Here is a 72,089-nt window from a genome sequence, read left to right as displayed (position 1 = left end):
GATTCATTCAAATTGAAATTATTTGCTGAGCCTTTGTTTTTTTTCCCCTGAGTTTGCTCACGTATTGAATTCAGATTTTGGGTGTAGCTCGTTGTCCCAGACCCCGCCCCCTTTAGCAGGCATTGGGCCTCAGTACCGGGTTAGTTAGCCTTTAAGTTGTAAATCATTGGCTAGTGTTTGGCTTATTTATTTATTTCAAATTAATGCTTCTCGAGTGCGACCCGACGCGTCCGCTCACTCACACTCAGGCCGATATTTCTTTACACGTTGGCCTCGTTTATCATTTTATCTTTTAATGGTTTGGGGTTTTTTGTAATTTATTGCTCCATAAAACACCGTCACCACCCCCCCCACCCACACCCCCCGCGTGACGCGCTGATTTAATTGAAAGCGCTGAACGAAAGTCTAAATCACTGGGACTTCTGATGAATCAAGGGGAACGAACGCGGCGACGGGAAGTCTGGGAATTAGGCGAGCGGCGGCCGCGTGAAGAAAAACGACGCGAGTCGCCGTTTGGCGCGCGGCCGTAAATCAGCCGAGGGAACAGGTGAAGAAGCAGAGAGAGAAGAAGAAGGGAAGAGTAGGCTCCTCGTGTCACAGACAATCACGTTCCATGTGTTATTGATCACAGCTGATCAGTGTCAAGGCTCCATTATGTGATTGGTAAATCATTTTCCAATAATTGGACCGGACAGAAACTATGTTGTAATCATTAATCAGGAAATTTACCCTGAATTAGTTAATTAAAGAGAATTTGCCTCCTTATTTATCATTTTTAACGTTTATGTGAATCGTATCCACTCGGTCAGTCCGTGATATTCCTTATTTAAAATCTGTGAAAATAATCTGTGATATGTACCATTGATTGAGAGTGTTTGGTCTCTCACTCGCAGGCTTTGACAGTAAATCAGGGAGAAAAATTTCTGAGAGTCCCACAGCACTTAATCCAAGCCGGAGACATTTCATTTTCAACCTGGCGAGCTCAGTGAAAACATGGCTGCCAACGGAAATCCAGATTTTAGCTATTTACTGAAAGGCTCACTCACTCCTAATAACATTTGCACCTGCCTCGGAAAATGTTTGCCACACTAACTTACTGTAAGTGAGAACAGGAAACAGGAAACAGAAGTTTGTGTCACCTTTTAAAGCGCTCATTCTCACCCACACCAAACCCCATGAAGAAAATCAGCAATTTAACATCACAGCACACAGGAGTTGTTGATCCACTGCTGCCTCCATCACTAAGTTCACATGAGTTCTTTCTGTTAATTCGGCAATAAATTCTCTGTGCAGATTGACCTCAGTGACACAAAGTGACCACACGAGGCAGCAGTAGACCAGCAGCAAGACCTGTGTCCCCAAGAGCTAAAATCACTGAATTTCTCTATGGGGTTTGGTGTGGGAGAGTGACTGCTTTACAAACTTCAATTTCCTGTATTAAGTGGCGATCATATTCATAAATTATCTATAGACCAGAGCCCGCCCTGAAATATCGGCTATATGACCTTGACCCTACAGGAAGTGGACCATTTTGAATGTAGAACAGGAAGTGCCCTGTAACTTTGCCGTACATCGACCGACCTGCTCGAACATTCACACGTGAGACGAGAGACCCAACCAGAACACGGCCACACATGGAAACTGAGTCATGGACATAGTGCCACCTGCTGGCAGGGTGGTGGCAGCTGCGCGTTAAAGGGGTGTGATGACTTTGTCTTTTTGGTGAGCTTAAGGAAAATTGGCAAGCTAAGTAAAGGGGACTTATACCCTCAACGAGAAGTGTTAAACTGGTGGTGCGCGGGCCACACGTGGGCCACAAACAAATAGATTTGTTTTGCAAAATGAATGTGCTTTTATTGTGAAGTATGCATCATAAGTACAATTTTGCTGCTTTTGCACGTGTTGTTTTCCTCCTGCAGCTTTAATGCGATCAAATCCAGGTCACTGTCAAGTCTAATGTGGGTCCCAGGACTGAGTGTGGCAAAATGGTTCCACAGCGCCCCCTGGGAAATTTAAAAAGCAACTGCTGCTGCTTTCACCTTCACACATATTCTTTATTTTGGAATGAATCAAAAACAAACCTGAGTCACGCTCCAAGTGCTGTCAGCTGAATAAACGCAGCATCACTTCCTGTAAATGCACCGAGTGAGGATTGGAAATGACAGAGGGGGAAAAAAACAAACCAGAGGAAACATAATATCGGGGGAAACTTGAGAGTCTGAGCCGAGAGTCACCTTGAAAGACGAGAGCACGTACAGATTATATATGAAACACGGCGAGCAGCTCGCTCCATCTCTGTCTCCCTAAGTGCTGATTAACTCCCCATGAGGCTGAAGGCTCGAACACCACCGAGGCCTCCAAATTAAAGACCTTCTTCCTCTTCCCGTGCAATCAGTGGCTCCTTCCTCCTCCTCTTCCTCCTCCTCCTCCTCCTAACAAGTGATGTTGAGCTTCCTCTCGCGCAGCACTCCCGAGGAAATGAGCTCCAATTTTTCCTCGACCTCCTCCTCCTCCTCCTTCCCCCTCCCCACGTTTGCTTTTAAGAGGCGAGTGAGTGAGTGACAGAACGGGGGAGGCGGCAGAAGACGAATATGTGAGGAAACATCTGAGCCGAGACTGAACTTTGTGCAGTTTAACCACAGATCTACACACTGATCTGGTCTTAGATTTGAGACATCGTCATCATGATAAAGTATCTGTGAGGACGTTTCCTGGCTTTTAAGGCTGTTGCAGTGATATATCCTCACATGTAAAGTCCACTAAATATTATCTTTAAAGCCTAATTATTATTTGTGTTATAGCTGATTTTTTTTTCTACTTAGTGTAGTCATGTAACACATGTAAATATCCTTCATTTAAGGAAATAAAGCAGGTGTTAGCTAAAATAAAAGGTCATTTTGATTCACCTAATGAATTTAAGAGTGTATTTACAGTGTTTTGTCGCTCTCAAACTTCTCAAACTCCAGAGAAACAACCCGTGTGTACCTTTATATCTACATAGATCTCCAACATATCAGCCAGCCTTAAAGAAATATTAAATAATAAATATGATACTCGCTGCTGGTCTGACAGATAAAAATGGTAAACTTTGATAAAATCCAAAAATCGTACATAATATTGCTTGTTTCGCTATAAACAGACAGTAAATTTGTTCTTTAAGGGAGATGATTATTATTATATCTATCAACTTTCATTTTCCCCCGATATCGTCCAGCCCGACACTGATGACGTCCAATTGTCAAACTTTCAAATCACGACTGTCAAAGATTACGTATTTGGATTTTAGATTTGGAACAAAAATGGCCCCAGGATGGAGCTTTGAGGAACTCCACTTGTGTTTTTCGTTCGCTCAGATGGAGGAATGAATGTCCCGATCTATCAAGTAAGATTTGAATGTAGCACAGCGAGAGAAAGTGTTCAATATAAATGTAACCACGTTGATGAGAAGCTAAGTAATCTGCGTATTTGCAGCGTGTGCTTCCTTCTCAACACGTTGGACAGAGAAGGTGGGTTTTACTTTGAAAAACCTCAAATTACCATTTTAAACGTGGGATTAAATGAGGTTGATAAAAAAAAGAATCAAACCTGAGGTAAAAGGCTGGCTTTGATAAAAGGTCAAAGTTGAACAAAACCGACCGAACAGGACGTGGAAATAATCCCTCCGCCCGATTGACGCATATGTCGACCAGTCAAATTCAGTGACCTCTGACCTTGTTTCACTGCGACCTCTGACCTCATTACTGCCGCTGTTTGCTTGACGTTGACCTGCGAGATCACAGAGCGATGAACGAGCAACAAAAAGAGATTATATTGAGCCACATGCTTTCACCTGCCACACACACACACACACAGTGAGCCCCGCGGTGTTTAATTACAAACTCTGCTGCCGCTGTTTGTCGAATTAAATATTACATTAGCATTAATTAACATTAAATATGATTATAATTCAAATAAAGTGTGAACTGCACACAGTGAGGTCGATTTTCTCAAACACTGTTTTGCTTTTTCCTGAGTCTCACACACGAACACACACACACACACACACACTTTCCCTTTGTTCTCATTGGTCAAAATCAAGTGACCAATTAAAACTCTGGCCTTTAAGAGCTTAATTACAACGAGGTCATTGTGACCTCAGCGACTCAACGTGATTTTGTATTAACGCGTTACATTCAGTCCAGTTAAAATGAACTCATTCTGAAAAGTAATAACGTCTGGGTCCTTAAAGGGACGCCATTGTGGGAGTGTATTCTCTTTACTGTCCATCAGGGGGCGACTCTACCCGAGTCTGTGGTAAGATTTCTAGGTTTCTCAATCACTAGTTTCGATAGAGTTCCGGACGCCACGTAACACGGTCTCTGTAAACGGCCATGTTGGCAGGCAAAGCGATCCGTGCTGGAATCGTCCAATAGGAGCCTGTGTTGGGTTTTTTGACATGGTGTCTGTCAAATTTCATCATTGCCGCTGGAGAACAATGTTTTCACCTTGAACAGCATCGGTCACGAGTTTCAGCTCTTCGGCAATTAAGCTCTGGACTTCACGTTACGCGGTTTCCATGAACCGCCATGTTGGCAGGCAAAGCCAGACACGAGCGGTGCTGGATTCAACCTCTCGGAGTTTGCGGTCGCTTTAAATCCACGGAGATCGAGCGATATATCGCACAAAGTGAATCTATCTGATCCTTATTAGGAGCTTTTTATAGAAGTTTGAATGGAAGTCAATGAGAAAACGAGATTCTTGTGGTTTCATAATGGCAATTTTGAAAAATCACATTTAGAGGAAAAATTGAGGATAAAATAGGCCATAGACGGCTAGAATCATCCAATAGGAGCCTGGTTTCTTGTTGACATCGGCACTGGTCACATTTAGAGGAAACTTGAGGATAAAATGTGAGCGATTGACAGCTGGTGTCGTCCAATTAGGGGCTGGTTTCTTCTTGACATGGCGTCAGTCAAAGTTGTTCTTTCTGCCGCTGGAAGACGATGTTTCCACCTCCCACGTCACGGACGCCGTTGGACGGAAAACTAGCTTTAACCTTGGCCGCGCGCCTCTTTGTTTCGCCCACTTCCCAAAAACTCCTCGTTCTCGTCTCGATTAGCGCGGGCGCCGCCGAGTTTACCCGACCTCTGACCCTCTTGCTGAGCGCTTCCTCTGCCCCTCCCCTCTCCGTCCCGCTTCGCTCCGCTCACAGCGAGGAGCGCGGAGACCCGAGGTTGTGCCAGTCTGAGGTGGAACGTCTTTGATTAGAGCGTCTAATCCTCTCACGCCCGGAGGCCGCGGGCCGGCGTGGGCGGCGGGAAAACGGCGCCGATGGAGGACGGGGAAGAGGACGAGGAGGGCTCGTTGCTGAGCACCGCTCACACTCGTCCCTCTGACACAGGTAGGCGATTCATCGCTGACTGGTCGGAGCTCCAGGCCACAGCGAGCGTCGATCGCGGTGATTCACATCACTCTTTCTCTTCTTCTTTTTGTTCCTTTTTGGAGAACCACTACATATTTATTTTGGCAGCCGCTCTCGCTGAATGTGTTTTAATCCCCGCTCCAAAAAAAAGTGGATTTCTATGTGTGATTTTTGTTTTTTCCTAAATTCTCTGGAGTCTCTGATGTCGTCCGTCCGCCCACGACCGCCGAGGACTCGGTCCAATATTTATTTACCACGCAGACACCGCTGACTTTTTGCTCTCCTCCAATTTTTCAATTATGTGTCCTCTAGCAAATAGCAATTACAATTCACTTGACGGAATAGGAGCGTCTTAACCCCCCCCCCGCTCTATGTGTGTGTGTGTTTGTGTGCATAAAAAAACATTTGTTATCTTTAATAAGACTACACTGTTCATTCCTCCCGATGGGCCTAACTAAACAGAGGCTTATCTATAACTCTGACACCACAATCCATCTCTGACACGGACAGACGCGATGCATTAAGCTGATGCAGACGACGCCCGACGCCTCCCCCCCAAACCGCGCCCCTCCGCCCCCGCACTCTCAAATAAGTGTCTGTTTCAATTATTTAACAGTGGAAGTCCGATTTGTCTCGCTGTCACGCTGGATTGATCGCAGGATATTGAGAGGAGGAGTGAGCGACGGCGGAAAAATAATCTTAGTTTTAACTCTGGAGTGGTTAGGATTCTGGTTTGTTTATTTTTAAAAAAGATTAAGGGTGATTTCAGCATTTCCCAGACTCTGTGTTTGGATCGGAGGTTGTTGTGGCGCCTCCCACAGGTCAGAATGTGTCACAGCTGACGTAATTGTAACTCACTGTTTTGACAGGTTTTTTGTGTTTTGAAAACGTTCATTTTTGATAACTTGATATAATTTTAAGAGGCGAAAACTCCTTTTTTTTTTTAGCATTTTTGACAACACAATAATGTTTATATCATTTTTGTAACATGTTTTTGTAACGCAGGGTAAATGTTTTTTGTATTTTTGGTATCATAAATGAATCATGTTTTTTGCTCAACAAATTTTTTGTAGTATTTCTGTTCACATTAAATGTTTTGGAACCTGATTAGCGTGTTTTTTTTTTTGCCAAACGACAACATTTTGTGACATTTCTGTTATCGTAAATAATGCCATGAACATGTTTTTTTGCAAAACTAAAACATTTTATAAAAAAAATATTGTTTGAAACCTTATTAATTTGTATCTTTTATAATTTATAACTTTTATAATAACAATTATTTACAGTTTGTATTAAGGTTTTGGCTTCACTCATAAAACACTGAATGTTGTGTAAAAAGAATTGTAAAATTACAAAAGTGTTGCTAATTTAAATGTTTCTTATCACCATGGTAACTTGACTTCATGTGTTTCCTATTTAATAAGACAAATGTAATCTCACGTTACTGATAAAAACACAGTTATTACAGAGTGTAATTATTTCATTTCCTTTCTGTGGTGAAATGTTGAGCCGTACGTACCTGAGATTTTAAACGAGTCAAATCTGAATGAAGTCTGGAATAAAGACGCCGAGCTCAGTCCTCGCTGGATCAAAGCATCATGTCAATAAAGTTTAATTGAAGTGGATTAGGAGACGGACAGACATGGATGGAGCGGAGGACGACGTGTGTGTGTGTGTGTGGGAAGCCTCTCGCTCAGCCTCTTCTGACCTGCCGCCTTTATTTAAGTGCCCAAAGAGGCAATTTGCCTGCAGTCGGCCCGCGTCGCTCACCCGCCGCTCCGTCTCGAGTAATCTGCCATTTCAGACCCATTTTTACCTGATTGCTTTGTCAGAAACCAAGTGACACCGGGGTCGCGCGCAAGCTGGCACCGGAATATTGATGTAACACAAACACTGACACAGCCACAGATTTGAAATGAGGAGTGAGCGAATGAAGGAATGAAGATGGACGAATGAGGGGTGAACGCGCACGTCTCAGCTCTCCGGCGCCGGAGCGGATGAAGCGCCGCGGATCATTCGCACGCGTTAATGCCACAAAATGTTCATTCAAATAAACAAATTACCATAAATGACACATCAGTGGTCTGTTCTTGATAGTTTTGGTTGTGTTAAGTGTGGTTTTATGAGGTCTCAGTGAAAACACGGTGGCCAGTTAGCGAATACACCTTCGCAATCACAATTTCCCGTTCACCAAAATACATAACACTTAGATTTTAGTCACTTCTGTGATGTCTTAAAAAGACTTTCACTCTTTTATCGCATTGTTAAATCAACTTTTTTAAACAGGAAACGGTCAATTCTCCCACACCAAACCCCATAGAGAAAATCCGTGATTTTAGCTCACGGCGACGCAGGAGCTGCTGGTCCACCGCTGCCTCGTGTGGTCACTTTGTGTCACTGACGTAAGTCCGAATTAAGGACTTCAAAAGCCGAAGTGACAAAATAACACATGTGAACTGAGTGGTGGAGGCAGCAGTGGATCAGCAGCTCCTGTGAACCCCTGTGTGCTGTGACGTTAAAATCGCTGGTTTTCTCTATGGGGTTTGGTGTGGGAGAGTGAGCGCTTTACAAACTTGTCTAACAGTGATTTAAAGACGTGAACGTGGTCTTAAGACATCAACGTTGATTTTACGATGACGTCTTTCGTGTCCCTGCTGGCAGCCATGTTTTCACTTTGGTCATTTTCAGTGTTCTCGCCGAGTTTTAAACAAAACTTTATTCTCCCAGTGACTTCTTCTGGAGAGTTTAGCCTCCAAACATGTTGCAAATGGCAGCTCCTCCTCCTCCTCTGCAGCTCCAATCAACACAACAACCTCTGTTACAGATGAAACAGCAGCGAGCTGCTCTCCTCACACACACCAGGAGCATACTAACCATCAGCAGAGGCCCTCAGTTATCCTCCTCCTCCTCCTCCCCCTCCTCTCCCCTCGTCATCGACGCATCACTGTCTCTGTCGTTCGCCCTCCGGCTGCTCGCTGCTCTGCCCAGGTTTGGCAGCGTTCGCCGAGTCTGGCTCGATGAGCCTCCGTCTGACATCTGTTACAGTTAAGGATCATCCTGGCATTTGTTCTCCATCTCACACACACACACACACAGGCGAGGCCAGGAGACTAATGAGTGCGATGGCTGGGCTTTAAGACAGAGAAAAGGCAAAGTGACAGGACATGATTCATCTGAGCTGCTGCTCCTCGCCCGGCGATGACTGACGGCTGATTTATGATGCAGCGGCGAGCTGTGAGAGCTTAGAATCATTTCCACCCATTTCTTATTTTAATTCCTTACCGCAGGTGACGGCGGGAGGGATGGGAGCCAATTATCTTAAGTGTCTTCCTGCTCGCTCTCTTCCTCAGCCACTGACAGACACTCTCCAGTCGTTGTGAGAGCAGGTGACTGCCGCCGCCGCCGCCGCCGCCGCCTCCATTACAATCAGCACTGAGGGTTTTTTTTTCATACACACGACAACCTCACGCTCACACATGTGAACAAGAATCTGGCTGCTGTCTGTCAATGTACATGCCTGTACACGTGTATATATATACATATATACAGTATGTACATGTAGTATCTTAGGACTGTGTTTTCAGCTTTATCTCACTGTTAGACAGACTTTTCCAACAGGAAACTGAAGTTTAGAAACCGGAAACTCTCCCACACCAAACCCCATAGAGAAAATCAGTGATTTTAGCTGGCGGGGACGCAGGAGCTGCTGGTCCACTGCTGCCTCGTGTGGTCACTTTGTGTCACTGAGGTCAGTCTGAGCAAATTATTTCAAAAGCCGAATTCACAAAAGAAGACGTTTGAACTTAGTGATGGAGGCAGCAGTGGATCAACAACCCCTGTGTGCTGTGATGGTAAAATCACTGACTTTCTCTATGGGGTTTGGTGTGGATCCACGAAACTTCAGTTTCCTGTTGAAAAATGACAAAGACCTGAACATGTTCGTAAGATATCGATTTTTCATCTGTAACTGTAGTGTCTAATTCCATATTTTAACATTTAATTACTGTATTTACAACATATTTTATGTTCGTAGCTAAACGCGTATGATTATGTGCGTGAAAACTTGGATTTGCAGGTGTTTGAGTCACAGATTGTAGATTTTACACTGTGAATAAATTGGATGTGAGGCATTTAAAAGTACAGGAAACGGTGTCTTTTAATGTCCGAATAGACGGGGAAAAAAAAACGGAATAAGAGCCAGAAACGAGTGGCCGACACTAAATAAATAAACGCAATAAAACACATGTCACTGTGGGTGGAGCCTTCAAGAGACAAGAAACATTTGTATCAACAAACAGCTGTTTCTATAGCGACGAAAGTGACGACTGTGGCTTTAAGGCGGTCGACGGCGAGAGTGTGTGTTTTTTGCTCGATGAAAACTCTAAATCTGAAGTCAGCGGTGCAGGATTTCACTGTTATTTTAAGGCTCATTATCGAGCTGGAAACATGCACCTGCTCGGGCAGGTGTGCAGCGCGCACACACACACACACACACACTCTCGGCTTGTTACACACAGATGATTCTGCTCATGTGTGAAGTGAAACTGTTTCCTCTGCAGAGAAAAGTTCTCTTTTTTTTTCACTTTAACCACTTGGAAAAACCAGCGTTATAACAGCGTCGCGTCAGAGAGTCCGAGGTTCAGGCTTTTTATTATTTCGTGTTGACTTTACGCATAAAATGTAGAGATAAGTCATTAAAAAAGGCGACGTACAAACTTTCATCCTCACACTTAATGGATCTGTGATCAGAAAATCAAGACAATAGACAATATAGGAGTGTTTGACACCTGTATTCTCTTAATGGCCATTAGGGGGCGAGTGGTTGCAAAGCCAGATAGTGTTTAGCACATATTTACGACATGACATGTTGTGTTAAACGTAAAGTTTCATTGAAATCTCTTCATCTAAGAGTTGCGATGTTTTTTTGCTAACAATTTGACAATCTAAGTACATTTTTCGGTTTTTAACGGCGATTTAAAAGTATATCGTTATCTTAACCGTAGTCTTATAGAATCATACTCATCATCTCCAAGTCTGAATTCAGTTTTCTTTTCCTTCAGGTGAGTTGATATAGAAATGTTTGAAACCTGTAAAGTGTAAAATTGTTTTGAAATCTCTTCATCTACGAGTTGCGATGTTTTTTTGCTCACAATTTGACAATTTAAGTAAAAATTTTTGGTTGTAACGGCGAGTTAAAAATATATCGTAGTCTTATAGACTTCAGATTGGGTCGTCGCCCAGCGAGTTGGGGACACTTTAGGGTGTGGCCACCAGGAGGCGACTCCACGGTTTTGTGTCGGAAGTAAATATTTATGTAAATTGTTGAGAAAATCAACAAATTCAAACTTAAAATTTTTTTTTACGTGAGTTCACGAGTTGCGATGTTTGTTTTTCTGATCAGTTGAGCGTGAACTATTTTTATGGCCAATACTATAAATTAACGTTAATATGTCGGAGCTTTTGTTTAATAAACAATATTTTTTTTTGCACTAATTCCTTCCATCACATTCAAATATGCTTCTTGATACTTTACGAAAGGATCCACCAGGGGGCGTCAACACTGTTATTTTTTAATTTGTGTGTATTTAAAGTTTTTTGCACATTCACAAGAAGAACTTGTGTCCTTAATAAATGTTTTAAATCCATTTTTAGTCGTATAGCGTTTACATATGTTTATTCTTTGCTTTAGGGGCGGGGCTACAAGGTGCGACAAGATGAATCCTGTTAACGTCAGGTGCTCAAATTGAAATGTGTGATCTTGAGCTGAAATTTGGGGAAATCCAATCCTGTGAAAGTTGGTGCTGATGTTTTGTTTTGAAAGTTACGACCTGGAAACTTTGGAAAAGACGATTTAAACGGCGTCTCATGCAAATAAGGGCAAACTTTAAAAACATCACTTTGCGTTTGGCGGCAAAAAAGCGGACTTTTTGTGTCTGTGCGCTGGCGGTGACAGTGACAGCGTCTTTATTGGAACAGAACTCATCCCGCGGTCATAGATGACTGACACTTTATTACACGCTGCGCTTTGATTGATCACATTGTTCGCCGTGTCCTTTTACGACCTTTAGATTAGGTTCATTTCAGTAAAATCAACTTCGCGGGGAGCTGAAATCGGCAGACGCTCAATCAATCAGGATTTATTGTTGTCAGGGTTTACAGCCTAGTTTGTGTGCAGATTGATTACGGCGGCGCGGCGGCGGCTGATTGGTTGACTAATCAATCATCAGCCAGCATCTTTAATGAGCTCAAGGTTTGACGATTTCCTCCTGGTAAACAACTTGACGATGAGTCAGCAGACGCCGGCGGCGGCGCTGATACGATCGTCCTGCAGAAAACAATGGACCATAAGAGCAGGTGACGCTGACTAATGGATTGTTAAGCTGTGATTTCCACGTCTGGAAAGTGAATCAAAATTGCGATCGTTTGTTTGCTTTGTCGCAAACGTCGAGAAGCAAAATCACCTTCATCCTCGGGGATCGATTCATATCCTGGTTCTGTTCACAGATAAAGTGCAGGGTGATTTGTTTACGTGCATCCTCATATCCTGAAACAATAAATACACATTTGTGTGTGTGTGTGAGTGTGTGAGTGTGTGTGCGCGACTGGACTGGACAAAGCAGCAAAGTGTCGCCATGGAAACAGAAGGCTGGAGCTGAGTAACAGGTGAGGAGGCCCGGGTTCACGCAGGCGGACGACATCGACGGGAAGGAAAGTCAACTTCGTTATTGATTCGGACTTAAGGCGGAGCTGACGTGAATTAAGTGCTTACAGGTCAGAGGTTGCGGGGGAGGGGTCAATGCGATGTCATAAAAACACCTTTTCATCCTCGTGTTCACAGCCAACCTGAGGAGATGGAAAGTTATCTCCCATATTTGAGATGTTTCACGAGGTCACGTTGACCTGGACTCAAGGATTTTAATAATAGAATTTGAAATTGTTTGGTATTTTCTGCATGTGTGCGATAAACCTGCCGTTCAGGCCAAATTTTGACTCACTCATCTGCCACTCCCACATCCGATTTTCAAAGGATATTCACCAAGACGCTTTGGTCGCTAAAATACGTGAATTTTGGGGCACAATTAAGCCCTCAAAAGTAAAAAAAAATAATAAGAATAACTTATAATTTAAAATACAAACATGCCAACAAAACAATAAAATACATTAAATAACTGAACCAAACAACATTCCATGCATTGATATTTGTGTATAAATGTAAATCCAGGTTTTAATGTCTAAAATCCACCAATGGCAGACACTCCCTAGTCATGGTCCGTCCTTCCTACTGTTTCTCATTCTCGATACATTGTTGTCCAACAGTTTTTTTACTTTGACATGACTCACCGGAGTTTAAGAAAGAAAAAGAAAAAGGAAAAACCCTGCTGGCAATGTGGAAGGAGCCAGCTGCCCAATTACCAAGGTGAGTGTGTGTGTGTGTGTGTGTGTGTGTGTTTTTGTTTCCTGTTCAAGAAGACCTTTCCTGGTTTAATCACCAATTTCCTCAGGATTGGTCGTCCTCACAGAAACCAAGACCTGGTCGTTGTGGGGGTGACGTGTCTCCTGGTGACGTCAACGAGGGGGTGAATTGATTCTTCAGGGGCTTTTTGTGTTGTTTCTTATTTCTTTCTTGACGTCAACAAGAAAATGTCAACAATGACAACGACAATGACATGCTCTGCTAGCAGCGGCAAAGGAAGCGCAAAGACACAAAAAACGCCACAAAAAAGTGAGACGACTTGTCTCCTGAATACAAGAACAAAGAGGAATAGTCCCCAAAATTGATCCTTGAGGAACCCCTGATGAGCCCTTTTTCAGTTGTGTGTTGTTTCTGATTTCTTTCTGGACATAAAAAAATGACTCACCAGCGTAAAAAAACACATGAAAAATAAACTTCTCTGTTGGCAAAGTTTAAGAAATGTCGTCATAAAAAGCTGAGCCGTGGAATAGGATGACAACAACAACAAAGGGTTTCTGTGTAAAGATTTAAAAGAAACGGCCCTAAATTTGATCCTTGAGGAACCCCGCAGGTCATTCTGGAAGTGCTCTATTGTGCTTTTCTTCTATTGTGTATTTCTTTTTTGTGACGTCAACCACTCACGACTCACCGGAGTAAAAAAAGGAAAAAAGGAAAGAAAGCAGAGCGTCATCAGTGCAACAAACAATAAAGTTTGAAAGCTCTGAGCCCTGCATCCCACTCTGTCAATTATTTAAATATAAATCACCTGTAACAAAGTGTACATTATCCAAATGTATATCTTAGCACAGCATAATTTAGTATATGAATATATACAGTACATACTGTTAATATGTACAATCTATTCAAACAAACACTAGACAAACAGTAAGTTACTATCAAGCCCCATTTAATCATAATAACTATAAACGTGCTGCACAGATGTAACAATGTTACTACTATTGATAACAATTATAATAATAGTGCAAATAGCACCATAAAGATCAAAAAGAAGTGGTCCCCACAGTTGATCCTTGAGGAACACCACCATCCCTGGCGTGATTGAATATTGATTCAAAATAACTCTTCTGTCTTTTCATCAAAATCCAACTTTCAGACTTCCGAGCCACCTGTGTTCAAAGAGAGAAAAGAAAAGATCGAGAACGGAATCAAGGATTTGAAGAATTGTGACACCTCTCTTATTTTAAAAGTGTTCTATCGAGTGTTGCCTCCAATCAAATTCTTGATGACAACCTGACTCGCCAGAGTTTTTTTTAAAAAAGCAAACTTCTCTGCTGGAAATAGAAAAAGGAGTTTTGAGGACACACACACACACGCACACACACAGTGTCGTCAACAGAGCAACAAAAGAGTAAACTTCTGCAGATTAAAAAGAAGAGGTCCCTAAAATTGATCCTTGAGGAACCCTGCAGTTTATTTTGGAAGTGCTCTGTCGTGTTATTTATTTCGGTTTGTTTTTTCTATTGTCTTGTTTCTGATTGACGTCAACGCCGATGTGACTCACCAGAGTAAAAAAAGTAAATAAAAAAAGTAAACTTTTCTGCAGGGAATCGAAAAAGAAAAACAACAACTTGTGAGGAAACAGAAACTCACACATAACGTCGAGTGTCGTCAGCGTAACGACGGACGGCGACGACACGGACGAAGATTAAAACAAAGTCTAGTCCTACAATATTGTGCTTGTATAACTCCTCTGCTGCCAGTGTGCAAGCGGCCAGCTGCCCAATTATCAGGGTTACGCGTGTGTGTGTGTGTGTGGAATAAACTCAATTCCACTGTGAAGATGAGGGATTTCATCTCAGCGGAGGAAACTTTCCTCTATAAACAAACCCTTAAACGAGGTAAAATCTTGAATCCGAGGCGAAGCCGGCGGCGAGCGTCGACCTGCTGTTACCTTCTGAACTCCAAACAAGTGTTGGATCACGCTGATGTAGCAACCCCCACACACACACACACAGCCACCACATTTGGATTCTCAGGTCGCCGCTGTGGCCTTTTCAGCTGTGAACTCTCCGCGGGTCAGGAACCGCGTCCCCGTGGCTGCCTGCCCTCAGAGGAGCCACCGGTGACCACCGAGCTTTCTGCTCACACTAATGAGGTCCCAGGGTACGCGGTGGTGACGGCGGCGGCAGCAGGACAGTGCACAGACTGTAATATCTTGTAAGCTGCTCTTCAACGTGACGCAACAGCTGTGGCTCTGCAGGCGCACGAATCTCTGGGAAAACCAAGAGAAACAGGTTTAACAAACAAAAACAAAGCAGGCGCTGCCACGACACTGTGTTTCCCCCGTTTCCTGGAAGTAGGATAAGCCAAACGACACTCGCGTTCATGTATTCATGTGTCTGCAAACAAGGAATGACAAGGAAACCGTCAGAGGTGAGGAATTCTGACGTTTGTGTTTACATGTAAATGTTGTCATTGGATTATTACAAATTGAAAGTGGGCAGAATACAGGTAATCTGTTTAAATCTGGAGAGAAGAGTCTTGTTCAAGGCTGTTTCTTGTTTCAAATGATGAAAATTTGTGTTTTCATCATCCCGTTTTTCCTGATCAGAAAATATAATACACCGGAAATTCCACCGTTTGCTGATGGTGTTCCTCAGGGCTCTATCCTGGGCCCGCTGCTCTTCAACAACTCTCCTCTCTGGTCGACTACACAAGCTTCTCCAGAATCTACAGCTGGTCCAGAACGCAGAACCGGAACTTCATTCATGCACCACATCACCCCTGTCCTCCAACAGTTTCGCTGACTCCCTGTCAAACACCACAAAGACTCTTTGAGGTCCTCCTCCTGACCTTGAAAGATCTCACGAACCTGGCACCTCCAGACCTTTCTGACCTCATCCACATCTGCACACCGTCCCCGTACTCTCCGGTCTTCATCGTCCATGCTCCTCACGACTCCTGTGGCAGCGGTGCCAAACTCAATTAAAGAGGACGTCAGAATTAAACGAACTGGGTCCAAGTCGAGGGCCAGACGAGGTCAAAGAGTATGAAACTCAGTTCTGACTGAACAAAGAAACAAATCAGAGATCAAATTTGAAATTAAAGGAGTGTCGGGTCACGAGACGAATTGATTTAACTGTGGATTCAGAGTCAGAACGTCAATGTTGGACTTTTGTTTCAAAGTCAAACGTTGGAGAAAAATGACATAAAAGTAGACAAGCGGTAAATATTGTGCTGTTAAAAATGTACGAATGATTTCCCCATTGAGATCAGTAGTTATAGTTATGGTTACCTGGTTACCTTATTGATATGGGTATCACCTGTTTCACAGGAGGCAGATTGACTCTCTCATCATTGGTAAAGGGAAATTAGATTAAGACGGAGCCAGAGATAAGGGGATTTTAATTATTATTATTTAATCTATTATTTGTTTCATTTTCTACTCCACTCTGATCACACATCCTGGTATATGGAGAAGATCAGTATTATGGATGCGCGTACAATTCCCAACAAACTTCTGACATTTCACATTTTGTCCTCGAGAGTCTTGAAAGAGGCCGACAAAATAAAATATATTATCACGATTATAAGAACAAGTCACTGCCCAGCGAGAGAGGAGACATTCTGGAGTTGAGACAGAATGAAAAAATAAAATAAAAAATAAAGCAAACTGCGTCAGAACTCTTCGTATCGTCCACGTTGACCTTTTCCAAGAAAAGTCTCCCACGGGAAAGAACGTCCGACAAACCCAACAAATGGCAGCGTGCGTCGCTCACATCCGGCCTTTCTTTGTTGTTGTTGTCTTTTCCTCCTGAGGCATTTTATTCTCTTCTGCTCCTGCTCTTACAAAATAAAAAGGAAACACTCAAAAGGTCAGCGTCTCACCTCTGCCGCCCTCTGGTGACGAGTGTCACAGGAAGTGTGACACTCCGCCGGGTTATTCATTCCCCTGGAAATCACGGGGTTGGCGGGGAGGCGGCCCGGAGACAATCACAGGTCACTCGGGCTCCACGCGGCGCCCACTGATGTCGCTGGAAATTGCAAGCTGTTGCTGAAGAGGCCGGCGGAGCGACTTTAATTAAAGGCCGCGGTGAGCGACTGCTGCAGACGGCCGCGCGCCGCCTCCACCTTCTGCCGCTTTGTTAAACACTTCACATTCTTCCATCGAAGAATATTCACGTCGTGTTGGCGCCGACGCTAATGTGACCTTTGACCACAGCGTGTGCACGATAGCACGGGAAAACCAATTCTACTGCTCCAAAAAAAACCGGATTCTTAAGACGGTAAAAGAAGCAGACGTTTCTGGGAAATAGTTTGTGTTTTTTGTTTGACACCAAATAATCTAATTTTAAGACAATAGCATCAGTATCAGATGTCAAGTACCAGTAAAAAGCTAAAGTTAAGCTAGCTAAGCTAAGTTTGTGTTTCACTGTATAATATATAAAAGAAATATAATATAATATAAGGTATAAATTCTAAAATTCAGCTTAATCAAGTGAAGGAAAAGTCAAAGTCATTTCTTAGATGACAGAATTTCTTAAATGTTGTCTCGTTTTTATCCTGTTTTTAGAATTCTAGCCAAACAAGAAAATCTGAATGAATTCAATCTTAATCTGCATTTACTCCCAGGTCAAATGACTAGAGACCAGGGGCCTCAAACAACCTGGGGGCCACTGTGTGTCTAGTTTGGTCAATCGGTCCATATTTCACAAAATAAAAGTGAAAGTTGATTATTTATGATGCAAAGAAAACACAGTAATGTGTAATTATAACTTGAAATTAAGTGGCGGGGCGAGTTTGGGACCACTGCTCTAGACGTACGTGAACAATATTCTCATTTTTAGCGAACCTTGTGTTTTCCAGCGTTCAATATTTGTAATTTCATCATTCAGATCGATCGAAAGACGTCACATTTCACACACAAAATACTGGCAATTTGAGTGATTTTCATGAACCTTTTTAGAGTTTGTTCAAAAAGCTTAAATACCTTATTTTGAAAGAGGCAGAAGTCGTGCAAACCTGGTTTCACTGAGAACCAGGACTAGACCACGAGAGCAAAGCAGACACATGTTTTTAATTTCAGTGACCCAGAATGCACATGTGTATAATAAGGTATTTTTAAGTCAGCATCCAGACTGGGTCAGACGTCGTCGTGATGTATGGTGAGACAAAAACCCCTGACTCGTGCTGGAAAGCAAACAAACCCAGATTTTAGCCACTTAAGAAAAGTCTAAATTAATCAAATCTAAGTCAGATTAAGTCTACGACGTCATAATTAATATGTTCATGCCTTTATTTCACTCTTAGACCGACTTTTCCAACAGGAAACTGAAGTTTGTGCGCCGGTGACTCTCCCACACCAAACCCCATAGAGAAAATCAGCGATTTAACATCACAGCACACAGGAGTTGTTGATCCACTGCTGCCTCCATCACTAACTTCAAATGACTTATTTAGTCAATTCTGTGTTTGGAATCCTTTGTTCAGATTTACCTCAGTGACTCAAAGTGACCACACGAGGCAGCAGTGGACCAGCAGCTCCTGTGTCCCCGCCAGCTAAAATCACTGATATTCTCTATGGGGTTTGGTGTGGGAGAGTGAGCGGTTTACGAAACTTCAGCTTCCTGGTGAAAAATGTTGAAAAACAGTGAGATAAAGACGTGAACGCATCCTTAAGATTTGGTGACACTTTTGTTAAGTGTCAGGCTGGTTACTTACCCCTTTAATAGTAGTATAGTATTACATATTTTAGTCGGAAAAGTCGGTCAAACAGTGAGATGAAGGTGTCGTAGACTTAATCCGACATAGATTTTGAAACCAAACGCCGCACTATCACTTTAAGTGAAAGAGTTTCACAGACAGACAGGATATGCTGATTGTGGATGGATGAAAACATGCTTCACAGTCAGTTTTTGACACACATTTGCATTAAAACCCACACGTTTGTTTAATTTCCAGCTTTGGTTTCATCACTTCTGATGTGTTTTCACTGCCTCACTTCTAAAGTGTGTGTGTGTGTTGGGATTGATTGTAGCTCGCCTTAGATATTCCGTCCACATTTCTGATCTCTGTCGCTCGCCTTCTCCTCCTTCACATTCGTCTCTGGAGTGCCGGCCGACCGCGGGCTATTACTGTCTCATTAAAGGGAGGCTGGGGAGACGCCGGCCTGATAAATCAATCAAACTTCCCCTCGCTGTGCCACGGGGGAGACGGATCGAGATGGATTTTGTCCCAGTGAGAGAATATCCCAGGGTGCACCTCTTCCAAATGGTGTCAGAGGATGTGTGTGCTGAGGCAGCACGCTGACTCCAACAATATCCCAGCTTCTATTTTCAAACATTTAGTGGTATTGCTCCGGCGGTGAAGGGAGAGGAGGAGGAGGAGGAGGAGGAGGAGGAGGGACGCTCTGACAGCCACGAGCATTACAGTCAAAGAATTCTGGGTAATTAGACAGAAGGAGCTCTGATCCTTTCGTCCAGACATTTGAAAACATCCTCACAGATTTTGGGCAAAGACAGATTTGAAACCAGAGACGAGTTAAAGCTAAATCTTCGGTCAAAATACGACACAAACTGAGAGAAAACGAACAAAACGTGTTGTTTTCTGATATTAAAGGTTCATTAACAGAATCTTTTGTGGTTGTTAATCAATAATATTATAATAACCTCTCATCATACAGCCAATCACAGGTCACTTAAGGCCTGTGCTGCCAAGTAACCTAAAAAAAAATCCAGGAAATTAAGTCTAAAAGAGACACAAAGTGTGAAAATCAACATCCACTCAAACCTACAATCACGTAGGATTATTTCTGGCACTTTATTTTACTGTGATACAGACTTTTACAACTAAAACAGAAGTCCGTAAACACACACCAAACCCCATAGAGAAAATGAGTGATTTTGGCTCGCGGGGACACAGGAGCTGCTGGGCTACTAATGCCTCGTGTGGTCACTTTGTGTCACTGACGTGAATCCCAGTGACGACTTTCAAAAGCCGAAATGACAAAATAAGACATTTGAACTTACAGATGGAGGCAGCAGTGGATCAACAACTCCTGTGAGCTGTGATGTGAGCGCGCAGGAAAATCACTCATTTTCTCTATGGGGTTTGGTGTGGGAGAGTTTGCGGTGTACGAAATTCAGTTTCCCGTTGAAAAACGGCGTCTAACAGTGAGATAAGGTTCTTCAGACATCGTCGACTTAAACTCATGTTGATTTTTCATCTTTAATGTTTGTATAGAATTCCTTATTTTAACATTTAATGACTGCATTTCCAACATATTTTATGTTCTTAGCTAAATGTGCCTGAAAACAGTGTTTCATTCAAAGATGAAAGATTTGAAGGCGCACGACACTGTCAATAAATGCTGAATTTGGATGTTAGGTATTTAAGAGTACAGGAAACGGTGTCTGGGACAGGACTGACAGGCGTCTGTCATCTCAGTCATCCGTCAGTGTTTCCTGTGACACGCTGCCAAACTGGCGCGGCGAGCCGTCACTCATAAACTCTGATCACTCACTCAGCTGTGAAGGTCAGTACAAGACCAGCTTTATTTTTCTATGAGCTATTACCGCTTTCACACTTGTGTAAAATGTTGTTGGTTTTTTGTTTTTGTTTTTTTTTGCAGGAAAACGAAGTTTAGCAGCTGTCGCCTTTTTCAACATGATGCCGTATAGTGGCAAATATGTTATTTTCATGATGACCTGATGTCAGAAATCTGCGACAATATAACGTTTAGCTAAATTAATATCACCATTTTATCAGAACTTTGTTAGTTTTCAACATTACTGCTTGGTACATTCATTTCGTTAGCTCAAATTTTGATTTTCTCGAATTTTGATTTTTTTTTATACCTGTTCATCCTGTGGCATAAACCACACCCCCTAATTGGACTGAACCATTCTCCCTCAGGCTCAGGGGGAAGAAGGTAGTTGAAAATGGTGATTTAATATATATATTTGTAAATTAACGTTATCAAACATTATTGCGACATGTCCTGGGATTATCGTAGTTTGTTTATAGTTAAGTCCACAGTCTGTTCTCCCCCTTTGTTTCAAAATGGCCCGATCTGCCACTGTATTTATGTTCCCCCGTGTGTCTTAATCTCATGCTAAGAACAGAAGGTGGACGTCCGGCCTCGGCAAATGTGTCCCACAACCCGCCTCGGTCCATGGTCGCCACCGGAAACACAGAGGAAAGCTAACGTCAAAGCGCAGGCACAGACTTTGATGTCGTTTGGATAAGAAAGGTAAGAGGTATTAGTCGAAAATACGACATATATAGCGACTTTATGTTGAAATACGTCATTTGTAATGCTCCTTTAAAGCCTCTTTCCTTATGAACGCACACACACACAAACACAGAATTGAGCAAAACAATGTGCGTTGTGTTGCTAAAGTCGACGTTTGTTAATTAGCGGGAAAAGCTTGTCTGAAGGATTAGCGACAAGCCGAGCTGCACGCTCACACACACACACACACCTGCGCTGATGGATTATGGGTTAACACTTTTGTTTTGGAGGTTGTATTCTTGCTTTGAGAAGTTTGATCCGGTTTAGAAAAAAATTTAAATAAAAAAAAAGTGACACGTCAGGCAGAAAAACGAGCTAACAAGACGCCGGGAAAACACGGGTTTGCTGTTGTCTTTTCTTTCATCAGCATATATTTCCACAGACGTTACAGCCCAGAACAAAAAAGGAAGACAAATTGGGGGGGTTTGTTTTGGACGGAGGACAGACAACGTGATTCCTCTTGAATTAGCGTCGAGCGAGGCAAAGCTCCGAGCTCAACAGCTCTGTTTCTGCGGCGGGAAGGTTTCACGTAACACCAAGAGGAGGAGGAGGAGGAGGAGGCTTGACGCTTCCTCACAGAATAATTGGACGGAAAAATGAAATGTCTCTTTACAAGGGTGTTCTTTTCTGTTTTAACCACTCACTGTAAACACACACACACTATTAATGTCACAGCTGTAGTGATGTAGAAGCAGTTAGTTCCAACCAGAGGAGTCATCCCTGCTGTCAGACACAGTGTGTGTGTGTGTGTGTGTGTTCAGGACCAACGGTGACAATAGCGAGGCCTTAATTAGCAAACCTACTGCTCATCACACACACACACACACAGGACTCCGCATTGACTTCCATTAATTCAAACAGAGCCTTATCACTAACCTTAACCATAACTAGTTCATGTCTAACCCTAACCTTAATCGAACCTAACCTAACCACAATCCTAAACTATAACCAGTTCCTTTAGAATTGAGTTTCTGCCTCATTAGGACCAGGTTTATGACAGGAAACTGAAGTTTCGTAGACCGCGATCTCTCCCACACCAAAGCCCATAGAGAAAATCAGTGATTTTAACATCACAGCACACACAGCTGTTGATCCACTGATGCCTCCATCTCTAAGTTCAAATTACTTATTTTTTGAATTCAGCGTTTGAATTCCTTCGATCAGATTTACCTCAGTGACACAAAGTGACCACACGAGGCAGCAGTAGACCAGCAGCCCCTGTGTCTCCGCGAGCTAAAATCACTGATTTTCTCTATGGGGTTTGGTGTGGGAGAGATCACGGTCTACGAACTTCAGTTTCCTGTTGGAAAAGTCTGTCTAACTTGTTTTTAAGACATCGTAGACTTAAACTGACGTAGATTTTATGAGTTAAGTCTTTTGTTAAAGTGACTAAAATCAGTTTTTCCTTGTGTCTCTGTTGGCAGCCATGTTGTCACTGTGTTGTTGTCACTTGCTGTGAGGAGGATTCTTCTGTAGGTGAACATGGGTCTTAAAATAAAACACATGTGTGTTCACATGTGTGTGTGTGTTCACAGTGTCAGAGAACAGGTGTGTATGTGTGTGTGTTCACAGTGTCAGAGAACAGGTGTGTGTTCACAGGTGTGTGTGTTCACAGTGTCAGAGAACATGTGTGTGTGTTCACAGTGTCAGAGAACAGGTGTGTGTTCACAGGTGTGTGTGTTCACAGTGTCAGAGAACAGGTGTGTGTGTTCACAGGTGAACTCAGTCATAATTTATGGTGTCGACATGTGAGAATCTGATGATGACGACGCAGTTTACTGGATTATAATAAATCATCCTGCACATCAGAGCACAGGTAAAGAGCTACTAATGCTGCTGCTAATGCTAACCCTACTACTAATGCTGTTGTTGACAATGCTGCTGCTAATAATGCTAAAAATGCTGCTGCTAACACTGTTGCTGCTAAAATGACTGCTAATGTGACTAATGCTGCTGCTAACACTACTTAAAATGCTACTAATGCTGGTGCTGCTAACACTGATACTACTGCTTTTGCTAATGCTACTACTGTAAAAGCTGTTCCTGCTACTACCAATGCTGGTGCTAGTAATGCTAAAAATGCTGCCACTATGTTTATGCTGCTGCTAACATTGCTGCTAATGTTGTTGCTAACTCAGCTGCTGTTAAAGCTGCATTTGCTAATTCTGCTGCTTTTGCTAACTCAGCTGCTGTTAAAGCTGATGTTGCTAACACTGATACTACTGCTTTTGCTAATGCTACTACTGTAAACGCTGCTAATGCTTTTGTTCACACTGCTACTAGCAATGCTGTTGCTAGTAATGCTAAAACTGCTGCCACTAATACTCATGCTGCTGCTAACATTGCTGCTAATCTTGTTGCTAACTCAGCTTCTGTTAAAGCTGCTGTTGCTAACTCTGCTGCTATTGCTAACTATGCTGCGGCTAAAGCTGCTGATACTACTGCTATTGCTAACGCTACTACTGTAAACGCTACTACTACTAATGCTGGTGTTGACAATGCTGCTGCTAATGATGCTAAACATGCTGCTGCTAACACTGTTGTTAACGCTGCTAAAATGACTGCTAATGTGACTAATGCTGCTGCTAACACTGCTTAAAATGCTACTAATGCTGGTGCTGCTAACACTGGTACTACTGCTTTTGCTAACGTTTCTACTGTAAAAGCTGTTGTTGACACTGCTACTACCAGTGCTGGTACTAGTAATGCTAAAAATGCTGCCACTAATGCTCATGCTGCTGCTAATGTTGTTGCTAACTATGCTGCTTCTAACTCTGCTACTGTTGCTAACTCTGCTGCTATTGATAACTCTGCTGCTGTTAAAACTGTTGTTGCTTACTCTGCTGCTATTGCTATCTATGCTGCTGTTAAAGCTGTTGCTGCTTACTCTACTGCTGTTGCTAACTCTGCTGCTGTTGCTAACTCTGCTGCTGTTAAAGCTGCTGTTGCTAACGCTGCTGCTTCGCAGCCTCCCTGGTGTTTCACACAGGCAGCTGCTGCGGCTTCATTACGCTGATCACATCACACTTGTACTGTGCAACAACACACAAACAAAACAACAAAAAAAGGCCAGACGTGCGCCAGGAGGGGGGGAAGTGAAAATTAGCTCCTCCTGAGGTGTAAACTCCCACTGATTACTGGTGCATTGTTTCAATCAGATAATCAGGCCTTTGCTAACACACACACTTAATTCACACACACACACACACACACAGGCGAGTGACTAGCTGGCAGATTTTTGTCACTAATAGCGGTTTAGCGGTGAGAGGTCCTGGAGAGGAGGTGAAGACTGACACTCAAGCCGCCGTCCCTCCTTCCCTCTTTCCTCTGGCAGCTCTCATCTGCCATGTTGGAGGGAGCGCTGCCATCACTTGGCACCTTATTTATTTTAATTATTTTGATTCCCGACTCTCCATCGCTGGCATCTCTGGCTCGGGGAATCGCTGATGGCTGACACTCATTTATCAATCTCACCGCAGCCGCCTGCCAATTATAAAATGAAAAGTTTTGGCGAGGCCATTAGAAGTGGCTCTGGCTGTTTCGCCGAGTGTTAACAGGCAGAGCGTGGCTCGTCCCCGCCGCCGCCGCCTCCTGCCGTCCCTTTTCCCCCTCAGCGTAATGTAGACTTGACAATATGCGGCGACAATCAGGTGAGCGTTTGGCTCGTGCACCCCTCTCCTCTTTGTTGCTGTACACTTATCAGCGCTCCCACTCGCCGCTGCCAGATTTAGAAAACCTCAGCGTCTTGTTTCCGTCGCACCTGTCCTCCTATCACGTTGCGTCACGCCGGTTTCTCCACATCAGCGCTAAGAAAACCCACACTCCTCGGCGCCGCCGGACAGTCTCTCGCTAAAAAAAATAAAAAAGCGTACGAGATAATGACAAGTCTGTGGAAGAGTGGCTGTGCTGATTTAGCTCATTTTAATGTGGCAGTGACAGCTCGGGTAAACTGGGGGACAAAAAAAAAAACTCACTCACGTAGGTACATTTTAAATAACTGTACCACTTATTCCAGCTCATTTACAACAAATCACTTTGCATTATTACTGACATGGATGGATTAACCTGTGGGGGCCCTGAGGCAATATTTAGCTCCGGGGCCTTTATTAAGCACCGTTCCTCCTCCGTCTCACACTGAGTTATTGCAGCGCTGCGACGCCGGGAAACTGCGAGGTCCCAGGTTCGCCCCGCGCTAATCTCATTAAACCCAATTAAATATGTCACGTAAGCAGAGTTTCGTAGCAGCACGCGCTGGTGATGCTTTAACAAGGAGCTGCCATCGTCATGACCACACAGCCATGTCCCAGTTTGAGACAGTTCTACCGAACCCAGTCCAAAAACAACATATTAAAAACACGTCCTTATCTCACTCTTAGACCCTGTTTATCAACAGGAAACTGAAATTTGTAAACCGTAAACTCTCCCACACCAAAGCCCATAGAGAAAATCAGTGATTTTAACATCACAGCACACAGGAGTTGTTGATCCACTGCTACCTCCATCACTAAGTTCAATTGTCTTGTTTTGTCACTTCGGCTTTTGAAATTCTTTTTTCAGATTAACATCAGTGACACAAAGTGACCACACGAGGCAGCAGTAGCCCAAAAGCTCCTGTGTCCCCTGAGCTAAAATCACTGACTTTCTCTATGGGGTTTGGTGTGGGAGAGTGAGTGCTTTACAAAGGTCAGTTTCTGGATATTTGTTTGGTTTGGTAAAGGAAATGTCGTGGTTGAACCAAACCATTAGTTTGCTGCCAAAAGCGTCATCATTTCAAAACAAGACTGATTTATTCCTTTCAAAGTGGAAATCATGCACTCAGATTTCGAAGGTTTAGCATAACATGAAAACATTTTGAATCCTTGATTAGAAGTATGTAAGGTGCAGGGAGACAAAAGACAGGTCAAAAGCAAGGTCCTTTTCTATTACCTGTGAATGTTCAAGTGACTTCGACTGAGCAAAAGAAATGTCCTTGTCCTTCCTGTGAGGACGTCTTACATCAGGTAGCAGCTGCTTCACTGTAGCTACTGCTGTACTCAGGTGTTTTCACATTAGCAGCTAAACGCTGTGATGTCACCCTGTTCACATTCACGTTAAAAGTCTGATTTCAGTCAAAGGCTCCGACAAGAAATCACTTTTCTTCGCGTCAACACGTCAGTCCGACTAAGATCGAGCTAGTCTTAATCGCACTTTTGGAATTCTTAGTAAATTTTAAGTGATTTGGAATTCTAAGTAGATTTTGGAACTATAAGTAGAATTTGGGACTAAAAGTAGAATTTGGAATTCTAAGTACATTTTGGTAATCTTCGAAGTAGATTTTGGAATTCTAAGTAGATTTTAAGTAGATTTCGGAATTTATAATTACATTTTAAGTGATTTTGGAATTTATAAGTAGATTTTTGAACTATAAATACAATTTGGAATTATAAGTACATTTTGGTAATCTAAGTAGATTTTAGAATTCTAAGTAGACTTGGGAATTCTAAGTAGATTTTAAGTGATTTTGGAAATCCAAGTAGAATTTGGGACTATAAGTAGAATTTGGAACTGTAAGTACATTTTGGAACGATAAGTAGAATTTGGAACTGTAAGTACATTTTGGAACGATAAGTAGAATTTGGAATTATAAGTACATTTTGCTAATCTTCTAAGTAGATTTTGAATTCTAAGTAGACTTTGGAATTCTAAGTAGATTTTAAGTGATTTTGGAATTAATAAGTAGATTTTGGAATTTATAAGTAGAATTTGGGACTATAAGTAGAATTTGGAACTATAAGTACATTTTTGGTAATCCTCTTCCAAAGAATTCTAAGTTGATTTTTGAATTCTAAGTAGATTTTGGAACTTTAAGTAGATTTTGGAACTTTAAGTAGATTTTGGAATTCTAAGTTGATTTTGAGTAGATTTTGGGACTATAAGTGGGATTTGATCTACAGTTGGACATTGATGGCTTTGATTCTTGTGGCCGATGGTCTGTTGTCGTCACATTCTTGTACCGGGTTCTGGGTTCGAGCCGCGCCGCGCTAGCGTAGTGTGAAGAGATCAAAATAAATGGAACCTTATGTTTGTAGCAGCGGACAAACTGGGCCAGTTGTCAGTTTAATGCTAAAAGCTCGAGTGTTTTCAGGTTTGACGTCGACCCCCGTGAATCACCTCTGCTCTCGTTAATGAGTGGCTTGACAAACTTCAGTGAGTGGTGTTGTCTCTTTTGTATTCTCCTCATTCCTCGCTCCCTCCCGTCTCTTTTCCATTTAGCTTCACCCTCATCCACCCGTCTCCTCACTGTGCTGTTATCTAATAGAGCTCCGCTGTGATGTGCGTGCTACGTGAGGTGGCAGCAGAGCAGACAGGTGAAAGCCACTTTGTCATCACTAAAAACCACCTGCGAGCTCCCAACATGCTCATTAGCACCTTTTTGCTCTTCCGATCGCTCGCCCCGCTGCTTTTCTGTCGCTATCAGACCTCCTTCCCCCGCCGGAGCCGGGCTTTGTTCTGAAATGTCAAATTGCCGTCGGGAGGCTGACGAGCGCTGACGCTGATTACAGAGCGAGGGCCTGGACAAACAGCTCAGGAGGAAGAAGGAGAACAAGTCCCGTCTGCCTCTCGGAGCGTCACTCAGAGCCGTTTATTATCTGTCGGCGGGTTGCCAGATCTGAAACGAACCCCTACATTTCATAATCCGATCCAGAGGCATCAAAGTGAAGTGTGTGTCTTCATTTTCGAGCCGCATCGCTGACCGCCCGCCGCAGAATCAAATCTGCGCCGCTTCATGTACCAGCAGGTGAATACTCCAGTTAAAAACACAATCTCATACGTCTGCTGTGCAACAGGGACATATGCAGAGGGGTGGATCGGATTTTATCTCGAAGTTTCACATATTTGAAAACCGCTCACTCTCCCACACCAAACCCCATAGAGAAAATCAGTGATTTTAACATCACAGCACACAGGAGCCGTTGATCCACCGCTGCCTCCATCAGTAAATTAAAATGTCTTATTTTGTGAATTCGGCTTTTGAAATCCTTTGTTCAGATTAACTGAAGTGACACAAAGTGACCACACGAGGCAGCAGAGGACCAGCAGCTCCTGTGACCCCGTGAGCTAAAATCACAGGTTTTCTCTATGAGGTTTGGCGTGGGAGAGTGAGCGGTGTACAAACTTCCATTTCCTGTTGGAAAGATCTGTCTCACACTGAGATAAAGACGTGGACGTGTTCTTAAACATGTCATAGACTGAAGCTAGCACACTTTTTTTTTACTACTTCCTGTTGTACGACAGCTGAAAAAATTTGTCTTTTATTTTGTAAGACTAAGTACTAAAACCAAAGATAACATTAACAACTTGAATTGTATTTTCCCAAAAAAAAATGACTAAAATGAGAGATAACTTTTAAACTTATTTAATTTGCGAACGCGTGTATTTTATTTTATAAGAAAATGAAAGATAACATAAGTCTTTTATTTTGTAAGAATAATTCCTTAAACCATAGATAACATTAGAAATAAAAGACGACATTAAACAGTGCATCTTCATTTCTAAGAATAACTACTACACAGTCACACTGTAATATAACATTATTGTGGACTTTGGTGCGGGAGAGTGAGCGGTGTACAAATGCGCCGTGACAACATAATTCATGGGCTCCAGAGGTTGAATTCCAGTCTTTGTGCTGCCATTATGCGAGGAAATCTAAAAAAAAAACCACCTAATGGACAGGTTGCCACATTCATACCTCCGAGTCTGAGTATGAATAATTCTGTTTTTTGTGTTATTGCAGTATCTCTCTTAGAGATTCTGCTTCTTTTCATCCAGCTTTTGTGCAAATAAGTGCCAACGAGAAAGAGTGAGCGGTTGAATCAGACACACTGTGGCCCTGACATGTCTTTAGCTGCCGGAACACGCGACACTGTTTCGCTCTGTGTGTGTGTGTGTGTGTTCCTCTGAAAAGCATGTGTCATTTTTTTTGGCACAAAGGCAGCCCCTGCAAGCTTTTGGAGCTTTTGAGTTTTCAGTCCTTCAACTTTTCTTTCATTTATTCTTCCAGGAATGGAATAAAAGTGGAGTGTGTGTGTGTGTCTTGGCGTGTGTGTGTGTGTGTGGGGCGTCGTGGTGTCTCTGCAAAAAGAAAAAGACCATTCAGCGCGGAGCCCGACTCCCATTTTATTTCCTTTAGATATGAGCCTCAATAAGGTCAGAGAATAACCTTTGAAGTGGAGAACTATCAAGCACACATGTGCTGAGTGTGTGTGTGTGCGTGTGTGTGTGTGTGCGTGTGCGCGCGCCGTGACATTTCCTCTCTCCTCTAATTTGAAGGCGATCCACTCTAAAGATATTGGAGGTGGAAGGACTCGATGTGTTCCAGTGTTTTAGAAGAGTTTATCATCTGTTGACCTTCTCGGCCACAAAAGCCACAAAAGCCACCGCCGACTAAAAGAACTGGAAATAAGTGGAGGGAAAAGTGCACCAATATTGAGACGTTAAAAGGACAGTCAGCGCCACCTGCTGCTGAGAGCCAGCATACTACTTCCTGTTGGGATCATCTGTGGCACTTTAAAAGTAAAATAATGTTATATTACAATGTGAAGGTGTAGTAGTTAGATGCACTCTTTAATGTCATCAATAAAAGACACATTATTGTGTTATCTTTGGTTTAAGGAATTATTCTGACAAAATAAAAGACTTAAAAATAAAATTAATTAATAAGTTTAAATGTTATCTCTCATTTTATTCTTTAAAAACTAAATACAATTGAAGTTTTTAATGTTATCTTTGGTTTTAATACTTCGTGTTACAAAATAAAACACACATTTTTGATATTATCCTCCAAAGCTGTCGTACAACATTAGTGCTAACAGGAAGTAGCTAGCTTCAGTCGATGACGTCTTTAAGAGCACGTTCACGTCTTCATCTCACTGTGAGACAGACTTTCCAACAGGAGACTGACGTTTGTAAAGCACTCACTCTCCCACGCCTGACCAGGAGCTGCTGGTCCACTGCTGCCTCGTGTGGTCACTTTGTGTCACTGAGGTGAATCTGAACAAAGGATTTCAAAAGCCGAATTCACAAAATAAGACATTTTGATTTACTGATGGAGGCAGCAGTGGATCAACAGCTCCTGTGTGCTGTGATGTTAAAATCGCTGATTTTCTCTATGGGGTTTGGTGTGGGAGAGTGAGTGCTTTACAAACTTCAGTTCCCTGTGTGTGTGTGTTGTATGATCAAAGACAGCAGAGTGAATCACCTGTATCCTGTGCAAACAGCATTTCTGCTTTCATCTAAACTTAATTATGGTCTTTTTTTCTTATTCCCTCTCTGCACTCTTTGTTTGTTGTGTTTTTAAAAAATAACGAGAGGCAGCTTCAGGGCTAAGTGAAGAGGGACGACGACGACGAGTCCCGGTCATTTTCTGCATCGACGACTAAGAAAAAACAAAAAACAAAAAACTGCACTTCAAGGCTCTGAGGGAAAAAAGAGAGAAAAGAATCAAATAAATAAGTGAAAGGTTCAAATGTACATCAAAGGGAAACGGAGCCATTACACTCATTTTCAGCTGCTCAATATTTTTCATTCTGGGACTCGACTGGAGCAGCTTTTTGCATGAATTACAACTCAAAGCACTCATCACTGAAAAGCCTCTTTTCAAGTAAACCTTTCTTCTGATTGGTCAAACAATCACATCCGGAGATTACGTTACGTTTACTTAGTTTACTTTATTCTGTGCATGTGTTCTACATCAGTGGTTCCCAGACACTGGGGCGGGACCCACAGATGTGTCGCGGGAGAAACAATTTGGGTCCAAAAACAAATTTAGAAGAATTTTCACAAACTTTTTTGTTGGGTTTTTGGGAGAGGTGGAAATCTCCTCATCACTCACCTGTCCTCGTCTCTTACCTGTCCTCGTCTCTCACCTGTCCTCATCACTCACCTGTCCTTATCACTCATCTGTCCTCATCATTCACCTGCCCTCACCACTCACCTGTCCTAGTTGCTCACCTGTCCTCATCACTCACCTGTCCTCATCATTCATCTGTCCTCATCTCACACCTGTCCTCGTCACTCACCTGTCCTTGTCATTCACCTGTCCTCTCACCTGTCCTTATCACTCACTTGTCCTCATCACTCACCTGTCCTCCTCATTCACCTGTCCTCCTCACTCACCTGTCCTCTTGGCTCATCATTCACCTGTCCTCATCACTCACCTGTCCTCATCATTCATCTGTCCTTGTCACTCACCTGTCCTCGTCACTCACCTGTCCTTGTCATTCACCTGTCCTCGTCACTCACCTATCCTCATCACTCACCTGTCCTCATCACTCACCTGTCCTTGTCATTCACCTGTCCTTGTCACTAACCTGTCCTCATCATTGGTCCCTGAGATTCTTTGGTCTGAAAAGAGCGCCACCCTGTGGCCAAAAAGTATGTTAGCAGGAATAGCACATAGCTCACATGCAGAAACAGGTGGCAATAGACAACGCCCCTCATTTAAATGAAGACATTATCTCTCTACACACACCACAGTGACTTATTTTGAAGTTCTTCTCTATTTATGTTTGAGAGCAGCTGTTTTCCTGTTTTTACTTCACCATCGTCGGCCATGAAGCGCTCCAGGAATTTATTTTATAAAATACATGTATTTTTAATTCTTGTTTTTTTAAAAAAACACAAATGCATCTGTTTGCTTCTGTCTCCTGTGGAACGACGACAGATGTCGCCATGTTGGCTCTGATCGGCCACCAGCGACGACCGGCGACGCCTCGCATTCATCACACACACTGTAAACACTACACATATATATATATATATATATGATGTGCCGCTTTTTGCTGTTTGAACGAAAACACATAACATTTGAGTACACACATTATTCTTCACACACACACACACTCGCACAAACCGTGGGGAGTAAATGGGCTGCAGTTGCCATGGAAACAGTCAAGTCCCACAACATTCATTCCAGAGAGCCTTCAGAGAAAAAGAAGTGTTTGTCTCATTTTTCAGATGTGTGTGTGTGTGTGTGTTTCTCAACATAAAGAGCCACATCTCTCACACACACACACACACAGACTGAGAGTCCCTGTGTGTGTGTGTGTGAGTGTGGTGGATCCCCCTCTGTGATCACAAAGAGCAGCTCTCATCCCTGAGAATCCCATTTCATGGCCGGGCTCAGCGATGCTGGTGTGCACAGTGTGTGTGTGTGTGTGTGTGTGTTGCAGTTGTGGCAGTGTGGAGGGGGGAGGAAGGGGGGAGGACGGGGGGATTATTTCAAATAAGTTGTGAAATTCCTTCAACACAGCACCAATTTGAAGATAAGAGAGTGTGAAGCCTCTTATGTTTTCTCTTCTTCATGTAGGAACGGTTGAGGGGCAGATTTACATTTCCAACAAGTCCCCACAACTTTCATGTCATTTCTCATTTCCTCCCCACAGCAGCGACCAAAGTGAGCCCATGTCTCAATCAGCGACGACATAATTACAACAGTCAGGGTTTTGTTTGTTAAGAAAAAGCCCAAATTTAGGAGAAAAGAAAAGGGACGAGAAGCTGTGGGCTTGTCGAGCCACATTTAAAACAGATAATGCACAATAACGTGTCCAATTAGAACGAGCGGTTCACTCATTCAAATCTCCTTGAACAGACTTTTCACATGTTTGTGTCCACTCGCACTCCCACACCAAACCCCATAGAGAAAATCAGCGATTTAAGCTGTCGGGGACACGGGAGCTGCTGGTCCGCCGCTGCCTCGTGTGGTCACTTTGTGTCACTGATTTAAATCAGAGCAACAGTTTTCAAAAGCCGAAGTGACAAAATCAGACATATGAAGTTAGCGATGGAGGCAGCAGCGGATCGACAGCTCCTGTGCGCTGTGATGTTAAAATCGCTGGTTTTCTCTATGGGGTTTGGTGTGGGAGACTAAGTGGTTTACAGAGTGTCACAAAATTCCGTTAACAGCAGGGAAAGGTTGTCTTGCAGTGATTAAAAAGTATCAATTATGTTCTTAAGATATCATTTTTATTAGCTCAGCCTTTCACTGAGTGGCTAAAATGAGTTTTATCCTCAACTCTCCCACACCAAACTCCACAGAGAAAATCAGTGATTTTAGCTCGAGTGGTCACTTCGGTTAATCTGAACAAAGGATTTCAAAAGCCGAATTCAAACAATGAGACATTTGAATTTAGCGATGGAGGCAGCAGTGGATCAACAACTCCAGTGTGCTGTGATGTTCAAATCGATGATATTTCTCAATGGGGTTTGGTGTGGGGTTCCGCTTTATGAACTTCAGTTTCCTGTTGGAAAGGTCTGTCTAACAGTGAGATAAGGCAATTTACTTATTCTTAAAACACTTTTCACTTAAGCTGATGTTTGTTAAGTGGCTAATATCTTGTTTTTTATCGTATTTCGGTCAAAAATGACAACATAGATGACAGATAAACCGCGTTTTCATCGCCACTCTTCCTTTCAGATGATGTGCAATCAGGTTAAACACGAATATAGATACGGCTCACATGGTTTAAACAAAGTCTCGCTCTGTGTTCGTTCAGCCCCGGAGACTTCACTCCCGTTTTAAAGTCACTCTTTTATAAAAACATATAAAACAGATGGAACAAAGCAATAAAAAACGGCAAAATGTGAGGCTTTCAGACAATATGGAAGACAATAATAACGTTCCCGAGGGGAGAGAAACACAAAGACTACAGGGACGGGGGAGAATATGCGGGAAATTCCACTTTGATTCACTTGTGTGTGAATTTGCTGTCACACGGCTGAAGCTGGAGGGAGAAAATGACACATTATACTCGCAAACACTTAAAAACGTGCGGATTTGCATTTGAAACGAGCCAAATTATCTCACCACAGGCTCTTTTATCTCCCTCCACTTGTTTTAAGACAACATTTTCAGATCAGACCGAGTTAAATCGCTGCTTTAGATGGAGGTTTTTCTCTCCGCCCCCTGCTGGGATTATAGGTTTGGTGAATATAAAGGAATGGATTTCTCTTGAAAGGCTGAAATTTAAATGTAAGTATAGAGAGGGCAGTGAGAGCAGCACAGTGTACAAATGTATGGATGTTTTTCATATTTATATACATATATAAAAGCATGTTAAAGTACAATAAAACTGTCTTTTAGTGGCTGCTGTGATCGACTCTGACGTGTTATTACAGCCGACACCGGCCCCTGCGTCAATAGAAGACAGGTCAGAGGTCAGCAGTGATGGGTAAGTCACTTTATAAGCGTGTTACTTGTCTTTATGTTATGTTCTGGGCAACAGTATATCTGTATATGAGATCTGCTCTTTGATTTTGGATAACAAAGTGTCTGTGATGACTGGTTTTAAAGTATGTTGCATTGATAATTATCATATTTATTATATTAAATCAACAAAATTCTATAAAAGAAAATCTAATTTTTTTTTTTTAATTATTTGTGTTGTAGAGTCAATGTCATTGTAAATATCCTTCATGTAAAGAATTAAATCTGTATTATAAGATCATCTATACATTGTCTCTCACAAATATCTGTGTGATCTGTTATGATTGGTCACTTTCACTTTGACCACACCCACAAGGGACCTGTGGTGTTTGATTGACAGCTGTCACAACAAGATGTCATATTATATTGGAAGTAGTGCAAGTCACGTTATAGTATATTGTTGGTGTCATGAGTAGGAACCAGTGTTGGGGAATGTATTGTATGACGCACACAGAGAGGGAGACTGGGAGATGGAATTGAGTGAAGTACTTAGTTACCACAAACAGTAGTTTGTCCAAATTATCGCGTTGTATTACTTTGTAACCTCAAAAAGTGATATACCGACCCGAAAATGATATGTAATGCGCTAAATGAATTTTTGAGGTTACGAAGTAATATAACGCGTTACGTATCGTTTGTTGACAACAAACGATACATGATGCGTTATATTACTAATTATTATTATAACTTTTACCACGACTTGTAATTTCATGCGTTACAGATTTTTTTTCATATTATACAACACATTGTTGTCATATTACTTTTTACTTTAATATTTACTTTAGCCTGTAAACGTGTTACATTACCACAGAAATATAATGCGTTACGTTCTTTATTTTGTGGTCACATTATGACAGCCTGAAACTTGTTAGATTACTTTGTTAGAACAAAAACTAATATAATGCGTTACGTGTCATTTTTGTTGACATTTTACTACTTTTTCCAATAGCCTGTAATGCGTTATCTTACTTTATAACCTCAAAAAGTTATATAGCGCGTTACGTATGATTTTTTGTTGCCATATTATAACTTTTACGACGACCTGTAACGCGTTTGTAACCTCAAAAAGTAAGATATCAACCAGAAAAGTTTACCTAACGCTATATTCATTTTTGAGGTTACAAAGTAATATGACTCGTTACGTATAATTTTCTGGTCATGTTATTACTTTTTACGCCTGTAATGTGTTATACTACGTTGCCAAAAAAACTAATATACCGCGTTATGTATAATTGTTTGTTGTCGTATTATAACGTTTACGACGACCTGTAATGTGTTATACTACGTTACCAAAAAACGAATATACCACGTTACGTATAATTTTTTGTTGTACCCATACATCTTTAAAACTAGTTAGACTGAAGACTCTAAAAACATTATAACCCAGATTTTGGGAATCACTGGACGAGTGGGTAGAATACCTGTTTTTTTCCTCATCGTTACCAAGTTACCAGGAAGTTGCTGGTTCCAATCCCATGACCCTGAACAAGGCAGCAAACGCCCACTGCTGTGTGATCTCACGATAAGGGTAAACACTAATGCGTTTGATCTGCTCCAGGACCTGGAGGGAGGAGAAGTGTTGTTGTGTAAACGCTGAGGTGGAAGTCGCTCGGATAAACTCCGCCCCTCGCTCGGATAAACGCCGCTCCTCGCTCGTCCACCTTCCAGCAGGTGAAGATGAATGAATCTCTGCGGGGAGCGCCGAGGAGTTCACATTGTTATTCTGCAGGTGTGTGTGTGTGTGTGAAGGATTTGTCTGTTTAAAGCCTCACACTGTTCTGCTTCTCTGCTCCATTTCATCCTCCATCATCTTCACGTCACTCCAGGCTCATTTAGTGTCTCCGTACTCTGACCTCTGACCTCCATTGTTGGGGTTTATATATAGTAGTGTAGTAATTAACACGTTACAGGCCCTTGTAAAAGCTCTAATAATGACTCTGTATCTGTTCAGGGCCATTTTTAAAAACTTTAAAGGGCCTTGAAATTTATTTTATTTTTTAAGTCACACACTTTTCAGGATTTCAAGGACCCATCGGTGTTGAGAGACATTTCCCCAAATATCAACTCAAGCACTTTCAATGACTCATGCGATTTTTAAAAACTTTAAAGGGCCTTGAAAGTTTTTCCAAATTGAAAGACACATTGGCAGCAGGAGACATGTACCTAAATATAAACTTATCTCTTGCACACATTTCAAGCACTTTCAATGACCCATGTCTATTTAGGGTGATTTTTAAAAAACCTTCAGGTGCCCTTAATTATTTTATTCAAGGCACACACTTTCAAATTCACAAATTTTAATGACCCATGTCTATTAAGGGCCATTATCAAAAACTTTCAAGGGTCTTGAATCATTTTTCAAATTGACAAACTTTCAAGGATTTCAAGGACTCATGGGAACCCTGAAGGTCACATTGGCGATGTCAGCTAATCTCTTGCACAACATTCAAGCACTTTCAATGAGCCATGTCTATTTAGGGTGATTTTTAAAAACCTTCAGGTGCCTTTAATTGTTTTATTCAAGGCACACACTTTCCAGGTTTTCAAGGACGCATGAAAACCCTGTTTGCTTTTACAAATTTGGAAAAAAGGGCCTTGAAAATATATTTTTCAAATTCACAAACTTTAATGACCCATGTCTATTTAGGGCCATTATCAAAAACTTTCAAGGGTCTTGAATATTTTTTTGGATTTCAAGGATCCATGGGACGCATCGGCATGGGAGACATTAACCTAAATATCACAAAATTCAAGCGCTTTTAATGACTTATGTGTATTTAAGGCAATCTTTTTCTTACTTTCAAGGCCCTTTAGTTATCTGTTTAAGTTTCCAGGATTTCAAGGACCCATGATAACCCTGGTTTTCTTTTACAAATCTGGAAAAACCGACGAGAGTTTGCGATAAATTTGACGTAAACCTTTTGACGGCCTGAAGTGTCGTGTCCGTCACTGACCTCAGAGAAAGTCGCGGCCTCGGCTTCGTTGATGGCCGACACACACACACGCAGACACACACACGACGACTGTGAAGCTCTAATGACTTCATTATCTCAAAGAAAAACACGTTGTTTGTGTCGCGAATGATTCCTGCCTCTCTCGGCTTCTCCTCCAGCTGCTCGCCGAGCGCTTCATCAGCCGCTGCGTTGATGGAGTGACGACAAATTGCCGCCATCTGGACTCAAAGCGGGGAGTTTTTGGTTTCACGTACGTTACACTCCAAACAAGTGTCTCCTTCCCCCCCCCGCCCTGTGTTATTATTCATTTGTTGCTCTGTTGTAGTGGAGCCTGAAATGTGGAGTAGCAGCAGTTTCTATAATAGAAAACATTAAAAGTGTATTATCGACATTATTACCGGCGTGTTTTCATTAGCTTTTGTCTCATAATCACTTCTGTGATGCGCCGCCGTTTGCGCCTCGCTCATTTACGCAGGTTCTCCTTTTGTCGAGGCTCATTTCCACTCAGGTGTTTCCAGCCGTGTCTCACAGACATAATAACGCATCTAAACTGCCTCCCAATTATACCTATATGCTCTATAATTGTGTTTGTTTTCCAATATTATGATGTCATTTCTGTGTTTTTGTGACAAGAATTGTCTTCATTCACCTGAAACCAGCTCTAAGCGCTGTAGTACATATGCCAGGCCTGCGTGTGGCGCTGCAGCAGAAATACACCAAAGAAACTGAGCTTTTTTTATTATTGTAAACGAAGATAAAATGTAAATAATCATACAAACAGAGACTGGATGAAGACAGACAGGATTACAAGGGAAAGAAAATCAAAGTTAACGTTACGCGAAAAAGACAAAAACGACTCCAAACGCGAGAAGAAGACGACGACCATGTCAACGATTGCGGAATAAAAGTGCTTCACAAAAACACAAGATTCTTTGTGGATAATAAGCCGTTACGATAAAAACGTGAGTTGTAAACTCTCCCACACCAAAGCCCATAGAGAAAATCAGTGATTTTAACATCACACACACACACAGGAGTTGTTGATCCACTGCTGCCTCCATCACTAAGTTCAAGTCTTATTTTGTCACTTCTGTTTTTGAAATCCTTCATTCAGATTGTGACCACACGAGGCAGCAGTAGACCAGCAGCTCCTGTGTCCCCGCAGGCTAAAATCGCTGATTTTCTCTATGGGGTTTGGTGTGGGAGAGCGAGCGGTGTCCGAACTTCAGTTTCCTGTTGAAAAACACGGTCTAACAGCGAGATAAAGACGCAACGACATCGTAGACTGAAACTGACGTGGATTTTCATCAGGCGAGTCTTTTGCTTGGTGGCTAAAATCAGCTTCTATAGCAAATGTCCTGGTTCTTGAAGCAGGAAGAGATGATCAGACGTCGATTGAACTCCTCCATTGCCTGATTTCCTCGGGATAAACAAGTGTGTGTGTGTGTGTGTGTGTGTGTGTGTGTTCCTGACCGGGAGACTAAGAGGGAACTTTGGTCCAGTGGAGCTCAGTCCATTAGACCGAGTTTCCTCCGATCAGTTCCGAGTCATTTATCAATGGACCAACCAACCGCAGCACAGAGGAGTCGGCCGCCGCTGGAGTTCCCCTCGCTCTCCTGTTTCTTTCTTTTCTTCCTGAGCTTGTTGTTTTTTTGTTGATCGCTGGTGTTTGCAAGCGCTCGGGTGTTTAACACCTCGAGTCTGCGGATCGATCCGTCGCGGCTGAGACGCATCACTCACGAGCAGAGTCTTAAAAACCACGCTGCCCTTAAACTCTGCCGACGCTCTCATAATCAGATCAGTGTGATCTGTTTGACTCGTCGTCATATTAATCGCTGAACCGCTTAGCGCCTGATTTTTTCTTCTCATTTTCAGCAGATGGTTCCTTTATCTCGGCCCAGAGGGAAATGGGAGAATTCAGTGAGAAAACTCGACACTTTTTATAAATAATTTCACACATAAGAGACAATTTAAAGGATTTTTAAATTTTTTTTGGCACGACGCGACCCACGAATCTGCCAGTTTCTCGTGGTGTCGGTGTAATGACGAGCGCGCGGGGAGAACTTCGCCAGAGTTCAAAATCACAACCCTGTGATTCAATATTCTCATCAAAAATGAACACGGGAGCTGCTAAGAGGCATTAGCGTCGCTTAATAATATGTGTCTTTTGGCAACTTTTGCATAAAACAAGTGTTTTTAAAGCAAAAATGCTTTAACAACACTTGCGAGTAAAGCAAAGCAGCTTCCTACAGCAGTGCTATAGGACGTCGCGGTAGTGTTTTAATCACTGCATGTTCTAAAAGCATCGCCTCCTACTGGACCACGCAGGGACTACGTCGGACGATCTTGTTATTTTTACGTGTTATGTAGCTGCGTAAAACTTACATTAGTTCCAAATTTCGCCTTGATAATGTGTGTCTTTTAGCAACCTTTGCACAATATGCGTGTATTCAATCTTCACATAAACCTGGAAATAATTCAGAAGGTTTCAAGAAACACTGAAATCTGTAAATAATATATTTGAACTTGTTCATGGAGGCAGCAGTGGATCAAAAACTCCTGTGTGCCGTGATGTAAAATTGAGTTTTCTCTATTAAAACTGCAAAGAGCGACGCTGTAATTCAATATTCTCATCAAAAATGGTGGTTTTAAGTTTGTACAACACAGTTTTTTTTGTTTTGTTTTCACACTGGAGTCGTTAGGAGGCGTTCATGTCACTTTTTACACGTTACGTAGACGCGTGATTTACCTTTATCCCAAATTTCACCTTCATAATGTGTTTTTTATTAACGTTAGCACAAAACGTGTGTTTTTAAAGCCTTTTTTTGCTCATTAATGACACTGGCGGCTTTAAACGTGGCAAATCAAATATTTAGAAATGTGGTTAGAGTGTGAGACTGCACTGAGAAACTTTTCAAATCCTCACATTTACCTGGAAATAATTCAGAAAGTTTCAGGGTTTTCACAAACTTTTTTTTTTTTTTTTTAGAAAAAGGGCACAAAATTCGTACAAGAGGTCAGATTTGTTTTGGACTTGTGTCAGAACACTGTGTTCAGGTGACGAACAGAACAGGTGGATTTGATGGACTCAGCAGGAGCTCGTTCAGGTAACGATGTGCACCTGCTTTTAAATGAGGCTGTTGCTCCGGTTTCACTGCTTCAGGGGGCAGAGCTGGGGACAGCAGGAAGTAAAAATGTGCTCTCGCCAACGGTGTCTGTGACAAACTGGATCACTTTTATCTAAAGAAGAGTCACGCGGTGGAAAATCAATGACTTTAGACTTTGTTTCCAAGTTTTGAGACGTCGTCACGACAAGTAATGGGAATAAAAACATTTCAGTCTAAGAACTCCTTCCTGGTTTGGTGCAATCGTGTGTTGAAAAAAAATGGCTGTTCAACCCAAGATGGCGGCTTTTCTATAGGACTTACGGCAAAGACCTCATTGACTTTTTGGACCGTCCTGACATGATTAACATGTGTACCAACTTTCATTCATGTACGTGAAACATTTCCAAAAAATCACCTTTTTTTTTTTTCATTTCCGTGCTAAAAATCTGTGAGATTTGGGGTTTGTTCAGGTCCTGAGAAATTATTATTATTAATAATAATAATAATCACTAGGACCACTTGTAGGACTAGTCGTGATTGGGCCCTCACCCCATGCAACTCGTCATACCCGATGACTGTGTGAACTTTCAAGTAGTTCTGTTTACATTAAAGTTTTCAAACAAAGTAGTTTTCCTTCCACTTTAACGCCAACTTTGTCGGAGCGCTGAGGCCACGCCTTTTGACGTAGCGATAATCCTTAGGTAAATTTGAATCATTAACTTGTCTCCAACATGTGGACCGAGTTTGACGTGGCTAGCTCAAACGTGCTAGGATGAATTTGGCCGACTTCTGGGTGGGCGGAGCTAATATAACTTTGGAAATTTGTGATGATGTAATTTATCAAGAAAATTCACGGTTAAATCTGTAATCTGTGGCATTTAAAGTAAGAAAAACATCTTAAGCGACGCCATTTTCGCGCGGCGCGAGTAAAGCGAGGCTACAGGACTTCACAGTAGTATTTTAACCCCAATTTTGATTTTGCCTTGTTGCAAACATGTGATCATAATACCAACACCTCCTGCTGGACCGCGCAGGAACTACATCAGATGGTTCTGCTGCACTTCCAGGCTGTATATTTATATTTTGGGCTCAAACTGCTTTTAAAGTTGTTGTTTTTTAAGATCTTTCTCACCTAAGATGAATACATGAATACAAAAAAAAGTGCGAGTTATGGAGGCACGGAACGTAAAAGTGATAAAAATCTTCAGCGAGAGACAGAAGCGTGGACGACTTTGAGCTCTGTGTTTTCACACCTGCATTAAATTCCCCACTTCACTCTTGAGAGACGCGCTGCACCCTCTGATTTGCATATGTGTGTGTGTGGAAGACAGATAATGACTCGACACACACACACACACACCTCGAAGCTTTACTTACGTGGAGAGGATTGGACGCACACGCAGGGTTTTTCACTCTGAGCTCCACGACCTTTTTGATAAAACATGAGCTTCTGTCTTATTAATCAACAGCGGCCTGCAGCTTTTCTGCATGTGCATGCAAATCTGTACACGCAGCCTTCATGCATACAATACGTGTGTGTGTGTGTGTGTGTGTGTGTATGTATATACATACGTACTCTTCTCTGACTCAATGTAAAATCCATTTTTGTGGCTGGTGGGGGATTGATATGTTAATTTCCTCTGCCCTGCATCCTTTAAAAGCAGCTTATTGATTTCTGTTCTCCCCGTCTGAGTGTGTGTGTGTGTGTGTGTGTCTGCCTCCGGAGTCACCTGACCTCACAGCGCTGAGCATTAATGGCGGGAACATGCAGACTGATAAACGCCGAGTGTTGCGCGACAGACGCTCTTTTGACTGACGGCACCGCTGGGGATCAGCGAGGGTGCCAGAGCGACGGCAAACGGCACCGCAAATGCGCGGGCGGGGGGGCGGAAGGGTGTGGCTAATTTGCAGGAACAAGGGTATTTGTTGTTTTGGAAGATTTTCAAAGGCTTCGACTGAAATTGTTTTTAACAAAAGAATGAGTTTAGTGTGTCCTCTTTTGTTGTAAGTCGTGTTATTTTGTGCCTTTTGTGTTTGGAATCCTGCCGGTAATAAACCGCCCACACACCAAACCCCATAGAGAAAATCAGCGATTTAAGCTGGCGGAGACACAGGAGCTGCTGGTCCTCTGCTGCCTCGTGTGGTCACTTTGTGTCACTGAGGTCAATGTGATCACAGGATTTCAAAAGCCGAATTCACAACATAAGACACTTGAACTTAGTGACGGAGGCAGCGGTGGATCAACAACTCCTGTGTGCTGTGACGTTAAAATCGCTGATTTTCTCAATGGGCTTTGGTGTGGGAGAGTTTACGGTTCACGAACTTCAGTTTCCTGTTGTAAATGTCCGTCTCTCGGTGAAGTAAAGTGGCAAACGCGTGTTTTTCCGTCATCATACCTTAAAATGAGTGGCTCAGACTCGCTAAAGTCAACAAAAAAACAACCTTTTTAATGTAAGGTATGATCATTTGTACTCAGAGATGTGTCAGTGCTGAGGTGTTAGCGCACACTTCAATTAAATTAACTTTCCCCTCAAAGTCCCGAGAAGTGAAGTTTGCTTTGGTGTGATTTATGCAGGAAAAGTCGAAGTTCTTTGTGTTTGAGGAGCAGACATGAAACCAGCAGCTGTGCTCCTGATGCAGCAGATGAAGGCTTTGTCTGAACTCCACGCAGGGATTTCTGTGTGTCGGGTTCTTTTCTCTCCTCTCCTTACTTTTGTCCTCCGGGCCAATTTTTGCTGGCAGCGGGGGGAGCGATAGGAAAGAGTCTCCTCACAGTGAGGTGTGTGAATGGGGAGAAGATGAAAAAGGGCCGCGGACGGGAAAGAAAAAGGCGACTTCAAGTGTTTGGCAAACTGAAGAAACAAAACAGAGCAGCATCACAGTCCTTTATTCTGTCGCCGTCGACGACGTCAGCTGAAGTTTACGATCACTTCAAAAACGGGATCACGACTTCCTCTCGCGCTCGCTCTCCCGCACCAAACCCCATAGAGAAAAATGTCGATTTAACATCACGGCAAACGGGTGTTGTTGATCCACTGCGGCCTCCATGAGTACGTTTAAATATGCTACGTTGTGACTTCTGTGTTTGAAAACCTCTATTTTGACTTAAGTCAGTGGCACAAAGTGACCACAAGAGGCAGCAGAGGAGCAGCAGCTCCGGCTAAAATCACTGATTTTCTCTATGGGGTTTGGTGTGGGAGAGTTTACGGTTTACGGACTTCAGTTTCCTGACAAAGACGTGAACGTGTTCGTACGACATCGTAGACTTAGCAGGCTGAAGGGGGCGCTCACAGCACAGTCAGCTCTGACTATTATGTCACAAACTTTTAATTCTGCCAAAAAACTTCATTCAGTCATTGACATTAAAAGGTGAATCAAATTAAAATGTGATTTAATTAATTTAATATTGTCGATTAAAGCGTTCCGGCCTTGATTTAACAATTTATATGGAACAGTGCGTCTCCGTATAATAAAGTGTGTGTGAATGACTTGATTCGTTCGTCTGCACTGATTTGGTCTGACATTTGTTTAAAGAGTAAAATACATACACACAGAAACGTGTGATGGCTTTTGTGGTTTTTTTTTTTTTGCTTTTTCGTGATTTCGGTTGAACTTTGAAGTCGAGTGCTTGTTTTAATGGATTTCACTCTCTGACACAGAGAAGTGTGGCAGGTTTGTTTCTAAAGGTCAGATTTAAAAGATGAGACGAGAAGGAGCAGACAGAAAACTTACCTGACGACAAAACCGTCTGTCGCTGGGAAGTCGCAAATAAAGTTGATTCAATCCGATTCTGTTAAGGTGGAGCGGTGACGTTGTTGTTTTCCTTCGACGTTGTTCGACGCAGCTAACATTGCTAGCCAATTTTTCAAATTAAAATCCAAATTATGAAATCTAGCAATCTGATTTTTCTGAAATCTGAAATTGAAGCTCTACAGCTCGTTACGTAACGTGGTGCGAGATGACATACTGTGACCAGTTTGTGACCAGTGCTTGTGCAGTGCAGTAATAAAATGCACGTGGAACCTTGTTTTGGGGATTTAGGCTCCGCGGCTGGTTACGTAACGCGGTGCGATGTATTACAGCACCGTAGCGCCAAAGATGACAGCACGTATTCCACCAATATTCTTGGGCATTTTTGGAGATTCCCAACAATATTAGCTTGTTTCCACGATTGGATGGACTTTGTGCTTGTGTAGTAAAATAATAAAAATGTATTTTGAACCTCGTTTTGGGCCAAAGGATCACATATGACGGATGGTATAAGCTAATTTTTCTAAATTTAGATCCAAATGATGAAAAGTCGCATCTAGCAATTTGATTGGTTGTCAAACGACTCGTTTTCTCTGTGCGACTGGTTACGTGTTCAAATTTGGAACCAAACTTCACTTGGACTTGAGGATGAACTGATAGGATTTTGGGGGGTCACAGTTTTTGTTTTTGCTGTAAATACCCTCAAGAACACCACTGAGATGTTGGCGGTCAAAGGTCAAAGTCGGGGTGAGCGAAGTAACTTTTTTGATTTAGACGACCAAAGGTTAATTATCAACACACGCGTCTAAAGTCTCTCAGGTGTTATTCTTCTTCTATAAATATATTATTTTAATGATAATAATAATAATAACAATAATAATGCTGCTTGAGTTAATGAGTGATTTCATTTACATGTAGCATTAGCACGAATGTCATTGTGTGAAAAAAAACACCCTCGTTAATGAAGGTATGAATGTAATCAGACAGAACGCTGATAGAGCTTTAATTGTAACAGTCAGCGGAGGTTGATTACACATTCATCACCGCTGCAGGTGTCGGAGTAAGAACAAGAAAGAACTTATTATAAATGCACAGCAGACTCTGGGATAAGGAAAAACAATATGTTGTTGAATGGGATTATTTTCTCACTGTAAAGTTAATAAATGTTATTAACTTTGACACAAAGAGAAGAGAGAAAATAGATATAGTGTGAGAAATAGTATAATATGTGACAGCGGCAGTCTGCGCTACCTGCTTATGTTCTCACTGACAAACATAAACACAGCACCTGTGTGTTATTAATGAGTGCACAACATATTATATGTATAATAATTGTCATTCATTTGGTGAACACACAGACAGATTTTGTCGGCAACATTTTCGGGATATTTCCCCAGCTTTATCTCACTGCTTGACACCAAAGTTTCACGCTCTCACGCCAAAGTCCATTGAGAAATTGATTGATTTTACGTCAATTTAACGTCACAGCAACACAGGAGGTGTTGATCCACTGCTGCCTCTGTCACTAAGTTCAAATGTCTTATTGGATCAATTCTGGGTTTGAAATCCTCTGTTCGGATTTACCCCAGTGACACAAAGTGACCACACGAGGCAGCAGTAGACCAGCAGCTCCTTTGTCAACGCGAGGTAAAATCACTGATTTTCTCTATGGGGTTTGGTGTGGGAGAGTTTACGGTTTACAAACTTCAGTTTCCTGTCGTAGATCGAGATAAAGTGGCAGACATATTTATAAGCTGGGGTTTTTAGCCCTTATTGATTATCTTTGTGTAATTAGTTTGTTTGTAGCTGAAGAGCTGCATTTTAAGAAGTCATTTCCAGGGACGAACCTCAGTGTCGTTGAGTCTTTATTTCACTTCTGTTCAGAAAAACAGAGGAGTCTCACTCTCTCAGTCACTCAGTGAAACAGCGTCGCTGCTTGTTTTCAGCATTGATCGCACGGATCGACCGGCTGAGCCTCTCAACGACCAGTCAGTAACCAGCCGGCAACTAACCGACCTTGGCATCGAGCGGCCGCCGCCGCCGCCGCGACTGGCTGATTAAAAGGCCGACACGACCGTTTCCTGACTGGTTATTAACTGAGCGGCTCGAACCGCCTCTCCGTCACTGAGAACTGTTTCCTGTCTCACTCTCTCGGCTTCCCCGCCGCTCGATTCTCTGATTCATTTCCACTTGTTGTTATTGTTGCTGTGTTTTTTCTGCCTCTCTCTCTCTCTCTCTCTCTTTGTGGATCGATGATGGTTCCTTTAATGTTCTCTAATTTTCAGGCACAGACAGGGAGAGTTGTCTTGTGCACAGCAGGCCGCGGGGTTTGATCCCCGCCGCAGGTCGTCTCTCAGCACAAAGAGCTCGGACGTTGAAAGGCTTGAGACGGTCGATCGCTCGCTGGGCGGCCGCCGCTCCATCGACAGGCGGAATAATAACAATGATAAAAAAAATAAAGAAGTCTGGATTGGTTGCGAGATGTTTTATAGAAGAATGTTTATTCGCAATCTTAAAACCGCTTTTATAAAGGATGGTGAGCTTTGTAGACTTAAATATCGACACCGATTATTGAGATACTACTCAATTATTTAGTGCTGAAGAAGAACTTTACGCTGTGTGTATATGCAACCTGCGGCTCCCGAGCCTCATGTGGCTCTCCAGCTCCTCTGCAGTGGCTCCTTAGCCTAGAGCTGTAATCGGGCCTTTAGTCAAGAATGAGTCATTTATACATTTGTTAACACCATTTATTCATGACTAACACAGGCTGTAGGTCACTTGGAAGTTGGAATAAAATAATATCGTAACGTAGCAGCACTCTAAAAAGTCCTAGGAGGAGGAGTGGATCTGGATCCTGCAGCCATGGATTGCAGAAGTGTGCGGGCATGAGCACGTACGGAGAGTTAAATTGTGGCGAGAGGAATGTCGCGATCTTGTAGAGGTCCCGTTGTAATGGCTGTTTATATTATTTATACCACAAGCTCAAGCCCGGCCCGAACCCTTGGAATCTAGAGACACCCTAGTGGTAGCACATTTCATTTGCAGCCAGGCTCCGCCTAGAAACTCCTCGTTAGCGCGTGAGCTGCAAAATCCAAACTCTGGTTTGGTCCAGTTACATCGTGGATAGTCGGTGGGCGGGGCTTACCTCGGTGATGCTGTGTGGAATATTAGCTCTTCCAGGACTTGCTGGGTTATCAAGGCCCTGGGCGTCCTTGACAGAGTAGGTTCACGGTCTTGTTAATCTGAACGACCTGTCATTGTTTTCTACTGCGGAACCTTCCTCGTTCTTGTCGTCCTCCACCCGTCTCCAGGTCACTGCCGAGTCACGTTCAAGTCTCGATAAAAGGCTGAGACACGGCTGACAGATTCTCAGATTGGTTGTAGCGTTGTCCTATCGCGTTTATCCCACCCCTGCGGATTAAGCCCAGACCAAACGTCTTGATGTAGGTTCTGGGTTGCCAGGCTCCTATCGTTTGTCGAGCATCTTAAAGAGAGCTGGAACCATGCGTCGATTCATTGTACACGTGTGTGTTTTGTGTGTAAATCGAAACACCGGTACTGACCGGCGAGGAACCAGGTCCTTCATGTCACGATCTTTATCACTTTCTGCCCACGCAGCGTTTACATCATGTTAAGTTATTGATTTACAGCAAACCTCTGCAGTTCAATAACGTTCTCTGACCTTTTTGATTTATTGATTTATCTCCTCATCAAGTTAAATCCTCATCACACGGACGGATGGACGCAGAGTACGACACATTTACAGTTTCCACGGTGGCGCGCGTTAGCATGACGGATGTTTCCGTGGACGTGTCGTGATAAACTCGGTGCCTGCGGAGAATAAATGAAGACGCAGGCGAGCGCTTCAGCTTATTTATTACCAGCTTGTTTTCTTGAATATGTTTTTTTTATTATCAGCACTGCGGCTTCAGAGCTGCATGTTTTCATGGCGGAGTGGTAATTTTCTCTTTTTTCCGCTCGTCCTCCCACTCGCTCGTCTAAAGCTGGTCTTTCTCTTCTCGTGGCTCTGGTTCACGAGGGTGAAAACACACACACACACACACTTCCACCCCTCTGTGAAAACACTGCGCGCTCGTTTAAAAACGCAGGAAGAGGCAGCGAGGTGAGGACGGTGAAGACAAATTTAAATCCCGACAAACGGATGAGACACGAGTGATGAGGTTTCTCTGCCTTCATTATCTTTATTTTTATGCTTTATTCAGCAAATGTGCACATGCATGAATGAATGAATGAATGAATGTATGCATGTAAAAATCTATGCATTCAGTTTTTGTTTTAGCTTATATTTCTGTATATAATGAGCATTTTTAGTTCGATTTCATATTATTTATTTATATTGACACAATATGTGTTTATGTAAAGGCTTAGTGTGGCCCTTCACTGGGACACAGGCTTTATATTTATGCTGCGGTCACACCAAATGCGTATTATCGTATGGCACCATTGTGTGCTATTTCTGTGAGCGTTCACATCTGGCTTCATTTTCTTTCTTAAAAAACAGTCTCTGTAGATTTGTTTTTCCGTTGGACACAGATGTGACGATGCGTCTCAGGACGGGTTTTTGTGTCATCATTGAATTTCTCAGGTTCAAATGAAAAGAGCAAATAATGCAAAAGAAAACGTGCTAATTCTTCGTCCGTGTATTGACTATTGTCTGTTAGTTTCTCTTTAGATATTTTCTCTGTATTATTTTTCAAATCAATTAAGTACTTTTAAGAGTTAAACAATTACACTGTAAAAAAGGAGGCTGTTGTATTTCTTGTGTTTGTTTTTCAATGTCAAAAAACTCTTTTACAAGATGACAAAAAAATTCAATAAAGTAAATACATTATAGTATAGATTATCCATCAATTCGATTGTAGTCATATTTTTCTTTTTTCAAACTTGAAAGGGGAAATTGAAAGTCAAAGTCGACCAAATTGTAAGTTTGGAGTTTGAATGGGACTCTGGTTAAATCTAATAACTCGTTTCCGCTTTTGGGAAACTAGTGCAGCCACTGACAGTAAACCTGTTGCTGGTTTTTCCTGATACTTACTTACTGAAGAAACCCAATTTAGCAGCGGTGCCAGAGAGCTTTGGTGGTTCTGAAGGTGTTCATCAAACGTAACATAAAAGCCAAAGTGACACAGGTTTACACAGACCAAGACAAATAGAGACTTTAGGGACGCACAATTCCAAACTCTGATCCAGCACCAGGTCTCAAAGGTATCAGGAGCCCGATACCGCGTATCAATTTCTTGGTTATTGGCATTTCTGCTTAAGGGCTAACGTAAACGTCAGACGGCGTGACGTGTTCAAAAAGAGGTGGATTTCCTCTTTCATACACAAATATGATCATGTAAGAATCTTATTAGCCATAGAAATAGATGGATAAATCACGTGGGAACAATAAGAGATGCTAGGCTGCCTCTTGGGGGCGCACCTTAGATTCACACTTTCATCAATCTTCCACTTGTCTTACAAATCCAGAAGATGGCATCAGGTGTTTCGTCGAAAACAAAACCTGAACAAAAGCGCTGACCCACCGCTAATGATCACAGCACCGACTGCCCTCTTCTTCTTCGTCTTCTTCTTCTCTTGATACTTTTTCATTAGCGTTAACATGTGAGCAGGGCGCTGAACAGCTGTCTCGTCCTCTGGAGGACACTTTGACACCACCTGCGCGGTCTTTACCGTCTCTGTTCTTAAGGCTCTGAAGATAAATGAGCGGGGAAAAAAACGACAGTGGAGAGAATCTCCAGGGTCGGTTTGAAGTACGTCTACAGTGCTCCCTGATCCACCGTGAAGAGTTTGAACTTTAACCAAAGTGGCTTTTATTTCCTGGGATTTCCGCAGATTTCGGCGGAATCGACCTTTTCATCCAAATCTGCGTCATTCGAGTTAAAAATAAAGAACAGTGATGAAAATGTAAACACAGAAACTCCTCACATCTGGATTTTCATCTCTCACATTTATTACAGTCTTATTTTACAGCCTTTATGATATATATGCTGTATGTTAATGTACTGGCGGCGTTTTTATTTTTAGGTCTTCAAAGCTTTGAGCACTCATAAAGTCCAACCTGTTTAATGACGCTCAGTTAAAGTTTCATTGAAGGAAAAGGAACTGGAACAATGTTCAATAAAATAAGGAACTCTTAAAAAAGAAACACAGGCCAAAAGAACTCCAAAGAACACAAAGAGAGAGTAAAACCATGTTATTAATAAAGAAATTACTTTTAAAATTGTATTGGTCAATAAAAAATAACTCTAGAAAAACACTGGTTCCATAAAGGAACTCTAAAATGAACAAAGAGAAAGAATAAAACCACATTGTTAATAAAAAAGAACATAGGCCTCTGACACAGAACTAAAACAGAACACATTATCATGAAAAAAAGAACCTTAAAAAATCCACTGCTTGTCAAAAAAAGGAAAATCTTATTTAGTTAGTTAAAATGACATTATTATTGTTTTTAGGCAAAATAACGAACAATTTCCCAGAAATTAAGCAAGACTCAAAGATGTGCGGCATCTGCCAAGACAGGTTGTGGTGAAAGGACAAATGGGGGACAGAGGAGTGGGCGGGAGGAGAGCAGCAGTCGCAGGGAGTGTTGATAAAGAATTATACTGATATCAACTTTAATTACAGCATAATAATAATGCTGATGATATGATATGAATGATAATAACATTAGCCTCCAAACTGGATCTGGATCCTGCAGCCTGCAAGATTAGGATACAGAGAGAGAGAGAGAGGACAGGAAGTAAAGACATGAACTAGTAGAGACAACTACATAATTCTCTAGTCACTAGCTTATAGAGAGATACAGCGCCACCTACGGAGGCGGAGTCACTCGTACTCATCAGACTACATCCTGGACTAGACGACTAGACTAGACTGTAACTCGTATGTAACATGTATGTTACATGTGTAAACGTGCAGAGAGGATGTGGAGCCTTTGATCCGTGAGAACAGATTGACGCCACGTGTCCACGGTTTACTGCAGCAGCAGCAGCTGTTTACGCTTCAGTCAACAAGCAAAAGGTAAAAGTGTGAAACATGTGGACATGTGTAGAGACGGCGGCGTCTGTCCTTCACACACACACACACACACGTGTGCCTGCGGTGAAGATTCACCTGAAACTACAACAGTAAACAATCAGCGTCTGCATTAAAGTCTCATTACTGTGGACCTATCATATCATATCGACAGCATGTCAAGGTTTCACACACACGCACACACACACACAGAGAGTGAGTCAGTCTGCTGTGACTGCAGCTTCTGGCTTTTCTCATTTGTGTGTTCATGTAACAGTGTGTGTGTGTTCATGTATCTGTGTGTGTGTGTGTGTTTCAGACATTTTGTCTGGATCCATAAATATCTTCCATTTTGCTTTGTTTTCTCTCTGCGGTGTTTTTTCTGACATCTGCTTCTTGATGAGCGCTCTGTTGTTACCGTCGTTAGCGTGAATGCTTATTATTATTATGCACTGTGTGTGTGTGTGTGTGTGTGCAACAAGCATACGTGCTCATTTTACAGATCTGTATGTGAGAAGAGAATCTCACAAGTTGTATTTACAGTAAGTAAAAAACAGAATGAACTCTTGTTTCTCTTGTTTAACACTGCTCTGGTGTTTCTGGATTTATTTATAACAGATTTATTTGTGGCTCACGCTGTGAAGAAGCCTCTGTAAGCTGTTACTTAACCAAGCTGTAACCTCTGTGTCCAAAAAAACACAACAGACCTGGGTCTTAAATTCTACTTATGGCTCCAAAATCTACTTCAAATCTACTATTAGTTCCAAAATCTACTTAAAAATTGAAATTCTTGGATTGGAGTTGTAGTTCGGAATTGGAGTCGAGTCATGCTCGGACACACGAAAAGAGACATATGTACGTTAGCTAAGTTGTTATTATGGAGACACATTGAAGGACATGATTGTATTTTGCTTTTTGGCTGATTTATACAAATAAATTGCCAAAATCTTCTTCAATTTCTACCACAGTTACAGTTTTGAGGAAAAATAATAAATGCTCGGCTCATTAAAAAAAACAGAGAGAACCAAGTGCAGCTGGAGTTTACCAAGCTTTTTTCATTTAGGAGACAAACAAGAGCCAAGTGTGATTTTGTGTTTTCATAAAAACACCGACACAACAGAGAAAAGCTCATCTCGTCACAGGATAGACTTGTCCTCTTACACACTGCATTAAAGTAGAATTAATATTCATCAAACGTCTCTTCAATCAGTCACATATCTCCATTAGCTCCATGTAAATTGATGTATTTGCTCTCATTTATAAAATAGACACGTGTTTGTGTTGTTTTTTAAAATGTTTCACTGGTTTATTTGTTGTGATGGAGCCGGACGTTGTGTTTGGTTCCATTAAAACCAGTTTGGCTGAAGCTAACGCTAACGTTGTGCTCCTGCCCGGATCTTCTGCCTGTGCTCAGCGTGGGAGTTTTGATGATATTCTTATTTATCCGCTCGCTGTTGGAACTGTGCGCTTTGTTTAGCTGGAGACGCTTAATGGACATTAACCAAGCTTCTTTCTTTGTCTTAATGGTTTAAAATAATAACACAATAACATGCTAACGCGGCTAATGAGCCTCTTAGCTAACGTTGCAACCTGTCATCACTGACGCAGTAAATGTTGTTACTGTTTGCTGCAAAGTGACACAACTCGTAACTTAATAAAACACAAGAAACACACTCACAACAAATGTATTTACACGTACATCAATACAGATTGTCATAATATCTGTCATAATATACTTATACATCACCTTTTCACTGTTGTTGCAGTGTTTACAACTTTACCTGCTTGAGAATTAAACCTCAAGACAAACTGGCGAAAACTTTTGTCTCGTTCTCACCAGTTTTTGCCACTCCCCTGAGCTTATATTATGTTTTTTGTTAAATTGGATCAATTAGTGAGTTTTTAGTGAGAATTAGTCAGTTTATTTTACTTTTTGGAAACATTGGATCCGAGAACCATGTTTTACACCTGTAGCCTCGAGGGCGGTCACCTTTTCCAAAAATCAAGTTTGAACGAATTTATGACTTGATCTACGGCTGCAAATACGGTCTACGGCTCCTTAAAATAAGATATACGGGTGCAAATGTGGTCTACGGCCCCTTAAAATAAGATATACAGGTGCAAATGTGGTCTACAGCTCCTTAATACTATCTACTATACTATCTACAACTGCAAATATGGTCTACAGGTGCAAATATATTCTACGATTCCTTAAAATACAATCTTACGGCTCCTTGAAATACTATCTATGGGTGCAAATGCAATCTGTGGCTCCTTAAAATAAAATATATGGGTGCAAATGCAATCTAGCTCCTTGAAATATGATCTACAAGTGTAAATGTGGTCTACGGCTCCTTAAAATAAGATATAATGCAAATATCTATGGCTCCTTGAAATATGATCTAAGTGTAAATGTGGTCTACCTTAAAATAAGATATACGGGTGCAAATGCAATCTATGGCTCCTTAAAATAAGATATATGGGTGCAAATGCAATCTAGCTCCTTGAAATATGATCTACAAGTGTAAATGTGGTCTACAGCTCCTTAAAATAAGATATACTGGTGCAAATGTGGTCTACAGCTCCTTAAAATACTATCTACAACTGCAAATATGGTCTACAGGTGCAAATATGTTCTACGATTCCTTAAAATACAATCTTACGGCTCCTTGAAATACTATCTACGGGTGCAAATGCAATCTGTGGCTCCTTAAAATAAGATATATGGTGCAAATGCAATCTATGGCTCATTGAAATATGACCTACTAAATACTACGGCTCCTTAAAATAATGATATACTGCAAATGCAAATGGGAAATATGATACTAAATGTGGTCTACGGCTCCTTAAAATAAGATATAACTGGTGCAAATGCTCCTTAAAATAAGATAGCAAATGCAATCTAAAATAAGATATATGGGTGCAAATGCAATCTATGGCTCCTTGAAATATGATCTACGAGTGCAAATGTGGTCTACGGCCTCTTAAAATAAGATATATGGGTGCAAATGCAATCTATGGCTCCTTAAAATGTGATCTACAGGTGCAAAAAGAGTCTATGGCTCCTTGAAATATGATCTATGGCTGCAAATGTGGACTACGGCTCCTTAAAATACGATCTGCAAGTGCAAATATGGTCTACGGGTGCAAATAAAGTTGTAAGGAACATTACAAAAGTTAATTTTAATAATTCTAGCTGATAAAACATGTTTTACCCAATTGGTAGATTCATTTTTTTTTGTCAGAATAATAATTGAAGAAGATTTGGGCTGTTTTTGCAGTGTATAGAACTTTACCTGCTTATACTGTAGCTATTACCATATTTTCCATTAAAACAAACACACAATTCATCCCGATCTGTTAAAAGATGTTGCTGAGACAAAATGTAAGAGTGTGGCTTTAAAATGAGTCTTCCTTTACTTGATTAAGCAGAATTTAAGTATTTATACCATATCATTTATTATAATTACACAAACGTCTCTATTTAACACATCAGCTGTGAACCCTCTAAAAAGAATGCATGTAAAGTATTTATTTTTGGTTGAACTGGGCCTTTAGCGCACACAGTCCCTGCACTGCTGTCGTTGAATTTGATGAAGGTGGAGAGAAGCAAAGTGTGTGTCGTTGCTGTGTAACCTGCTTCAACCCCTGAGAGAGTGAGAAGCTCTTTATTTTTTTCGCTCTCCCCCTTTTTTGTTCGACGGCGACTTGTCCCCAAAAAACGACAATAGCAGGAGACGCGTTTAATATTCCCCTCCGTACATCAGATATTTTCTTTTGCATGAAATCAGATATTTGCCCTGTTAATATTCTCCAGCCTCCATTATTCACAAAAAGGAAAAGACGAGAAAAGAGAAAAATACTTTGACCAAGAAAATGATGCCTGGCAGGCGTTTCACTACAGGGGCTGCGGCTGCGGACAACAGAGCCACAGTGACCCCTAGAGGCAGGAGGGGGAAGGACTCCGGAGAGGAATTATCAGAGGGGGGAAAAATGTGAAGGAATTAGATACAGAAACAGAGACAGATGAAAGGAGGAGAATTTCAGGTTTGGAGAATCAGTCACTCCCCCACTGAACTCAATTAGCAGGATTTATTTTCCTTTGTTCTCACAAACTTAAATGTATATTTATATATATATAATAAAAAATTGAATTTGCCTGTTACGAAACGTCCGACACGGTGCTGCACATACAGACTGTGCCACTCCTGTAAAACCAATTTGTCATCTAATCAAAGATTTATTTCACATTTCTAATTTCAGCTCCGCTTTGTTTTTTTCCACTTTCATTTCACACAGTTTATCAAAGTGTTTTCTTTGATAAACAACAACACGTGTTCTGCTTTGGCTGAATTTAGTTATATTCGTTCTGAAAGTGAAAGTGAAAGTGAATTAGTGAGCGAATCAGTTTATTTTGGAAACATCAGAGAATCATGTTTTACACGTGTTGGAAGAAGCAAAGCTTTTTTTGGGCCATTTTATTTCCACATTTTTAGCCTCTAGGGTGGTCACCTTTTCCAAATATCAAATTTGAATGAATTCTACGGCTGCAAATATGGTCTACGGCTCCGTAAAATACGAGCTACGGGTGTAAATATGGTCTATAGCTCCTTAAAATATGATCTACAGGTCCAAATACAGTCTACAGCTCCTTAAAATACTATCTACAACAGCAAATATGTTCTACGATTCCTTAAAATACAATCTCACAGCTCCAAATATGGTCTACGGCTCCCTGTAATACTACCTACGGCTGCAAATGTGGTCTATGGCTCCTTGAAATACAACATATGGGTGCAAATATGGTCTACAGCTCCTTGAAATATGACCTATGGGTGCAAATGCTGTATACAGCTCCTTAAGATACAAACTACAGGTGCAAATACGGTCTACAGCTCCTTAAAATACAATGTTACGGCTGCAAATATGGTCTACGGCTCCTTGAAATACGATGTATGGGTGCAAATGCTGTCTACAGCTCCTTAAGATACAAACTACAGGTGCAAATACAGTCTGTGGCTCCTTAAAATACAATCTTACAGCTGCAAATACGGTCTACGGCTCCTTGAAATACGATCCACGGGTACAAATCTTTCTTACGTTTAACAGTGGTTTTAAAGTTTTACTCTCTTCTTATGTCAAAAGAGCTCATTAAAAATAACGTGTTGCAACAAAACTTTAGAATTTAAAGGCAAAAGTAGGACATTTCCAACTCAAATACATTCAGAGAGGACTTTTGGACACAAACAGTGGTTTTAAAGACACTGCTGACTCAGCTGACTCAAGTGTTGGAGCAGCTGGAGCTTCCAGAAGACCTCGGATCTCTAAGTATATGCGGTCAGCGATGAAGCTCAGACAGAAACCACGGCGAGTCTTCAAAGTAATCAATAAATTCTCCACATCTGTTTGAAAGCACACTAGGAAACGGCGTAAGGAAGCTAAAAACAGAGTAGTGTGATGATGTTCCTCAGTGTTTTGCTGCAGCAGTGAGACGAGATGAGACGATAACGATTCAAAAAGAACGGGGAGGAGAAACAAAAGGCAAAAAACACTGGAAGTGAGACAGAAATTACAGATATACTGTGCGGCCATAAAATGGAATATAATCGTCGGAACGGAGCTGATCAGAGACGTTATGCTATAATCACAGTGAGGCATAAAAACAATTACTTTGCACTTTCTGAAGTGGTTTAAACGCAAATTGATGCGATGAAGCAGGTTTTAAACTCTCTGGCAGACGTTAATGATGTCGATTCTTACATTCAGAGAGACTCGGATTATGACGTCGTTAACCACGACCTGTCAGAAACAGAGTCTCCGCGTCTCGTGGACTTTTTCCCTTCTGCCTTTATTTTCCGGGAAGAATAAACTGTGACAGTAAATAACAGTGTGAGTTACGTCATATTAGAATTATCGTAACCCTTACGTCCTGATTATACAGGTCACTTTTATAAGAAGACGATTATACAATAGCAATTATGTAATCAGCGGATCAAACCGCTAACACAAGATAACGGGACAAAGGGTGAAACATGTAGGCTGTGTGTGTGTGTGTGTGTGTGTGAGTGTTTTCATACTCCTCCTCTCCAGCAGCAATAAAAGTTAACTTCTGCTTTATTGATAACATTATTACCATAAAAGAAAACACCAGACACTGCGAAGGATTTAAGGAGGAATCCGGCGACTTTATCTTTATCAAGATGGAGGCAGGTATTTCACAGTCGGACTGAAGGAAATATAAGAAACTAATGCCTCGTGTTTTCATCCGAGGCGGAAAAAGGAAATCCCATAAGGAGGCAACCACAGGCTCCAACACCCGAGACAACTTTAACTGTAACTAGAAAAGTGAAACAAAGTTTACAAGCAAAAAGCCACAGAAATACAAATTTGAAAACAGCGGCTGGCGGCGCGGACACAAGGTCAAACAGATTTTAGCCACTTAACAAAAGACTCCGCTCATTTAATCAGTTTAAGTCTACGATACTTTAATTTAATGCTTTTCCAACAGGAAACTGAAGTTCGTAAACCGTAAACTCTCCCACGCCAAACCCCATAGAGAAAATCAGCGATTTAAGCTCGCGGGGACACAGGAGCTGCTGGTCTGCCGCTGCCTCGTGTGGTCACTTTGTGTCACTGACGTAAATCGAACAAAGGATTCTAAAAGCCGAATTGTTAAAATAAGACAGTAGAACTTAGTGATGGAGGCAGCAGTGGATCAACAGCTCCTGTGAGCTGTGATGTTACAATCACTGATTTTCTCTATGGGGTTTGGTGTGGGAGAGTCGATGGTTTACGAACTTCAGTTTCCTGTTGGAAAAGTCTGTGTAACACTGAGATAAAGACGTGAACGTGTTATTAAGATATCGTAGACGGAGCCAGATGTTCAGAGAACCACTAAGAAAGGTTTGCTAACATCTGTCTTGTCTGTTGCTAAGGTTAGCATTAGACAACAGATACAAATGCTGTCACTTTTCAGAGAAATCAGGGTTGAACGACCAGTAGAGTCGCCCCCTGGTGGCAACTGAATATATCCTGATAGCCTGAAGGCAGCGTTCCAGAACCAGAACCGTCCGTCCTCCTGCGACGATGTCCGCCTGACCCTGTCCCCACACACACACACACACACACACGGACCGTGTTAATCCACAGGTCGGGAAAGGTTTGCCAACCCAGATGACCGCCGGCAGCCCGAGCAGGTGTCCAGCCATATTGGCGGCGGCCGTTAATTACCCACAATCCTGCCCCCCGTCACCCCCACGACAACACGGGCACCATATTGTCGCCATATCGCCATGACAACACATCACACGGACACGGCGGGGGGCGCCGGGAGCGTGGACCCGAGCCTGCGGTGGTGAATTTTCATGATGATTATGAAAAGAGGGGGGAAATAATTACAGCGGTGCACTCGCCAAAAACCACTCCATCTGTGTGTGTGCGTGTGTGTGTCTGTGTGTGTGTGCGTGTGTGTGTCTGTGTGTGTGCGTGTGTGTGCGTGGACTCCAGGCATCCAGAGCTTTGTGGCGAGCGCCGCACGATTCCATTCCAGATGAAATGGGATAGCAACACAATTATCTAAAGTCCAATTCTTTGAGGCCTATTGTGTCTGTAAACCGAGTCCGAGCAGAGGATTAATGTGTCTGTGGGGTTTAGAGAGGAGGGAAGAGGGGATGAAGGATGGAGGGAGCGAGGGAGCGAGGGAGGAAAGCTGTTGCTTCATCTCTCTGGTGAATAGACTCTAAGCTCCAACCATCAGCGAGGTGGAGAGAGAGAGCGGGGTAACAGAGACTCAGGAGGAAGGAGAGAAAATCAGATGTGGAGGCAGAAGAGGTGAGGAGAGGATGAGAGGAGAGGAGAGACAAAAGAGAGAACAAAAGGAGGAGAGGAACAGCTCATTTAAACTGTCAAACGTAATGAATGTAACGAGCGCTAACCACATCGCCCACCCGGGGGGCGAGCGAGGCAGGGAGACAAAGGGAATAAGAGAGAGAGAGAGAGAGTTGTAGTCATCATCGGCGTCACCATGGCAACAGATTGGCACAAACGCTGGACAGTTCTCTGAAATACGTTTGTTTTTCCTGACTTCATTTAGGAGTTTGTTTTTCAGACTGTGGCGTCGTCTCGGCGAAGCGTTCCGATCTTTTATTTCGGTTTCAAATCACGACAAATTCATTCCCTTTTTTAAATGTATTTATTTTACGCGATTCCGTATCGCGTGAATCCGAGTGTCCGACAGTTCTCCCATGATGCCCGGCGGCTTCTCTCATCCCATATGATTGAAAAAAATCGGACGAATAAAGCGACGGCGCTCCAGCTGAGAGAGTTCGGAAAAAATATTATTAGTTGTAATGTAACGGCAGTGGAAATTTACTCTTATTTAAGTAGTACCTGAAGATGATGTATTAGAGTAGTAATAGTGCTAGTAGTTCTAATAATAATACTAGTACTGATAGTTGTAGTAATACGTAAGCACCTTCTTTGCTGCATTTGTCTGAGTTGGCATGTTTAAATGTGATAATTGGAGCACCTGAACGCACCATCTCGAGGTAAAGTGGAGCACCTGAACGCATCTAGAAGTGTCGACGAGCACTTGAACACCTCAATTATCAGTACAGAAGAGTACCTGAACGCATCATCTTTGAGGTATAGGAGATACATCCATTGAATGTACAGCAGTACACCTGAACGCATCGTCTGCTTACACTTGAACACCTCATTTATCAGTACAGAGAAGCACCTGAAGGCATCATCTATCAATACCTGACAGAATTACCTGACTGCATCATCAAGCCATTCAGAGAGGCACTTGAATGCATCACCTAGGAACATCGAGGGGCACCTGAAGGCATCGTCAAGAATTAGAGGAGAGCAGTTGAACGCATCCTCTTGTGTGTCACTTCATTTGGATGAAATCGTCTGGGAATACTGACGAACACCTGAACACATCATCTGATGACACTTGACTACCCCATCGATCAATACACAGGAGCACCTGAACGCCTCGTCGAGCAGTACATAGAAGCAAGGGACTGTGTGAGAAGTGCTTGAATGCGTCATCAAGACGTCTCGGAGAGAGCACATGAATTAATCCTCTAACAGTGCAGCACAGCACTTGAACACATCATCTGGATTAAAAGAGGACCACTTGAAAGCATCGTCTGGGACTACAGATGAATACAGACGCACTTGTGCACCTGAATGCATCATCTACATATATGGTGGAACATCTGAGTGTATCATTTAGAAAAATAGAGGAGCACCTTAACGCATCATCTATCACTGCAGGAGCACCTGAATGCATCATCTAGGAATACAGATGTACACGTGCACCTGAATGCATCATCTGCAGATACAGAAGGAACATCTTGAGTATATAATTCAGCGGAATAGAGGAGCACCTGAAGGCATCGTCTGGCAGCACCTGAACGCATATCGTGGCAGTCGAATGAGAGCTGCTCTGTTTTTGCAGGAGGTGAATTCAATAATGTAAATAAATAAAATATCTACGTTTTTTGTTTTTTTTTTACCTGCAGCAGCAGTAGCTCCTCCCCCCGCCTCCCTCCCTCCCCCTCAAAGAAATAGAAAACACAAAAACCCAGAACCACAAAACTTTTCCATCTGATGTGTTGCCCTCAGGCTGTTGTAACTCTGCTGGTTTGATGTGTTTTTTTCTCGCTGCACTACAACAATAACAAACTGCCTTTCTGTCGAATCAAACCCACAATGCACCTGCTGTAAGTCAGACCTCAGCACATTCACACAGCCCGGGGGGAGGAGGGGCGGGGGGGAGAGGTGTGCGTTCGATCAATCTTCAGCTCGGTGACTTTTTCTCCAGGAAAATAAATAAATACATGACATTAAACCTAAGTAATGATTCATAACAACAGAGAAGGTTTTTTTAAATTAAATTTTTAACATGTGGTGGAGTAAAAAAACAACAACAACAACACTATTTATTCTCAGCAAAGTAAGAAACAGATGAGTTCCTTTACACATCATTTAGTTTTACACTTGAACACCTCAACACATCTTCTCACAGACCACAGGGGTTCTTGAACGCATCACCTGGTTGGCTCATGAGAACCTCAGTGTTTTTGCTGGATGTGAATTCAGCCGTAAACAGTGGCACCTGAACGCATCATATGGCTGGAGACCATTTACAGGATTTCATTTGGCAACGTTGCAGAAAAAAGAGGAACACCTGAAGGCATCATCTGACTGTAAGGAACACATCACTCAACTGTACATAGGAGCACTTGAACGCATCACTTAGCAGTTAAAAGCGGCTTCTGAATGCATCATGTGGTTCATGTCACTGTTTTTGCAGGATGAGAATATAATAAGGGAGGTAACAGACATAGAGCACCCGAAGGCATCATCTGGCAGTAAAGATGAGTTCCTGAACGCATCACAAACAATGGAGCACTTGAACACATAATCTAGTTTTACACTTGAACGTCTCAACACATCATCTCACAGACCACAGGGGTTCTTGAACGCATCACCTGATTGGCTGATGAGAACCTCAGTGTTTTTACTGGATGTGAATTCAGCCGTAAACAGTGGCACCTGAACGCATCATCTGGTCGGAGAGATTTTTACAAATGTGGATTTAAGAGTCGGGAAAATTTGTTTTGACAAAAACAAAGACAACCCAGACTTCAATGATTCACCTGAATGCATCACGTAGCTGTGTTTAATTGTTTTGTATTTCCCTTGATTTTGAAAGCCTCGTTTGTTCCCCAAACGCACCACGAATGTCAAAAACACAGAGAAAAAGATGGATTTTTGGGCCACAGGTTCAGACGTTCCACTGACACCACAGCGCCTCCTGCTGTCGCCTCCCCGCCGTCAGCTGACGTTCATTAAGTGAGGAGCGAGGAAGATTTCCTGCTGCGGCGCGCGGACACCCACACAAATCTCCCGCTCGCCGTGAGTGAGCGGGAGACTTATTTCATTTCATTTTATTTTATTTTAAATTATGATGACAGAACTTTTTTAACAAGTAAAATTCAGCATCAGAAGAGGCTCCATTGAAACTGTGGAGAGTGTGACTAATGAAGACGAGGCTGTCAGACTTTGTTGAATCTCTCAGAGGCAGACGGGGACTCGTTCAGGGTTTTCTGAACACTGAATATTTCTGTACTGGGTCCTTGGGCTTGCATTTCTCACCAAAAGAAGAAAAAAAGATCAATTGACCGCAAATCAGAGACAGAGAGAGAAGAACGCCCGAGTGCTGGTACGGAGAGTTTTTATAAAACGAGAGGAGAAAAGAATCAATGCCATCTCTGCCGCGCGTTTCCTTTCAGAAGTCGTCACTTGAAAGTGTAATTAACGTCGCAGCTGTAGACCGTGAATAGACGAGGAAATGTATTTGCGACTTTAAAGTAATGCAAATAATCAAAAGTGAGTTTAAATTGGAAATGCAAAACAAGAAAAACAGCAGGTCCAACTTTCACAGTTGTTATTTTAAACTCATTTTTATAGGGCTTTCTTTTAAGTTTCGTAAACTCTCCCACACCAAACCCCATAGAGAAAACCAGCGATTTTAGCTCGCGGGGACGCAGGAGCTGCTGGTCTACTGCTGCCCCTTGTGGTCACTTTGTGTCACTGAGGTTAAAGAAGTGAAGAATTTCCAAAGCCGAAGTCACAAAATAAGACATTTGAACTCAGTGATGGAGGCAGCAGTGGATCAACAAATCCTGTGTCGCTGTGATGTAAAATCACTGGTTTTCTCTATGGGGTTTGGTGTGGGAGAGTGAGCGCTTCACGAACTTAATTTTTATGTTGGAAAAGTCAGTTTTTCCTTGTTTTTACCACTTGCAGTCGTGTTTTTTTTAGACACAGAGCATGGGTCCATGCCTCAGGCTGGTTGTAAATATAGGGGGCGCTCTCACGGCACTGACTCTGTGTCAAATACAGCCACACTTCACAAAACGTGAGCTGACACGTTGAGATTTTGTCGTGTTTTTCTACAAATTACATCTTTAAATAAAGTTTCTTCCTTCCTTTGTGTGTGTGTGTCACTCTGCCACTCCCACACACACACACACCTGCAGGTCATTCCCTCGTTAGCCTCTCAGTATATATAATCTCTGCTCACAGCCTTCAGTCTCTCTCTGTGTTTGTACGTGATTGATTTTTAATGTCGATGATGATGATGATGATGATGATGATGATGATGATGATGATGATGCCTGTTTTTTGTGCTTTGTTTCTCTTGTTAATTCAACCGCCTGCTTCTTATTTGGAACTTTCCAACATAAATACTTCTTTAATATCACCTTTATTTGTTAGCTTTAGCTGAGAAGGAAGTAGCATTCAATAACCCCCAAAAAGGGAATATTTAAATGTGTCATGGGAAACGCCTCTGTTAAACAAACAAGCACAAAATTAAGAGAAGCTGTGCAAAGAAACAAAGAGATGACGCACTGTAAAAAATAAATCGGTAGAAATAAGTTCAAACATTTGTTGAACAGTTTATTTTTGCTCCGTTTGACAAAGACATGCGTGGGGTTTGGTGTGGGAGAGTAACCGCTTTACGAACTTCACTTTCCTGTTGAAAAAGTCAGTTTTTCATAGTTTCGCCGCTACGCTGTTGAATTTATGCAAAGAATAACAATAATTTCAGAATTTTAATTCCAAATTTTACACACTGGACATTTAAAGTGAAGTGAAACTTTGAAAGATGCAAAAGAGGAAAAAAAGCACTTAAAAAATAAACTTTGTCTTTGTGCCTTTTGTGGCGTCTCTTTTTTAAACGGCTAAATTCAGAATGTTTCTGTTTTTGCAGCCGTTTCATTATCACTTCACACAAACACACACCCGCGCTCGTGTCTCCTCCGCGACAGACTTTTAACTTCTCCACAGTGAGCGTTTGACAAAGAAAATATATAAAATAAATAAGGAAAATAAGTTGAGCGGCGGCGATGAGCGATAGAGCAGCTAATTGTGTCCTGAGAGATAAAGACGTTAAGTCGCGGGGAAGAGAGAGAGGGAGAGAAGTGAGACAATCCTGCGCTGGGTTTATCAGCCTCCTTCTGAGACACACTTTCTTCTCTTAAAAAGAAGCACGGGGAAAAAAGAGAAAGCTTGTTAAAAGGAAATAAAAAAAGAAAAAGGTGTGAGGAGACACAAAAGACGCTTATCCTCCTCTCAGAGCGCTGACAAAAGGGAAGAATCTCAGCTGCGGCTAATTACGAGCCGAGTGATGAAAGAGACGAGAAAAGAAAGAAAATCCCGTCGTGGTTTTTTTATTTTTCTCACCTGAAAAGGAAAAGTCGAGGTCAAGAGTTTCTCTCCCTTCACTTTTAAAAAAAGCCCAAAAACAATCCAGTGGAAGGTTTGTGTTCGACGGAGAGAAAAATGTGTCGCAGTCACTTTCTAAACTTTAAAGTTTCCTTTGCTGCCGAGATTTAACCTTTTATTTTTAAAAACTCTGAGACAAATAAGACAAATGAAGAAGAAAAAAACGTAATCCGGGATCTTTTCCAAGTGTCTGATGTCGTGAAAGTCTGACACAGGGAATTGGACTTCGCCGAAGTTAATTTGTCCAAAACTACGACCAAATCTCCTGACACTTTCCGTCAGTGGATAAAAACTTTTTTAGCGATGTTTATTTTTAAAAACTCTGAGTCAAATAAGACAAATGCAGACGTGGAAGTAGAAGAAAGTGGAAGCAGATCCAGACTTATACCGGGATACTGAGACTTTTAGTCAATGAATAAAAAGGATGTTAGGAGGTGGGACCAGGTCTGAAGAGAACCAATCAGACTGATCTACAGAGGTGAGGTCGAAGAGGAGACACGGGGGAGAAAGCGGCAGAAATGACGGCATTTCGAAAGTCGTCTAGAAATCCATGCAAAGGTTCAGTAAAGACACACATTAAGACCTGTCCACACTCAAGAACAAGAACAAGAAGGTAGTTCTGGTCTGGACATTTGAGCAGAACTCCAGGGAAGTCCTCATAGAGAATGCTGTCTCCTGTGAGGGACACCAATCACACAACAGTTGTCGCACACCGCACAAGTTCTCCCCAGATGATTTGCCAAGAACAAGCATGAAAATAATGACGTGGTTCTTGTCTCGCAGTCCTGGGAGAGAGGACAGACGTCTCTGTTCTTGTGGAGAATGAGACAGGCCTTTAGTCGAGAAGATCAGCTCACGTACACCAGTGATCAGTGGTGTTTTGTTCACGGAGGAGGGACACTGTAACTTTACTCGGTGGGGGGGGCGTGGGCTGTACCCGATGGCCGCGTTACGTGACGTTGTTGTTTTTTTGAACGTACCATTTTACCCTGGTCCCTTAAGGGAAGGGTGCCAAAAGAATGGAATGGTCGGATCTGGTTATTTTGGTTCTTTTCCGAATGGAAACACAAGTCATTACATGTGCCACTGAACCGTTTCCACGTGTGTGGGTATTTGAGGTGAAATACAAACTGTGGGTTGGTCATGAACGGCAGGAACAGCGCCATCATTGATGGGTCTGCTCCAACCTGAAGACTTACGTCACCCCTCGACGATTCATCTACCGAGAGTGACCAGAACAGGGGGCGTCCCAGTCTTCAAGAACCTTTTGAAGACCCAGCTCTTCCTAGACCATCTTCAGTCCTAGCACTTAGCTGACCCTCTCCTTCTGCACTTGGATCCACCTCGGCACTCTAACCCTGTCAGTCCACTATCTCGTGGAGTTCTTTTCAAGACTTTGTCAAGCGTCTGCTAAATGCTTAAATGTAAATCTTGCAGTCGTCTCCCGCCCCGGACGTTTCACCTGCGATCATTTCTCCAGGAATAAAGTGCAGACTAGGATTATTAATCTGGGTTCAGAGGGGGTTTAATCTCAGACTCAGGTCACAGTTCTGTGGAGGAGACTCTTCACAATTCTACGAGTGGTTGTGACAACTGCGCGGGGAGTGGAGGACGACGGAGAGGTTTCACGCTCGCCTCCTCCTCCTCCTCATCGCTCTTCAGCGTCTATAAAAACACACGCGTCTGAACGAGTGCAAACACAAAGGAAACCTTCAGCCTCTCTCCCCCTCTCTCTCTCTCTCCCTCCACTTCTCCCCCGTTCGAGAGCCGGCGCTCGAGCGGTAAATTATGTGCGAGACGCGTTGACTTTGCCCCGTGTTTTCTCTCCACACAGAGGATCAGCAGGTCACTCAAACTCCCCGTTAGCGCCGTGTCGCCGTTTCATTTCACTCTTTATTGAAGGAGGAAAAAGCGGCAGCTCCACTCTCTGTTCACCCTCCACCGCTGTTTGACTTTGACTCTTTTTCTTGATAATACGTGAAACAACAACTGCTGAGACCGACTCAATGGGCTCTTTGTTCACGAGTTCTGAGGCTACGTCCACACATTCCCCTCTGTCGTCCACAGGAGAACACTTATTTATTCTGTATTTCATCACTCAGGTAGTTGTTAGCCTTTTGTTTTTGGTTATGACAAAGGAACTACGAGTTATTTACATTATTTATCAGTTGTTAAACTGTAAACACTGATAAGTATTGACATAATCCAACCATGGTGGATTATTTTGTTGTTCTGGAGGAAAACAAGCAAACAAACAAACAAACATCATCAATGTGTGTAGTGTTGTGTTGTGTTGTGTTCAATGGCCTGTCGTCAATAGTAGAAACCCAGGTTCTAATCAATCAGTCTCTACTTTTCTATCACTTATTTTTACAAGTTCTAAATCTTTTTATTACATGCTTACATCATATTTTCAACAAACCAATTAATTCACCCTGTTTTACTCCATGTTTCACCCATGAACCCCAGTGGACCGGATTGAGCCCAACCAGAACCCGAAATTTGTTTCCGAACTTTTCATCATTCATTTCCGTCACTGAAAACGGAGACTTCTGAAAACGCCGGCCAAATTGGAGACTTGAAAACGTTGGGTTCATGGATAACGTGTGGATGAGGGAAAATGGCGTTGTCGTGTTACCATAAAAGTGCAGTTTTCCTGCCAACACGGAAGCTTTTCCTGCCAACATGGAAGTTTTTCCTGCCAACATGGAAGCTTTTCCTGCCAACGGAAGCTTTTCCTGCCAACATGGAAGTTTTTCCTGCCAACATGGAAGCTTTTCCTGCCAACACGAATCTTTCCCTGCCAAACTGGAACAAAATGGAAGCTTTTCCTGCCAACACGGAATTTCCTGCCAAAATGGAAGCTTTTCCTGCCAAACATGGCAGTTTTACCTGCCAACATGAAGCTTTTCCTGCCAACATGGAATCTTTCCTGCCAACATGGGCTTTTCCTGCCACATGGAAGCTTTTCCTGCCAACATGGAAGTTTTCCTGCCAACATGGAAGCCCTGCCAACGGAATCTTTCCCTGCAAAAAGCCAAAATGGAAGCTTTTCCTGCCAACACGGAATCTTTTCCTGCCAAAATGGAAGCTTTTCCTGCCAAACATGGCAGTTTTACCTGCCAACATGGAAGCTTTTCCTGCCAACATGGAATCTTTTCCTGCCAACATGGAAGCTTTTCCTGCCAACACGGAAGCTTTTCCTGCCAACATGGTGAGCTAACTATCAGCCGCCAAGTTCTTTATCCACACTGAAAAACACAACTTCCCTGATACAATGTTTTTCTTTTCTGTTTCTTGAATGACTCTAAACGCTGCAGTGCATATGCCAGGCCTGTATGTGGCGCTGTAGCTCAGTTAAAGAAATGCAAAGAAAACGGGACAGACTTCTTTTTAAAAAACAACAAAGCTTTATTTCAAAAGTAACTTACACTGTCACACTTACACTTTTTTACTGTGCACTGACTTTAATAGAACCTTTATCATTTAAGGTTAAGGGCCTGATTGTCTTAAGGTAAGTTTCCCCTTAACTGCCGACCAGGAGTTTCCAACGCTAATCAAATTAAATGTCATGCTTTTTTTTTTTTTTACATGCTTTTACTGCAATGTGTAAGTGTTTGTTCTCTGGAAAGTTAGCAATGTCTTAATGCTGCTGGTTGGGAATAATCTCCTCTCCGGCTGTTTCCATACCTGTGAAAAGCACCACGGGGCAGTATGAGCGTCAGATACATTCAGTCTGGCGATGTTTTGCTCGATCTCTGTCGATTTAAAGTGACAGTGAACTCTTACGGCGTGAGACCGACAAAGGTGGCACTGAATCTGTTTATTATTTGGCTAATTCCCATTTATGGATACACCAATGTATCTTCAGGTGTTTTTCTCTTTCATGTGTGAATCAGACTGAAAACACACCCGGTGAGAATCGCTCGACTCCCACCAGTCGACGTGAGTCACACTCTCAGCCGGCAGCTGCACATTCAAAGGTCAAGAGTCGACAGTGTGCACTTCAACACTCTTCAAAAACCAATACAGGCTCTTTTCTTCCTTTTTTTTTTACTGTTCAAAGACACTGTGCTGCTGCAGGTGAAGTCACATGACAACACACACACACACCTATGGATGTTCCATTTTGTCGAGTTCGCTGATGTGCCAGATGAAGTGCGACGTCCGCTGAGAGCAAAAACCCTGCAACGACCAATCAGCACGTCAGCTGCAAATTTAATTAATAACTCCTCGGTCTAATTAGCGAGACGACGACGAGCGGGGAGTTAAAAAAAAAAAGAAAGAGCCCAGCTGTACTCACCTGAGCGTCTTCACTCCTTCACAATCTCCAGAAAACTGAGAACGAGAATCTGAATCTCCTGAGGTGACAGCGCGTGTGTGTGTGTGTGTGCAGGGAGGTGCTGATCAACTGTAAATCCTCAGGGTGCACTGAGCGTTTGCTAACAGCGGGGGAGCCACTGCGGCGTCATCTCCGTTCACTTTCCCTCCCGCCGGGAGTTAATTGACAGGTCTCGTAGCAGAGGTGGCGGCGGCTTGTCAACGCTCGCCGTCTGCTCGTTGTACGTAATTAAAAGTGATTGATTTTCATGCAGAGGTGATAATGTCACAACGTCAGCTGTGGAAGACGGGTTCCGACAGCTGTGTTTGTGTGTGTGTGTGTGTGGAGGGTGGGTCAGAGGTCACGTTTGTTTCCGTTTCGACAAAACATCTGGATGCTTCAAAACTTCTCAGACGAGTCCAAAGGTGACAGGAATCCTGTTATTTGCACAATTATCTTTTGTTTACCACCTGTGGCTAATGCTAAAGCTAAGCTCCTTTCACACATTCAAAAATCAATGAGAACTGGTTGTAAAAATGACTTTGGAGCCACAGAAAGCCCTCAGGGTTATAGTAGTAGTAAAGTAGGTACCTTGCTCGGGGTTCGTATTCTGAGCGAATACACAGCCCTAACTGTAACGTAGAGATGTGGCAGGAACTTCAAAAAGCGGTCCTGAGACAATTATTTGTTATTTACTTGTGCTACGACTGGTGGAATGCTCACCTGTGGCTAAGGCTAAACTTTGTACAAACAGAAATTCTCGTCCACTTCAGCTGCAACAACAGTTTTGTGAGCCCTGCATCACGTTCACTAGCTCTCATGTGGAGTTCAGAATATTCAATGAATATAAAAGCACTGAATACCCGGATTACATTGATTTCTGTCATAAATGGTAAACCGCACTATTTCGGTGTCATTCTTGCCACTAAGTTTAGTTCTATAGTCCGTTTTTAATCTGTTATTTCTGACGGGATTAGCTTGATTGTTCCGCTCGTTGTACAATTGGGACAAGGAACCAGAAGACAAGGAGACTAATGTGTCGGTTTTTTCTTCGGCCAAATAATGAGTCAATGCAGGAACTAGTGTTTGGTAGGTATCCTGGTTTTGACATCTTGGTTCGTATTCTGGGCAAATACGCGCACCGTTACACCCCTAATTTCCACTTAAACGCAATAACACAGTTTAACAAAACCTTACCTTGTTTGGATCCTCTCAGTTTCTCTTTTTCGTAACTGTTCATAGGTTTGTTTTCTTTTACTTTAAATATTCTGGATTATACCGTGATGCCTGAGATCCATCCTGACGGTCACACCTGAGCGCTGTGATCAGATGATTCAGGAGAGACGTTACTACCCGGTCTGGACGCGGCAAGAAGAGCAGCCTCGAAATTCCCTTCCTCGAAATGTCAGGCCATGTTTGTATAAGCGAGGCAGCGAGTCCGACAGGAGCGTGACGAGGTACTAAAGCGACCCTGACCCGGCGGGAAGCCTCATTTAGCCGACATTTTACGGCGGAGGGGAAGCAGCAGATGGAGATGAAAATCCTCCACAACAATATGAAAAAATAGGTTAAAGCCACTGAGCTTCTGTGGAGTCGGTGCCGCCGTGATGGCAGGAGGCCTCCGCCGCAGCTTCCCACCGAACAAACAGATAAATCAGAGCGAGCGCGTGACGTTAAAGTGCCTCCTCCGTCAAGTTACTCGATGCCGCCCGAGGAGTAAAACAGACCCCAGTGGTTCGCTGTTATGGAAACGGCAATGAAACCGAGCCGCGGTTCTCTCCTGACAAGCTGCTGCTGCTGCTGCTGCTGCAGAGGAACTCTCTGCCTCCGCAGTTTCAGCAGCAGGTGAGGCGAGAGTCTGCGGAGAAGGAAACAGGCGAGTGGAGTGAAGCTGTGGAGCAGTGAGGCCTGGAGAGGCTGATTATCATCATAGCTCTGTCTTCTGAAGACTGATGGACTCTGTTAGTTCTGGTCCAGCAGACAGGGAGGCTAACAAGATGCTAAAGGAGACGGTGGGGGGAGGCATCGATGGGAAGCTCTGACCTCCACAACATCCGATCCACACCAGAGACTTTACAATAGACGGAGCGCTCACATCACAACACATAACAACAAAGGTGGTGTAGTGGGAAAGAAGACAGAGATAGACATGATATTAAACCGGAGCGAACACGGGAACCTGTGAGAGCATGAAGGTCAGAGTCATCTCCAACTGAAGGTCATCTCACCCTTGACTGATGTCCGTCGTCAAACATTGGATGTCCGTTTGGTTTATCTCCTCAATGACTGTCCAAGACTTTCCTTCAGTTTACCTATCTTGCTGGTTCCCTGACCTTTGACCTTTCCTTGGGCCGGTATCAGACTGCGGCAATTCAAGCCAATTTTTAAGTTGGAGATGATGATGAACGCCCAGAACGATGAGATTTGGCGTCTGGGACGCGCTGCGACAACCCAGACCTCCAAGAAATCTGACGCCTCCTGGACGTTGCTGCTGTTACGACAGACCAGTGTCTTGAGCTGTAGTGGGAGGGGCCAAAGACCATAGTGTCTTGAGCTGTAGTGGGAGGGGCCAAAGCCAGAGTTGAAGGCGTTGCAACTTCTTTTGGGGAAAACCTTTGTTCCAGAACAGGTTCTACAAGAAAAAAGATACTTAAAACTTTACTTTGGGGCAAAATCTTCTCTGGATCTTTGATGTGTTGTTGTTTTTTTGCCTGTGACAGCCATTTTGTTTTCAGGTTGTGTCTGTTGTATCTTGAGGGAATCCTCTGGCCCCTGATTGGATCAAATATTGAGGGAAATCATGTTTCAGGACAGTTCGAGGGACTTGGACTCGTGAATTAATTGACCAAACCTCGTCATCTTGACCATACGCGTCTGGATTGATGTTATCGCTCGTTCCCCCCGCTCATTTGGACGGAAGCCCGGTTGAGTCAGTCCCACTTAACGCCCTGCATGTGTAACCGAGCGCCGACGTTTCACTACACGGACTTTATCTGCTCATAAATGTTCACACTGCAGTGGTTTGACCCGAGGCCACGGAGACAGTTTGACTCTGATAGAAGAAGTAGAAGAAGTTTTTTTTTTTCACTTGAGCTAAAATCTCAAACACATGAAAGTGCTTCTGCTCCAGCCTTGAAGAGAAAAATAACAAAGTCCTCTAACAAGCAGCCAGTGAAACAACACACACACACACACACAGGAGGAAGTTAATTTCACCTGACATTATATAGTTTGTGCCTCAACGGTTTCCTTTTGTA

This window comes from Solea senegalensis, linkage group LG12 (genome assembly GCF_019176455.1).
Source record: "Solea senegalensis isolate Sse05_10M linkage group LG12, IFAPA_SoseM_1, whole genome shotgun sequence".
Taxonomy (NCBI): domain Eukaryota; kingdom Metazoa; phylum Chordata; class Actinopteri; order Pleuronectiformes; family Soleidae; genus Solea; species Solea senegalensis.
This window is presented reverse-complemented; position numbering follows the sequence as displayed.